Source organism: Nicotiana sylvestris, chromosome 6 (genome assembly GCF_000393655.2).
Source record: "Nicotiana sylvestris chromosome 6, ASM39365v2, whole genome shotgun sequence".
NCBI lineage: Eukaryota > Viridiplantae > Streptophyta > Magnoliopsida > Solanales > Solanaceae > Nicotiana > Nicotiana sylvestris.
In genome coordinates this window covers 55,426,532-55,498,620 of record NC_091062.1, presented here as the reverse complement: position 1 = coordinate 55,498,620, position 72,089 = coordinate 55,426,532, and the positions used below count along the sequence as shown (strand labels likewise).

Genomic DNA, 72,089 nt, shown 5'->3' with positions numbered 1-72,089 from the left:
TCCTAGAAAATATGCCTATAGAGACAAAGTGTTGTAGAATCAGTTTCAATCGCCAACTCTTAGAAATCCTGCATATAAAAGTATGCTAAAATCAAACGGGGGAAATTACCTCAAGCTTTTAAAGCGGCTCTATTGCCTCATTTAGAGATTATGCCTATAGGATTTATAACACCTATAATTTTCAAACTTATTGTTCCAACATAACTAGCACTGCTTGTGTGCTTAAAATCAAAAATCACATAGTAGGCATGTCTCTAGGTCTTAATAATTTATAATCTATAATCTCATGATCAGAATAACAGTATTTAGGTATTCTTAAAATGTAGTCATTTAGATACCACGTCTATAGGCTTAAAGTGACGCCTTGAATCTGAAACTACCTATGTAATACTGAATCTGTTTGTATGCATACGTTGTCTAAGTAGGGAAAGGGGGGAGCAAACTTAAGACTTTAACTGCCTTTATATGAAGTCCTGCTTGTTTTGTATGTCGCCTAGTTTTATCATTTTGAGCAGCCTAAGTAAAGTCTAGAACCACCCAAATAGAGATCCAATGCTTCCGGGACCATAGGCATAGGACCGGTAGTGCGCGCATAAGGTACGACTTAGAATTGAATTAGACCGCATTTAGGTAAACAACTTTAACATAGTAGTAGGGAAGCAAGAGATTATAGTCTATGCCCGCTGAATAATATGAGTAACTCCCTATCTCAAGAGAGTTATGAAGTATTATTTATGTTGCACGGGGTGATCCTTTAGGCTAAAAAACTTAGGACACCCCTCCCCCATTTCTTTATGCTCTTAGTCATCTAAATGTAGACCGTTATAGTTATATCGTTGTAATCTTTAAGTTTATATCCAACCTCGGTGTGTTATAATAAAACTATTTGACCATTTATTCTCTTTGTTCATTTGATCATCTCGCCTAATTATAATCCACGCATTTTTAAGTTCAGCCGGGACCCATAGTTGTGGACCTCGAAGAGTGCCTAACACCTTCTCTTTGAGGTAATTTGAGTCCTTACCCGATCTTTGGTGGCGTTGACTAGTCAAAGAGAGTTATCTGCATAATAGGTGCCCTAACACACCTTAAAAACAGTTAGGTGGTGGCTCTCCTCTTTTAATACCCATTTAAAAGAGTTATCACATGTTGAAATCTGCTTTTGCAGGAAAAAGGGGCGCGACAATACACAAAGGTTGTGATCAGATTATAAAGGGGGCATACCTCTTTTATTTCGATGAGTCCATGTCCTTGTTCAAGGTGGGCCTTCTTCCTAGCGGGAGGAGGACGCAGTGGTCGCTCTGACATACAGTTGGTGTCGTTCCCTATTAGGTAGTGGAGCTACAAGGTCTTTTCTGGTATCATGTCTTCGATCTTTTCTGGGTTTGGCCCATACAGAGGTCAGTACGATAAGTTGTCCATTGAGGTCGTTCTCATCTGCTCGGACCTTGGCACAATATGTATTGTGTATTTCATCCCAAGTCACCAAGGGGTACTTCATCAATCGACTTAATAGCTTTCTAGTTGCCCTCGAACCATCCCTGCTCTGCCCGTTCTGAAAAGCTGCGACCGCCATCCCTTCTAACATATTCATCAGGGTCATCCTTACTCGATTGAATCGGGCGAGGAAGTCCCTCAATCCCTCTTCTGAAGATTGTTTAATAGCAAATATGTCGTTCGCTCTTACCTTGGCCTTCTTGGCCCCAACATGGGCCCTTAAGAATTCGTCGGCCATATCTTTAAAAGTTTCAATGGAGCAAGCAGGCAGTTGCAAATACCATGTTAACGCTCTTCCTGTGAGGGTTTCACTTATTTCTTTTCAATAAAACGTAAGATACTTGTTCTCTGGCAAGGTCATGCCCTTCACGGCGGTGACGTAGTGAGTCACATGATCTTTAGGGTCATTCGTTCCATCATATATCCTGAGGTAGGGTGGCATTTAAAGGTTTTTGATATGGCATGTGGGGCGGCGTCATCACAATAAGGTTGCTCTACGAATCGACCGGCATTTATCTTAGGCAAAAGATTAGGGACGCCTGGTATCTTATTGACCCTTTCTTGGTATTCTCTCATTTGATCCTAGAGTGCTTTGTTCTCATTCTCCATTTCCTCCATCCTTTTTAGAATGGCTACGAGAGTGTTGTCGCCTGTACTATTAACGACATTGTGAGTAATACCTGTTGTTGGAGGAGGATGGACTTAGGTGTGTTGCTCGTTTGCTTGCTATATAACGCAAGTTCTTGCATTTTCTTTAGTCGTATCTCGCACATGCTTATGGAGGATGTTGGTTAGTGTGTCGGTTAGCCATGCCTCAAGGAGCTTTTTTATAGCCGGGGGCGTCTCCTCTGCCACGAATGTGGAGGCTTCCCTGCCTAGAGATTTGGTGATGTTGTAGTGAGGTGGAGGTGATCCATCTCGCCTGTGGGAGGCATGGGGCATTGTGTCTCAGTTTGTTGTTTCACAGCTTTCATCAATGACGTTTATGAGATTGGTTAGGAGGTCGCCTATCCTCGTTCTTTCTTCCATGTTACTTGCCATATTGGTATTTGTGCACACAAAGAAAGGAGAACTTGTTCTTGATTCTTTTCTTTTAATGTCAGCGATCCATGTTAGTACTAGATCTAGAAGAGACTAAAAATTTAACTAGAAAATCCCCACAGACGGTGCCAAATTGTTTGATCCAAAAATATAAACCTTGATTCAAATAATTAATTCCAATTAAACGGGGGTTAATCTTAGTTAAGGATAATTTTCTAAAATTTTGATATCAAAGAGGTAGTTGAAAAGTATTTATGAAGATTATAGTGGTTCCTTGCAACAGTTGCCTTATAACTGACAAAGAAAATAACTATACGTAATATATTCAATAAATGTCCATTTGATGGCAATCATGTAATTAAGAGAAAAAATTTAAGCAATAAAAGGTGGAACAAAGGAACCTTCCACTTGACAATGATTGGGTGACAGATCTTCAATCAGTCGAGGATCCCTTAGATCTGGCAAGAATCTCAACAAAAGGTAAAGTCCTGTATTGAATAGAGAATAAATCTTTTGTCAAAGTGTTGTTTTTACAAGAATTAATTTTCATGTGTTTTTTCTCTCTTTCTTCCTTCTATTTATATGGGGTCTTTTCTCGAAAAAACCTAATAGTACAAAGGTAAGGAATATTCACTATAATTATCCCTTCCTGATTCCATTTTGAAAACTAGCCGTTATAGCTCTATCATCAATGTTCGATCAAGAACCTCCTCGACTCTTCGACCATGATCCTCGTTGATGATTTGACTATGACTCTCCTCGACTTCTCTACTTGATCCTCCTCAGTATTTTGATCATGACTTTCTCGAACTCCTCGACCTCGGCTAATATGACTTCATGATTGTCTTTAAATGATGGTTTGTTGATCCTTCTCGTAGTGTTATTTTGATTTTTATATCTTAAAGGTAGATTTTGACCCATACAGTATCCAACACTCATGTATTAGATTATGTGCTTTATCTTCATGCTTTATATCACATGAGACGTAGTCAAGCTTTAACAAATATAGGACTCAGAGGGAATTAGTTATTAATTAATCTCTGTTCAACTAATTATAACTTGTTTCATCTCATACAGTTTACCTCTCTTAAAGATTTTTGAAGTTCAAGCCTCTAACAACAGCCCATTTTTAAAAGGAAACTAGAAAAGAATTGATGGTCTTTGCTAACATAGAATGAAATTAGATTATTTATATATATAGAAGTAATAAGGCACTGCCACTCAAACGAATCTTCAATGTTTTGCCTCCCTCAGAATTTTCAAAACCAAGCTACATTTAGAATCATTTTTCATATGTACATCTTTAAAATAATACAAGCAGTTATTCTCCAAAATAATTACTTTCATAGCTTAATAATTACAATCCTAAAAATGTAAACTACTTTCGAAATTCTCCTAATTTCCAATAACTCCTTTATAATCAATCATCCCCCTAAGCCTAATATTCCCTTTAACAAGTCGTACATTAGAAATAATCCAAATATGGTATAAATAACTGATTCCTAAAATTAGCCTAAGTTCTATAGAGCTACCTCAGGTATATTTTAATGGGTGTCTAACACATTCCCCTTAGAAGAATAAAACCCCTTACCCATAATCTCACCTGTTTGCAGACCTATAACGAACATAACTCAGTAATTAAATAGGTACAGTAGTGTACCTTTAAATATTACGTGGAGACTCACTTTTATCAACAACAGAAATCACAAGTTGAATCATGTCTTGACTAGTGCAAAATAGGGTGAAACATATGTGACTATGTCAAAGAGTTCATCACCCTTATGCTTCAAATCCCCAACCATACCAGCGATGACATGATGTTTCACTTCATGGATGTGTTGCAAAATTGGGCTAAGTAGGAGTTGCAATGTTGGCAAGTCGCAGTTATAGGCCAAGACATAGTGGAGGCCGAATCATTGATGGATTTTAGGCATGACAAGCACGACAAAGGAAAAGGCAAGGATCAAATGTTAGTTATGTCAAAGGTATGGGAAACCATGGCAAAGGCAAGGAGATGCAACAACACTGCTCTAAGACTCAAGATGCCAAAAATTCAAACTTTACTGTCACCGCTATTGATATTTTTGATATCATTCTGGGGCAAGAGTTCTTTAGACATTGTCATACTTTGATACATCCCTACCTCCAACGTCTCTTAGTCATGGAGCGAGAATGAGCTTGCATGGTGCCTACAATGACTATGTCAAAGTGACATGGACAAGAACAACATTCAGCTATGATACTTGTCAGGGGGCTCAAAAATAGGGAGCCAACATTTGTGGCAACCATTGCAAGTCTGGATAAAGAAAAAGGTTCCCCAGAGACACTACCTCCTTGTATAGAGAAGTTGCTCGAGGATAACAAAGATTTCATGCCCGAGCAGCTACTTAAGCACTTGCCTACTAGGCATGAGGTAGATCACAAGATTGAGTTGGAGCTAGGAGCAAAGAAAACGCATTTGGCCCATATCATATGGCACCTCCCGAATTGGAGGTGCTCAAGAAACAATTGAAAGAACTAATAGATGCTAGTCATATCTGCCCATTGAAGGCACCTTTCATCTCGTCGGTGTTGTTCCAGAAGAAGAAGGATATATCATTGAGCTTATGCATAGACTACTTGGCACTTAATAAGGTCACAGTGAAGAATAAGTACTTGATCTCGCTCACTGCCGACTTGTTTGATAAACTTGGGCAAGCCAAGTACTTTAGCAAGGTAGATCTTTGCAAGGGTTACTACTGGTTAACATTAAAGAAGGGTATGAGCCAAGGACAACATGTTTGATGAGATATGGAGCCATAGAGTGGTTGGTGATGCCCTTTGGATTAACCAATGCATCGACTATATTTTACACCCTTATGAATAGGATTTCCCATCCCTACCTTGATCAGTTCATAGTAGTATATCTAGATAACATTGTCATCTATACCAATTGTGAGCACGTGATTTTTTACCTCACGAAAATTACTGCAAAATAAATCAAAAATAAAATAAATTTCTTTTAGTGTGCAATTTTTGAATTTGCGTGGTGTTAAATATTTGTGTTATGTCCGTAAATATTTACGTTGTCATAATAAAATGAAAATAAAAATAAAAATATATGTTTCATGCATATCTAGGATTTAATTATGCATTTAATAATTGATTCAAAATAAAATCACAAAAATATGCATTTTTATTTTTATTTTTCGTCATATTAATTGTGTCATTGTGTGATTAATGTTTTATCTACGTGTTAATGGTTATTAAAAGGTAATTAGTATTATTGTAATGATAATTTTGTTTTTATAATTTTGATTAGGATTTTATTAATTAAGAATAAAATTTAGGAAATGAAAAATAGGTTGAAAACATAAAAAATATCGGACCTGGATTAAAATCCAGGCCCAAACCAAGTTACCCCCCCCCACAGCCCAAACCAAACGACCCCAGGTCCGGTCCGTCTCAAAGATACCCCAAACGACGCCGTTTTGGGAAACTTTGATGAAGGCCGTTGATTTCAAATTGATCAACGGTCTGAAAGCATTACTTTCCACCCGACCCGTTTCCCGTCATAGACCGATCCGGTCTTAAAGGAAATGAAACGATGTCGTTTCATTTCAATAAGCAATCCCACCCGTAAATTGCATTTGATCTAACGGCCAATATCCACTGATTACCCTAGTATATAAACTCAAAAATCCCACCCCACACCCCAGGCAAGACCCCCCCCCTCTCCTTTCTTCTTCCCCGAGTCTCCAAAGATCGGAACTCAAGCCACCGCCCTCACGGCGACAAACGGTGACCATACCTCCCCATTTTCACACCCCGAACTCACCTCAACTTCCCGATCCTAGATCCCTGAACCTTATCCTCCAAATATCAGCCAACGTCTTCGAATCTCCGATCGAAGATGCAGTCCAAAACCTAGTTCATCTAATAGCCACCAAACTCACACCTTTCAACCTCCGGACCTCTCTCACCACTAGAGCCTTATGAGTTTCCTTCGAATCAGCCTGGAACCCCTCAAATATCGAATCAAAATCAAGAACCCTAGCGCCGCCATGAAATGCCCTGGTGGCGGCGCCATTCTAATCAGTACCAAACTAACGCCAAATGACCCTTAAGTCTCCATCACCCTTGAGTCACCCTTAGTTTCCTTCGAATCTACCCAAATTTGGTCGAACCCTAAATCTGAGAAAAGTGAAACACTGAAATACCAACTCGTGGGATTTGTCCGAGTTAATTGAAGGTTTGAGGTCTAAGAGAATTTAATCGAGGTATTCTCAATTGAGAATACCTCGAATAAAGTCTGTTCAACCTCAAAAAGATCCGAATTCAAAGTTAAGCTTTTGTCCGTATAGATTTGAAGATTCAAAGGTATTCTTCTGATTTCTTTTGTATCCTATGTATAAATTATTGCCTGTTTCAGTAGCTTGTTTAATTTTTCATATCTGTTTAGTTAATTCTGTGATTCTACCTCGTACTCGATTAGTTGATCAAAATTATATCATTGTTTCTGTTGATTTTGAGTGTTTATAATATGTGTAATCGACTCGATTAAATTCGTCGATTAGTTGTTTTGTGAATTCTTATTGCCACTAATATTGATTGACACAGCCTGTTCATCTACTTGAAGACTGATTGTTTGTCAATTATGGTAATTAGTCGGTCGATTAATGAGTGGTGTCAATTAATCAGTTTCTGTAAAATCCTTGAGTCTGGCAATAATCCTAAAGTTATTTGATTTGCTTGCTTTCATTATTTGCTGATCAATGTCAACTACAATCATCTGATTAAGTTTCATTGATTAGTCTGTCTGTATAAACTGAATCATTTTCAACATTCTGTTTGGTTTTAATTTTTGATTGTTAATTACCCTATTAAACTCTGTAAAAACAATTCTGACATGGTATCCAATGTTTTTCTTTTATCTGTGTTAATCCTAGGATTGGTTATAGCTGCTTAAACAGATTTTAAAATCTGTATTGTTAGATTCTGAATTTAAGGCAGTAATAACAGTAGAAAACAGTAGGTCAGGGACATTTCTGGGGTAAAATAGTGAAGGTAATCTGATAATAATAGTGAGCTGAAAGTGGAATGTTAGTGGCTATAGTTTAAGATAATAATGGGGAACAAAGGGTAATGGGGCTGCTTAAAATCAGGATAAGATCACTTAAAGTATTAAAAGCAGTTTTTAATGGAACTTTCTGATTTTTTAAAAAGAGAAAAGGGTCCAGGCAACACTTAAAAAAGATGGGGCAGACCTGTATAAAAGAGGGGGATTGGGACTGACTTGAGGAGAGCTTTCAGACAGAAAGGAAAGAGAGAAAGAAAAAAAATCTGATCTAGAGGACAAATTTTAAAACTGAAAAAAGAAGAAAAAATAAGGAGAGATTAGGAGAAAGGTCAGATTTTGAATACAGATTTTGAAGAGAAAGAATACACCTAGAGTGATATAGAAAAAAGAGAATTAAGCAGAAAATCAGAAAATGAAAATCTGAAGAGGAAGAAGAAACAGAAAAGAAATCAAAAGAGAACATTCACACACACATACACAATCTGACACAGATACAACAGCAAAAACAGAAAAATCAGAAATAGGAATTTGAAACAGAAAAGAAACTGAAATCTGAAATATTGTCTTTTCGTTGAATCTGTTCGGATTTATCTGATTCCATTGTTCAGTTAAAGTCTGAAGTTTCTTTAAAAATACTGTTACTGTGCATCTGGGTTACTCGGGTCTTATTATTGCTCAAATCTGTGGAAATACTGATATTCTGCCAGTATTTTGTTACTGCTGCAACTGCTGAAACTTACTTCTTATACCTTCATTTCCAGGTACTTATCTTTTAAATTCTATGTTGGAAAGAGATTCAGCATGACAAATCAATGAAGCTTGAATTGCAGTTTTATTTTTCCATTTATCTAAGTTTGTTATTATAAATTTCAGTTTTTGTTTCATGTTGTTTCATATAGAAGTATGCTTGACATGTTAATTATCAGTTGATCATTCTCTTTTGAAATTCATATAAGTGTTGTAATAACATTACCTATTCCAGAATTTCATTAAAGTATAGTTATGGTTGAATTGTTAAGATAGGGAATATGGCATGAAGTTGGCTATTAATTAAGTCTTACGACATTGTTAGACAGGTATAAAGTATTCTGGGAATATCAAGAAAATGCGTGGTTAGTGTATTTCGATTGTTTGGTTGTGGATTAAGGCTAGATGATGATTGGTTGCATTTTATTCATATATGGCGTAATAATGATTATGGTTAACATCAATAGTCGGAAGTTGCATTAGTATCCTCCGCTATGTTTGCAAACGTCAAAATATGGCGAATAATGTTGTATGCAATATCACTTTATTAAGTCAATTAGGTAGATTTGTTCTCTTTCTTAAAATAACAAATGGCCTAGGATTGTTATAATGTGAAAGTTAGTAACAAGGGTTCACATAAATTGAGAATCCAATCGGTTTGATTATATATATATCTTACATTTAACCATAAGCAGAATTAACAAAATAATTAGGCCTGTTAGATTAAAAGCAAATATATGAGAATAAGATGAGATGTACAAGCACAAATTGCAACACTTTATATCAATGGTAATTAGAGATAGAATTTGCACTAAATAAATAATGAAAAATTGTTTAAAAAATATTTCTTCCCTTCATAAATCATTTTGTTAGTTTCATATACAATTCATTCTTTGGCATATATATATGTTGTATTTGTTAAAAATCATATTTTTATTCTTTTCTTCGAATTTGAATAGCGGGATGAATATAATTTATACTCGGAAATTATAATCGACGGGCAACATTTAATAAATTGTGAATTCATTTAAAAGAATTTAAAGGCATCTCTTAAATGTGAATTTCTCAGGAATTTCATATAAAATGTGTAGATATAATAAGCAATTCGTGGAAAACTCATAATACCATTAAGAATATTTGGTGTAATTAGGGATACGTTCGCGTAACCTGATTATATGGATAAAAGCAAATTCGGATTATGCGTACGCGCAATTTCGAGCGAATATTTAAGAAAAGGATTTTTTCAAGGATGTTAAAATAATTTCATATAACCCGAGATGTGCAGTTCATTGTCTAAATACAAGGGTGATGATGTTCCTGATTTTAATTTTAATTTTGAACATATGATTTTTTTTAATAAAAACTATAACATGGACAATTTTATTGTGTACACGTATGCGTGACACGATCCCTGTAATTATAAAAGGTATATAATACGAATATACGTACGCGTAATTCGTTTATATAATTGTAAACAATAAGTAAAAGCGGTAGTAAAATCATACAATAAAACGTATTTAGTAAAATCAAGATAATTAAGCCAATAATAAAAACAGTTGAGCGACCGTGCTAGAACCACGGAATTCGGAAATGCCTAACACCTTCTTCCGGATTAACAGAATTCCTTACTCAGGATTTCTGGTTCGCAGAATAATAAACAGAGTCATATTCTCCTCGATTCAGGGATTAAAACCGGTGACTTGGGACGCCTTAAAATTCCCAGGTGGCGACTCTGAAATAATTAAATAAATCCCGTTTCGACTGTCCTTCAATTGGAGAAAACTCCCCACGCGCCCCGCGGGCGCGGTAAAAAGGAGGTGCGACAGCTCTGGCGACTCTGCTGGGGATAAAAGTGTACTGTAACCCAAAACCACTGCTTCAGGGTTTAAAGAATTCGAGCTTAAAATAACTGCGATAATTGGCTTTATTTACAATATGATTTTCAACTGTTTATATGCTTAACATGCTAAATGTTTTTTTTACCGCTTTAATATTATTTGAATTGTGAATATATACAACTACTACGAAACCCCCTTCTTTCTGAGTCTTCTGAATTTATGGTGTACACGTGCGCGTGGCCCACCTTTCTGTTAAAGTCATACCAAATAAGACGGAGTTGGGACAAGTAACTAGGTCGGGTAGACTTTCGTGCTCCCGGTACGTTGCCCCCACTTCGGCTCAAACTGTCCGTTTGGGTAAGCCAGGTTTAGAACAATCAACCTCAGGTTTTTCACCTAGAATAACTCAGTCATGTACCGGATCCCTAGTAGGAACGTCTATTTGCATCATGGACATTTGAGACTCAACACAGGGGTTGGGTCTGTCTAGGACAGGTGAACCCGAAACAAAAAGACCATCCTGATGCATCCTACTTGCTACTTGTGCATTCATTTGCCTCGAACATGCTTGTTGACCAGCTTAAATGAAATCATGGTGAGAACCAAGGAATAAAATGGGTTATTTTTTTTTAAAAAAAAAAAATCAAAAAAAAATAGTTTTAAATCTTGAAATAAAGGTTTTAATAAATAAAAAAAAATTGAAAATGATTTTTTTAGTGTATATTTTCAAAATGAGTCTTGACTTTATTAAATTAAATTTCAGATACAAAATGAGCACCACGCAAAACCCCCCATCCACGAATACAGAAGAGTTTCTATTTCAGCTTCAAATGTGGTGGTATGATTTAGGCGAAGATGGTCAAAAATGGGTCGTCAAACATTTGGGAAATCTCACGGATATTATGAAAGTTAAACCCCGTGATGATCTGATTGCGGCGTTAGTAACTTTTTGGGACCCTGTTCACAATGTCTTTCGTTTTTCTGACTTCGAGCTTACTCCTACATTAGAGGAGATAGCTGGATATGCTGGTTTTGACGGAAGTCTAAGAAATCAAAGCCTGATATTCACAAAGGCTCCTTCGGTACATCGATTCTTCGGTCTTCTGAACATCAGCAGTCAAATCAGGAAAAGCAATGTCATCAATGGATGTTGTTCCTTCAACTTTTTGTATTCAAGGTTCGGAAAGTCAGATGGGTTCGAAATTCATGAGAAAGGCCTTACTAACAAGCAAAACAAAGACACTTGGCAGATTCACCGTCGCTTTGCCTTCATGGTGGCTTTTCTAGGAATCATGATCTTCCCAAACAAAGAGCGAACAATTGATATTCGCACCGCGAAAGTTGTGCAAATCCTCACCACCAAAGAAAATCACACCCTTGTCCCCATCATTCTCTCAGACATTTATCGGGCTTTGACTTTATGTAAATCAGGAGCAAAAGTCTTCGAAGGATGCAAAATTTTGTTGCAAATGTGGGTGATTGAACATCTCCAACAACAGCCCAAGATCATACAGTATGGGTCAAACAATGATAATTGCATCGAGAGTTATGAGGAAAGAATAAAAAATTATCAGGCTCCAGAAGGGATAGAAGCATGGGTATCTCATCTAAAGGCTTTAACGGCAAATCAGATTGAATGGACTTTGGGATGGCTCCCGATGAGGGAAGTGATACACATGTCAACCTCAAATAGTTATCTGCTACTATTGGGATTGAGAAGCATCCAGCCGTATGCGCCACTAAGAGTCCTAAGACAACTAGGGAGATATCAAGTAGTTCCTGATGATGAAGATTTGAGTATGCAAGTAATCGAATTACACCCAGAAGCCACTATTCCCGAGGCTCTACTTCAGCAGATGTGGAATGGATGTCGATACTTGAAAAGTGATACTCAAGTCCCAGACACTACAAAGGGTGAGATAAATCCTGGATATGCAAGGTGGTTTGAAAAACGGTCTCGCGTGGATGATGTACCAGAGCCTGAGCTAAGAAGGCCAACAAAAAGACCCCATGTTCAAAACTTCAATGATAAAATCCAAGAGCGGTTGATCTGGGGAGAAAAGGAAAAAGGGTACAAAGCAACTATCCATGCCCTAAAAGAAAATCTGAGAAGCCTCAGTTTGGAGAAAGATTTGCAAGCACAAGAAGCCGAAGGCGAGAAGAAGAGTCTAGCTTGTGAGAATGAAAATCTTCATGCTCGATTCCAAAAAATGAAAAGAGTTTCTGAGACACCAAAGAGGAGCTGGAAGGATCAAAAAACCATCGCCAATCTTTTTGAAAGAATGCAAGATTATGATTCCATTCTTGCGGAAAACGAAAGGGCGTTGAGCAAAGCAAAAGAAAGGATCCAACAATTAAACGAAGAGGCCAGATCTAATAAGGAACGCCAAGTAAGGCAATCCGAAGAAGACAGGGCACAATTCAAGAAGGAAAAAGACCATTGGATACGATCAGAAGATCAGCTTCGTGCACAACTAGAAGAGGCAAGAAGATGCAACAGAGAACATCAACAAGCAGACATCGACAGGGAAAGAGCGCATGCAAGATTAGAGCAGGCCAGACTCCGAGCTCTATTAGAGTCAGCTCTAGATCATGAAAACCGTGTTAGAGATATAGCCACCACTCGCCAGCAGCAATTGCAGGACCAAGACCAACGTCTCCAAGATTTCAGGGCACAAATCCACGACCTGGCGGTCTATACCTCTCAAAGTTACGTAAACTGCCAAGGAATGGATTATGAAAGGTTTACAGAGCATGCACCCATTTTTGCCCGTCATCTAGCAATGGAGTTGGAAAGGATGTATCGTACGCTGGGAGGTCATCTAGGCCAAGCCCCACATTGAGCAAATAATCTATTAATTGACAACAAAAGTGGAAAGTGAGGCATGTTGTGAGATGTTAAGAATTGTATCTTTATTTAAGTGTGTGTGTTTCAAATCATTTTCTTAAAGTTTTCAAATGTAATTTCATCTTTGTATAATGAATAAAAGTGTTTGCCTTATGTCCGAAGGAAATCTCTATAAGATTCAACCACCACAATAAAAGGAATATAATAAATAAAATAAAAGTGAGTAACAATAAAAATTTCAAGAAAAGCTGGGACGACACAAGCGGCCGAGCAAATGCATAATAGAAAGGGGATATTTGTCTAGGAACATTGCATCTCAACGTGTAATTATATATGTATTAAACTCTCAAAACTAACAAGTTTGTTCATTTCCAGAATTCAAGCAGTTAGTTTCTCTAAAGAAGTATACTGGCATATTATCATTATCACACGAGATCAAAAGGACCACTACCCGAAAGTATGTCTATCCCAGATGTTGACACAGGTATGGAGCTAGAGGAGATGGATGTCGGGAAAATGAAAGAAGAGATGTTTAAACTCAAGCAGCAAATGGCTGAGATGTACCAAGCCTGGTCTACAGGACAGTTACCCCCGTCTTACCCAACTAACCCTGCTCCATCAATGACCCAAACTCAGGATAATATTACCACTGAATTATCCCCAAATTTCCCCATTTACCAGCACTACCGAGGCACCACCTCTCAGACACCGCAGTCTCCACCTCCGAAACCAGTTCCATATTTTCCTCCACCTATGACTCCTGTTTTCGTAGCACCTCCCCCTGCTACATTCCACAAATATCCTAGTGAGCCTACATTCCAGGCCCAGGACAACCAATATTACCCCCCGGAGCCCACCCTCAAAGCCTCCGAAATCCATTCAACTGCTCCTCGTTTTGATCTCCCAACCGAAATTGACAAGCCAGCCAAAAATGCTGAACAAGAAGAGATGTTCAGGAAGGTCAAGAGTCTAGAACAATCGTTCAGAGACATGCGAGGATTAGGTGGGCAAGTCAGTGTAGCATACAAAGATTTGTGCTTATTCCCCAATGTGCAATTACCAGTTGGCTTCAAGATGCCCAAATTTGACCTATACAACGGGCACGGCGACCCAGTAGCCCACTTAAGGGGTTTCTGTAGCAAGATGCGAGGAGCTGGGGGAAAGGATGAATTATTGATGGCTTACTTCAGTCAAAGTTTAAGCGGATCAGCTTTGGAGTGGTATACACGCCAGGACCATGGGAGATGGTACACCTGGGATGACCTGGCACAGGCATTCGCATACCATTTCCAATACAATCTGGAAATCATCCCAGATCGACTATCTTTGACAAAATTTGAGAAGAAACACAATGAAAGTTTCAGAGAGTATGGTTTCCGGTGGAGAGAACAGGCAGCAAGAGTGGATCCTCCTATGAAGGAGAGTGAAATGGTAGACTACTTCCTCCAAGCATTGGAACCAACTTACTATGCCCATTTGGTTTCAGCTGTTGGGAAATCATTCAACGAAGTGGTGAAGATGGGAGGTATGGTGGAAGAAGGCCTCAAGACAAATAAAATCATGAGCTATTCAGCGATTAAGGCGACTACTCAAGCTATTCAAGGCGGGGTAGGAGGAATCGGAAGAAAGAAGAGGGAAGAGGCAGCAGTAGTTGATTCAGGAATTTGGTCAGGACCAAGAGGTTCACCGCTTTACTATAATCAACAACGACCTCGCCAATCAACTTACCACACGATTCATCCCAACATTACTATCACCCTTCGGAGCCTCATTTTTCCATTAACTACGCTCAAGCATACAATCAGCCACCTGTTCACACCAATTGGCGTGCTCCTGTCACACCAAATACTTACCCACGAGCCTATCCCGGACCAGGTTTCAGGCCTAGGCCAGCATTCAGGGGAGAAAGGGAACAGAAAAAGAAAACTTACACTCCATTGGGAGAGTCTTACACTAGTCTGTTCCACAGGCTGAGACAGCTAGACATGCTGAGACCAATACAATCCAAGCTACCCAATCCTCCTCCAAAGAATCTGGATTACACCATTAGCTGTGAATATTGCTCCGGTGCACCAGGCCATGATACGGAGAAATGCTGGCATTTGAAAAATGCAATACAAGAGCTGATTGATACTAATAAAATCGAGGTTCAAACCCCCGAAGCTCCCAATATCAATAGAAATCCAATGCCAGCCCATCAAGAGGCCAATATGATAGAAATCATACAAGCTGATGGGGAGACAAAGAAGCCGTCACAAACTGTCATGATGATCAAGTCTCATGAAGCCAAGCCAGATAAGCAGTTAACAGAGGAGAAGCCGGTACCTAAGCAGAACAGAAATGGTGATGAACCATCTATGATAGTCGAGGAGGGATCATCGAGCAAAGTTGCCACAAAACAAGAAAGGCCGAAAGTGATAGTACCAGGGGTTGCTAACAAACCCATTGTATTCGTGGAAGGAGCCCGTACAGATCGGGTTATTATCACACCTGTAACCCAGCTGCCAGTCATCAACAACAAAGCCATCCCATGGAACTATGAACGGGTGACTGTAATGTACAAGGGAAAAGAAGTCAAGGAAGAAGTGTGTGAGGTGCAAGGCTTGACTCGTTCGGGAAGATGTTTTACGCCCGAAGAGTTAAGAAAAACTAAAAATAATCCAACACCAATAAAGAGAGCTGTGACGGAAGAAGAGGCGGAAGAGTTTTTAAGAAAAATGAAACTCCATGATTATTCTGTTGTGGATCAATTGAAGAAGACGCCCGCTCAAATTTCATTGTTGTCATTACTGATCCATTCAGAGGAGCACCGTCTGGCTTTGATGAAAATCCTGAATGAGGCTCATGTTCCTGAAAAAATCTCTGTAAATCATTTGGGAAGAATAGCCAACAGAATCTTTGAGACAAACAGAATTACATTTGCTGATGATGAATTGCCTGTGGAAGGTACCGAGCATAACAGAGCTCTTTACCTCACCGTGAAATGTGAAAACTCCGTAGTAACCCGGGTATTGGTTGACAATGGGTCAAGTGCAAACATCTGCCCTCTCTCCACTTTAAGCAAATTAAAAATTAAAGAGGAGAGGATCCAGAAGAATAGTATCTGCGTACGGGGGTTTGACGGTGGAAGCAGAGATTCATTTGGCGACATAGTGTTGGAACTAACAATAGGGCCAGTTGAATTCACAATGGAATTTCAAGTGTTGGACATAACTGTTTCTTACAACTTGTTGTTGGGTCGACCATGGATCCATGCTGCTAAAGCAGTCCCGTCAACACTACATCAGGCTGTCAAGTTTGAATGGGATCATCAAGAAATAGTTGTACATGGGGAAGAAAGTTTAAATGCTCGCAGCAGTGCCATTGTACCGGTCGAGGGAATAGAAAATGACCAGGGACCATGGGTATACCAAGTGTCCGATACAGTGTCGGTAGAGAAAATTCCAGAAGGGAAGTACCTTCTGAATCCAAAGATAACCTCTGCTTCAGTCATGGTATCTTATGAAATGTTAAAGAACGGTTTTATACCCGGCAAAGGTCTGGGCTCATCTTTGCAAGGAATTACACAACCAGTATCTCTCCCCGAGAACTGGGGAACATTCAGTTTGGGGTTCATACCCACTGTCAATGACGTGATAAAGGCCAGAAAGTTGAAACACAAGGCATGGGATCTTCCAAAACCAGTCCCACCTCTATCAAAGTCTTTTGTCAAGACTGGTGCTAAAAATCGCCCGATAACAACAATTCCTAAATCCCGGGTCAATCCTGAGGAGGAATTGATTGAAAGATTCGAGAAATTGTTTGATGATGTGAATATGTTGGAAAGCGGAGAAGGGTGTAGCAACGCAGAAGTTCAATTCGTTGGGCCAGAAACAAAGCTTAATAATTGGAAAGCCACTCCTCTCCCAATTCGAAAGGAGTCTTGGTAGTTTATTTTGATTTTCTTTCAGTTTGTTTGGGTTACTTCAGGGTTGTAATCCCAAAGCTTATCTTACAGTTTGTTTGAAGTGTGCAAAACCTTGTTATCTTTCATCATCCAATAAAAAGCAGTTTCCTTTTTATTATCATTCCTGATAGTTTTCTTTTCTTTTTCTTCTTTCCTGTACAGTTCCTTTTACGCTGGCTCTAGTGATATGGCATGCATGAGGAATCCTCAGCCCAGTCTTAAAAATCAATCTGGTTCCGAAGTAATAATTCAAGAAATATATTGTGATTATGAATCAGAATATGATGAAGATGAGGTTTTTGAAGAGATTAGTAAAGAGTTAATTCACTTTGAGGAAAAAATCAAACCTAACTTGAGTGATACCAAGGACATCAATATAGGGGACACGAGTAATATCCGGGAAACTAAAATAAGTGTCCATCTCGAACCAAAGATCCGAGAAGAGTTAATTAAAGCACTCATAGAATTCAAAGATGTTTTTGCATGGTCATATGACGACATGCCGGGCCTGAGCACTGATTTAGTGGTTCACAAATTGCCCACCGATCCAACGGTGCCTCCTGTCAAGCAGAGGCTGAGAAAATTCAAGCCTGATATGAGTGTGAGAATTAAGGAAAAAATCACCAAACAATTGGAAGCAAAGGTCATTCGAGTCACTCGATATCCTGTTTGGTTAGCTAATATCGTTCCTGTACCAAAGAAAGACGGCAAAATCAGAGTATGCGTCGACTACCGCAATCTCAACAAAGCAAGTCCGAAGGATAATTTCCCATTACCCAATATCCATATTTTGATCGATAATTGTGCCAAGCACGATATAGGATCTTTCGTGGATTGTTATGCCGGGTATCATCAAATTCTAATGGATGAAGAAGACGCAGAAAAGACGGCATTCATCACACCATGGGGAACTTATTGCTATCGGGTAATGTCATTCGGTTTGAAGAACGCCGGAGCAACCTATATGAGAGAAATGACCACAGTGTTTCATGATATGATACACAAGGAGATTGAGGTATACGTGGACGATGTGATCATAAAATCAAAGCATCAGTCCGACCACGTTGGGGACTTGAGGAAATTCTTCTTAAGACTTCGCAGGTACAACCTCAAGCTTAACCCTGCCAAATGCGCATTTGGAGTTCCATCTGGAAAGTTATTGGGATTCATAGTCAGTCGACCAGGTATCGAGCTAGACCCATCAAAAATCAAAGCCATCCAAGAATTGCCACCTCCCAGGAACAAAACTGAAGTAATGAGTTTGTTGGGAAGGTTAAATTATATCAGCAGGTTTATTGCTCAGCTCACAACAACTTGTGAGCCAATTTTCAAATTGTTGAAAAAGGATGCTGCGGTCAAATGGACCGATGAGTGTCAAGAAGCGTTCGATAAAATAAAAGGGTACTTGTCGAACCCACCCGTGTTGGTCCCGCCAGAGCCAGGAAGACCTTTGATTCTTTACTTAAAGGTCTTGGAAAATTCATTTGGTTGTGTATTGGGGCAACATGACCTCACTGGCAGAAAAGAGCAGGCCATCTACTACCTTAGCAAAAAGTTCACAACTTATGAGGTTAAGTATACTCATCTGGAAAAGACATGTTGCGCCCTAACATGGGTGGCTCAGAAGTTGAAACACTATTTGTCGTCCTACACTACTTACCTCATTTCGCGTTTGGATCCATTGAAATATATTTTTCAAAAGCCTATGCCAACGGGAAGACTTGCAAAGTGGCAAATTTTGCTCACAGAGTTTGACATCATCTATGTGACTCGGACTGCAATGAAAGCCCAAGCATTGGCCGATCATTTAGCCGAAAACCCAGTCGATGAGGAATACGAGCCGTTGAAAACCTATTTTCCTGATGAAGAAATAATGCATATTGACGAGGTGGAGCGAATTGAAAAACCTGGCTGGAAACTTTTCTTTGATGGAGCCGCTAACATGAAAGGAGTCGGGATAGGAGCTGTAATCATTTCTGAAACAGGGCATCACTATCCTGTTACGGCTCAATTGCGATTTTATTGCACCAATAATATGGCTGAATATGAAGCTTGCATTTTGGGGTTAAGGCTAGCCGCAGACATGGGTATCCGAGAAATCTTAGTCATGGGAGATTCGGATCTTTTGGTACATCAAATTCAAGGAGAATGGGAAACCCGAGACTTGAAGCTCATACCATACCGACAATGTCTACATGATCTTTGTCAGCGGTTTCAATCAGTGGAATTCCGGCATATTCCAAGGATTCATAATGAGGTTGCCGATGCATTGGCTACTTTGGCATCAATGTTGCACCATCCAGACAAAGCTTATGTGGATCCACTACATATTCGAGTCCACGATCAGCACGCTTATTGCAATATGGTTGAAGAAGAATTTGATGGTGAACCATGGTTCCACGACATCAAGGAGTATATCAGGATGGGGATATATCCCGCACAAGCCACAGGAGATCAAAAGAGGACCATTAGGCGATTGGCAAATGGATTCTTCTTAAGCGGAGGAGTTTTGTATAAAAGAACACCAGATCTTGGATTATTAAGATGCATAGATGCCAGACAAGCTACAGCTGTCATGTCTGAAGTACATTCGGGAGTTTGCGGACCCCACATGAGCGGATATGTGTTGGCAAAGAAAATCCTCCGAGCTGGTTATTATTGGCTTACCATGGAGCGAGATTGTATCAGTTTTGTGCGCAAGTGTCATCAATGCCAGATACACGGAGATTTGATTCATTCTCCACCATCCGAGTTGCACACAATGTCGGCACCATGGCCCTTCGTTGCCTGGGGCATGGATGTGATTGGACCAATTGAGCCGGCAGCATCCAATGGGCACAGGTTCATTCTGGTAGCTATTGATTATTTTACCAAATGGGTTGAGGCCAAGACATTCAAATCAGTGACCAAGAAAGCTGTGGTCGATTTTGTCCACTCAAATATCATATGTCGATTCGGAATCCCAAAGGTGATCATCACAGATAACGGTGCTAATCTTAACAGCAACTTAATGAAGGAAGTATGTCAACAGTTTAAGATTACACATCGCAACTCTACCCCATATCGGCCCAAGGCGAATGGAGCAGTCGAGGCAGCCAACAAAAACATAAAGAAGATACTTCGGAAAATGGTAGAAGGTTCAAGACAATGGCATGAAAAATTACCATTTGCATTATTGGGATACCGCACTACTGTTCGCACTTTAGTAGGAGCAACTCCTTATTTGTTGGTATATGGCACTGAAGCAGTAATTCCTGCAGAAGTTGAGATTCCTTCCCTTCGGATCATCGCCGAAGCAAAGATTGATGACAATGAATGGGTCAAGACCCGTCTGGAACAGTTAAACTTGATTGATGAAAAACGATTGGCCGCAGTATGTCATGGTCAATTATATCAAAGAAGAATAGCAAGAGCATACAATAAAAAGGTGCGTCCACGGAAGTTCGAAGTGGGTCAACATGTGCTGAAACGTATTCTTCCACATCAGGTCGAGGCAAAAGGCAAATTTGCCCCGAATTGGCAAGGACCATTCATTTTGACCAGAGTATTATCGAATGGTGCACTATGCTTAACCGATATTGAAGGCAAATGCATAGACATGGCGATCAATTCTGACGCGGTAAAGAGATATTATGCATAATTTCTTTTTATGTTTGTATTTAGCATTATTTCGAAGATTGGAATGACAAAGGCAATTTATTCTGCTATCCAAACACTATACCATTTGCTTCCCCTTCGATCCATATTTGTTTTTTTCTTACCCTCTCTTGGAATCAATGAAAATCAAATATGAAGTAAAAAAAAAAGTGACAAAATAAAAAATAAGAAAAGAAAAGAAAATCACTATTATTTAGTGAACTACGTTTGACCTGATTCCTCAAAGAAGGATACGTAGGCGTCTCACGGCTCGGTAATAGGGTGCACAATATGCATAATGTGCACAAAAGAAACATCAAGAGACCCCAATCAAGAAAACTGGGGCAGGAGTTGTATTGGAAATAAGAAAAAGATTCCAAGAGTTGTAATTTTAAAACCCATACCAAAACTGTTTAGTTTTTGATACCTTTCCATTTCCCACCACATACCAAAAAGACCTTTCGACCAATCTTAAAAAAATGCTGAGTCAAACAAATGAAGATGGTTCATAACAATCTGGTACAAACAAGAAAAGAAAGTAAAAATGAGAGAGTCTTATAGGTGAAAACCCACACGGGCACCATAAGGCAATGGAAGTTGAGAGAAAGTAAAAATGAGAGAGTCTTATAGGTGAAAACCCACACGGGCACCATAAGGCGATGGAAGTTGAGAGAAAGTAAAAGGAGAGAGTCTTATTGGTGAAAACCTTCGTAGGCACCATAAGGCGAAAAAGAAGTAAGAAATGAACAAATGAGGAAGGTTTATCAGTGAAAACTCTTTGAGATATTGCAAGTCCAACAGGTCTGTAAAATGAAAAAGGAAGTTGGGTTACGGAAATTTTGGGGAAAACAAAAATGAGACAATTGAAAGGAGATTGATTAAAAGACTGGGTTGATTAATCCAAATTGCATACCATGATCATTGGCGCCAGTGACTCCAATCAGATAAGTCCTTTATTCCTTCGTCAACGATCATCCAAAATTGGATTTTTCTTTTCATTCTATAATTGTCGAAATCAGCGCGTTTCGTCACTAATAATCTTACTTTTCTAAAGCTTTGAGATAAGTTTTATTCCAAACAAATAATAAGGAATGTCAAGGTATACTACCAAGATTCAAGGTTACATGATGCAAAAAACGGCCATGAAAGGCGGGAGATAAAAATAATAAGATATGGGAGGAAGAAAAGTGAAATCAGAAGTGGATCAGCAATGTCAGGAGGGACATATGATTACAGTTAAAAGGGTTTGAAGGAAAACATACAGAGGGGAATCCTATAGTCAAGGATCAATTACAAAGACAAAACAGTCTTTTTAACCATTCCAAGGCAATAAAAAGACGAAGAAGAAGCCCCACCATCGGCAAGAATACCCCACCACCCTGCTTTAAACTAATGAAGTTTTCTTTGATTTAAAACAGGGGCAAAAACAACATCTGTGTCAGGAAACACTTGGTAGAGGATAAAAGAATTAAAGAAATCAGGCGTCCACCTGGAGAATGAGGATAAGAATTAAAGAAATCAGGCGTCCACCTGGAGAATAAGGATGAAGAAGTTAAGAAGAAATCAGGCGTCCACCTGGAGAATGAGGATGAGAATTAAAGGAGTAAGGCGTCCACCTGGAGAATGAGGATAAGAATTAAAGAAGTCAGGCGTCCACCTGGAGAATGAGGATAAGAATTGAAGAAATCAGGCGTCCACCTGGAGAATAAGGATGAGAATTAAAGAAATCAGGCGTCCACCTGGAGAATGAGGATGAGAATTGAAGAAATCAGGCGTCCACCTGGAGAATGAGGATGAGAATTGAAGAAGTCAGGCGTCCACCTGGAGAATGAGGATAAGAATTGAAGAAGTCAGGCATCCATCCGGAGAATGAGGATGAGAATTGAAGAAATCAGGCGTCCACCTGGAGAATGAGGATGAGAATTAAAGAAATTAGGTGTCCACCTGGAGAATGAGGATGAGAATTGAAGAAATCGGGCGTCCACCTGGAGAACGAGGATGAAGAATTAAAGAAGTCAGGCGTCCACCTGGAGAATGAGGATGAAGAATTGAAGAAGTCAGGCGTCCACCTGGAGAATGAGGATGAGAATTGAAGAAATCAGGCGTCCACCTGGAGAATGAGGATGAGAATTGAAGAAATCAGGTGTCCACCTGGAGAACGAGGATGAAGAATTAAAGAAGTTAGGCGTCCACCTGGAGAATGAGGATGAAGAATTGAAGAAATCAGGCGTCCACCTGGAGAATGAGGATGAGAATTAAAGAAGTCAGGCGTCCACCTGGAGAATGAGGATGAAGAATTAAAGAAATCAGGCGTCCACCTGGAGAATGAGGATGAGAATTAAAGAAATCAGGCGTCCACCTGGAGAATGAGGATGAGAATTAAAGAAATCAGGCGTCCACCTGGAGAATGAGGATGAGAATTGAAGAAATCAGGCGTCCACCTGGAGAACGAGGATGAAGAATTAAAGAAGTCAGGCGTCCACCTGGAGAATGAGGATGAAGAATTGAAGAAATCAGGCGTCCACCTGGAGAATGAGGATGAGAATTAAAGAAGTCAGGCGTCCACCTGGAGAATGAGGATGGAGAATTGAAGAAGTCAGGCGTCCACCTGGAGAATGAGGATGAGAATTAAAGAAATCAGGCGTCCACCTGGAGAATGAGGATGAGAATTAAAGAAATCAGGCGTCCACTTGGAGAATGAGGATGAGAATTGAAGAAATCAGGCGTCCACCTGGAGAACGAGGATGAAGAATTAAAGAAGTCAGGCGTCCACCTGGAGAATGAGGATGAAGAATTGAAGAAGTCAGGCGTCCACCTGGAGAATGAGGACAAAGAATTGAAGAAATCAGGCGTTCACCTGGAGAATGAGGACAAAGAATTGAAGAAGTCAGGCATCCACCTGGAGAATGAGGACAAAGAAAAGAAGCAGTCAGGCGCCCACCTGGAGAACAAGGGAATACAATTAAAGAAGACAGAAGTCAGGCACCCACCTGGAGAACAAGGGAATACAATTGAAGTGTTGAAATCAAAAACCCGCTCATATGAGAAAGGAGCACATTTAGAGTCAATAAAGCAGAGGAGTCCAACAAAGTCCCCAGCAGGAAACAACAAGAGTCCCAAACAGATAAAGAAAATATGGGACACAATGAAAAGGAATAAGGAATAAGCCAAATGCCCAAGAGTCACCAAGATATCAAGACAACAAGAAACGCAAGGGCATGATCTAGATATGATTTTATAATTCATGTACCATAGTCTAGTTTAGCTTCTTGTATTACCTTTGATGTAAGGTGTAATAAGGAGATCAGCAAGCAGTAAAAACAGCACGAAGCAGCAGTAACATCACAGTCCCACGGTAGTCCCAGCTACCCAAAACTTCTCGAACTACATTGACCTGATTCCTTTATAGCCAAGGATATGTAGGAAACCTTTGAAGCAGAGGTTCGGTCAAATCTTTCAAAAAATGCTTCCCACAGAGTATTTGAACGGGCAAAAAATCGCTCGTATCCGCTCACTTTATCTTTGCATGAAAACTCTTCGAGTTTCCACGCAAAGAGGGGCAGCTGTGAGCACGTGATTTTTTGCCTCACGAAAATTACTCCAAAATAAATCAAAAATAAAATAAATTTCTTTTAGTGGGCAATTTTTGAATTTGCGTGGTGTTAAATATTTGTGTTATGTCCGTAAATATTTACGTTGTCATAATAAAATGAAAATAAAAATAAAAATATATGTTTCATGCATATCTAGGATTTAATTATGCATTTAATAATTGATTCAAAATAAAATCACAAAAATATGCATTTTTATTTTTATTTTTCGTCATATTAATTGTGTCATTGTGTGATTAATGTTTTATCTACGTGTTAATGGTTATTAAAAGGCAATTAGTATTATTGTAATGATAATTTTGTTTTTATAATTTTGATTAGGATTTTATTAATTAAGAATAAAATTTAGGAAATGAAAAATAGGTTGAAAACATAAAAAATATCGGACCTGGATTAAAATCCAGGCCCAAACCAAGTTACCCCCCCCCCCCACAGCCCAAACCAAACGACCCCAGGTCCGGTCCGTCTCAAAGATACCCCAAACGACGCCGTTTTGGGAAACTTTGATGAAGGCCATTGATTTCAAATTGATCAACGGTCCGAAAGCATTACTTTCCACCCGACCCGTTTCCCGTCATAGACCGATCCGGTCTTAAAGGAAATGAAACGATGCAATAAGCAATCCAAGTCGTAAATTGCATTTGATCTAACGGCCAAGATCCACTGATTACCCTAGTATATAAACTCAAAAATCCCACCCCACACCCCAAGCAAGACCCCCCCTCTCCTCCTTTCCTCTTCCCCGAGTCTCCAAAGATCGGAACTCAAGCCACCGCCCTCACGGCGGCGAACGGTGACCATACCTCCCCATTTTCACACCCCGAACTCACCTCAACTTCCCGATCCTAGATCCCTGAACCTTATCCTCCAAATATCAGCCAACGTCTTCGAATCTCCGATCGAAGATGCAGTCCAAAACCTAGTTCATCTAATAGCCACCAAACTCACACCTTTCAACCTCCGGACCTCTCTCACCACTAGAGCCTTATGAGTTTCCTTCGAATCAGCCTGGAACCCCTCAAATATCGAATCAAAATCAAGAACCCTAACGCCGCCATGAAATGCCCTGGTGGCGGCGCCATTCTAATCAGTACCAAACTAACGCCAAATGACCCCTAAGCCTCCCTCACCCTTGAGTCATCCTTAGTTTCCTTCGAATCTACCCAAATTTGGTCGAACCCTAAATTTGAGAAAAGTGAAACACTGAAATACCAACTCGTGGGATTTGTCCGAGTTAATTGAAGGTTTGAGGTCTAAGAGAATTTAATCGAGGTATTCTCAATTGAGAATACCTCGAATAAAGTCTGTTCAACCTCAAAAAGATCCGAATTCAAAGTTAAGCTTTTGTCCGTATAGATTTGAAGATTCAAAGGTATTCTTCTGATTTCTTTTGTATCCTATGTATAAATTATTGCCTGTTTCAGTAGCTTGTTTAATTTTTCATATCTGTTTAGTTAATTCTGTGATTCTACCTCGTACTCGATTAGTTGATCAAAATTATATCATTGTTTCTGTTGATTATGAGTGTTTATAATATGTGTAATCGACTCGATTAAATTCGTCGATTAGTTGTTTTGTGAATTCTTATTGCCACTAATATTGATTGACACAGCCTGTTCATCTACTTGAAGACTGATTGTTTGTCAATTATGGTAATTAGTCGGTCGATTAATGAGTGGTGTCAATTAATCAGTTTCTGTAAAATCCTTGAGTCTGGCAATAATCCTAAAGTTATTTGATTTGCTTGCTTTCATTATTTGCTGATCAATGTCAACTACAATCATCTGATTAAGTTTCATTGATTAGTCTGTCTGTATAAACTGAATCATTTTCAACATTCTGTTTGGTTTTAATTTTTGATTGTTAATTACCCTATTAAACTCTGTAAAAACAATTCTGACATGGTATCCAATGTTTTTCTTTTATCTGTGTTAATCCTAGGATTGGTTATAGCTGCTTAAACAGATTTTAAAATCTGTATTGTTAAATTCTGAATTTAAGGCAGTAATAACAGTAGAAAATAGTAGGTCAGGGACATTTCTGGGGTAAAACAGTGAAGGTAATCTGATAATAATAGTGAGCTGAAAGTGGAATGTTAGTGGCTATAGTTTAAGATAATAATGGGGAACAAAGGGTAATGGGGCTGCTTAAAATCAGGATAAGATCACTTAAAGTATTAAAAGCAGTTTTTAATGGAACTTAAAAAGAGAAAAGGGTCCAGGAAACACTTAAAAATGATGGGGCAGACCTGTATAAAAGAGGGGGATTGGGACTGACTTGAGGAGAGCTTTCAGACAGAAAGGAACGAGAGAAAGAAAAAAAAATCTGATCTGGAGGACAGATTTTAAAACTGAAAAAAGAAGAAAAACTAAGGAGAGATTAGGAGAAAGGTCAGATTTTGAATACAGATTTTGAAGAGAAAGAATATACCTAGAGTGATATAGAAAAAAGAGAATTAAGCAGAAAATCAGAAAATGAAAATCTGAAGAGGAAGAAGAAACAGAAAAGAAATCAAAAGAGAACATTCACACACACATACACAATCTGACACAGATACAACAGCAGAAACAGAAAAATCAGAAATAGGAATTTGAAACAGAAAAGAAACTGAAATCTGAAATATTGTCTTTTCGTTGAATCTGTTCGGATTTATCTGATTCCATTGTTCAGTTAAAGTCTGAAGTTTCTTTAAAAATACTGTTACTGTGCATCTGGGTTCCTCGGGTCTTATTATTGCTCAAATCTGTGGAAATACTGATATTCTGCCAGTATTTTGTTACTGCTGCAACTGCTGAAACTTACTTCTTATACCTTCATTTCCAGGTACTTATCTTTTAAATTCTATGTTGGAAAGAGATTCAGCATGACAAATCAATGAAGCTTGAATTGCAGTTCTATTTTTCCATTTATCTAAGTTTGTTATTATAAATTTCAGTTTTGTTTCATGTTGTTTCATATAGAAGTATGCTTGACATGTTAATTATCAGTTGATCATTCTCTTTTGAAATTCATATAAGTGTTGTAATAACATTACCTATTCCAGAATTTCATTAAAGTATAGTTATGGTTGAATTGTTAAGATAGGGAATATGGCATGAAGTTGGCTATTAATTAAGTCTTACGACATTGTTAGACAGGTATAAAGTATTCTGGGAATGCGTGGTTAGTGTATTTCGATTGTTTGGTTGTGGATTAAGGCTAGATGATGATTGGTTGCATTTTATTCATATATGACGTAATAATGATTATGGTTAACATCAATAGTCGGAAGTTGCATTAGTATCCTCCGCTATGTTTGCAAACGTCAAATATGGCGAATAATGTTGTATGCAATATCACTTTATTAAGTCAATTAGGTAGATTTGTTCTCTTTCTTAAAATAACAAATGGCCTAGGATTGTTATAATGTGAAAGTTAGTAACAAGGGTTCACATAAATTGAGAATCCAATCGGTTTGATTATATATATATCTTACATTTAACCATAAGCAGAATTAACAAAATAATTAGGCCTGTTAGATTAAAAGCAAATATATGAGAATAAGATGAGATGTACAAGCACAAATTGCAACACTTTATATCAATGGTAATTAGAGATAGAATTTGCACTAAATAATTAATAAAAAATTGTTTAAAAAATATTTCTTCCCTTCATAAATCATTTTGTTAGTTTCATATACAATTCATTCTTTGGCATATATATATGTTGTATTTGTTAAAAATCATATTTTTATTCTTTTCTTTGAATTTGAATAGCGGGATGAATATAATTTATACTCGGAAATTATAATCGACGGGCAACATTTAATAAATTGTGAATTCATTTAAAAGAATTTAAAGGCATCCCTTAAATGTGAATTTCTCAGGAATTTCATATAAAATGTGTAGATATAATAAACAATTCGTGGAAAACCCATAATACCATTAAGAATATTTGGTGTAATTAGGGATACGTTCGCGTAACCTGATTATATGGATAAAAGCAAATTCGGATTATGCGTACGCGCAATTTCGAGCGAATATTTAAGAAAAGGATTTTTTCAAGGATGTTAAAGTAATTTCATATAACCCAAGATGTGCAGTTCATTGTCTAAATACAAGGGTGATGATGTTCCTGATTTTAATTTAAATTTTGAACATATGATTTTTTTTAATAAAAACTATAACATGGACAATTTTATTGTGTACACGTATGCGTGACACGATCCCTGTAATTATAAAAGGTATACAATACGAATATACGTAAGCGTAATTCGTTTATATAATTGTAAACAATAAGTAAAAGCGGTAGTAAAATCATACAATAAAACGTATTTAGTAAAAATCATGATAATTAAGCCAATAATAAAAACAGTTGAGCGACCGTGCTAGAACTACGGAATTCGGAAATGCCTAACACCTTCTTCCGGATTAACAGAATTCCTTACTCGGGATTTCTGGTTCGCAGAATAATAAACAGAGTCATATTCTCCTCGATTCAGGGATTAAAATCGGTGACTTGGGACGCCTTAAAATTCCCAGGTGGCGACTCTGAAATAATTAAATAAATTCCGTTTCGACTGTCTTTCAATTGGAGAAAACTCCCCACGCGCCCCGCGGGCGCGGTAAAAAGAAGGTGCGACACCAATACCTTGGAGGATCACATGGAACACTAAAGAAAGGTTTTCAAGTCTTGAAGGAGAATGAGCTATAAATCAAGAGGCAGAAGTGTAAGTTTGCGCAATCAAAGGTTCAGTTCTTGGGCCATGTCATTAGCAGTGGTGAGCTACGCATGGACGAGGCTAAGGTACGTGCTATCCAGTAGAGGGAAGCACCAACCAAGGTAACCGAATTGAGATACTTCCTTGGTCTTGTTAACTAGTATCATCGGTTCATCAATGGATACTCATCCAAGGCCACACTACTGAGTTGCTAAAGAAGAACAAGCATGGGTTAGGATGGATCATTGTCAAAGGGCATTTGAAGTCATTAAGGCAGCTGTAACGGAGGAGCTAGTCTTGGCATCACATGACTTTGCCAAGACGTTTGAATTGCATATAGTTGCCTTAGCAGACTTTGCCATTGGGGTGTCCTGATGCAAGATAAGCATCCATAGTGTTCAAGAGCCAGAAGTTGAAAAAGATGGATCAGGTTACACTATACAAGAGAAAGAGATGACTTCATTGTCCATTGCCTTGGTACATGGAGACATTATTTGCTTGGGTCGAGTTTCATGGTCAAGATCGACAATATGGTCACTAGCTACTTTCAGCCACATAAGAAACTCACACCAAAGTAGGTTAGGTGGTAGGATTTCTTGGACGAGTTTGATTATGTGTTAAAGTATAATCGGGGCAAAGGTAACATGTTAGACAATTCCTTGAGTCGGAAAGTGGAGCTTGCTACCATCACTTCAGCAAATTGTCAATGATATAAAAAAGGCATGCAGTATGATCCAGAAGCCAAGAAGCATATGGGGTTAGCCACCCATGGAAAAACGAGACGTTTTTGGGTTGAAGGTGGGCTATTTCTTACTATGGATCAGCGAGTTTACGTGCCAAAGTTTGGAGACACAAGACGTAGATCATAAGGGAGAGACATGACACAATGTAGGTTGGTCATCCAGTACCACGTCGCACTAACCTTAGTTGAGTTAGTCTACTATTGGTCGCGCATGCAAGATAACATAGAGTGTTATGTGCATACTTGTCTTATGTGCCAACAGCACAAGGTCGAGCAGTAACAACATAGAGGACTTTTGGAGCTACTACCAGTTACAGAGCATTCATGGGAGAATATGACTGTGGACTTAATCACTTATCTACCAAAGTCTGACGGCTATGGTACTATCATAGTGGTCATGGATATATTTTTTAATTATGTCACTTTCATGCTTAACTCACCAGGTTGCATAGCCAAGGAAGTTGCCAAACTATTTTTTAAGAACATGGTAAGGCATTGGGGCTTACCAAGTCGTATCATCAGTGATTGAAACCATTTTACTGGAAACTTTTAGGGGGGAGTTGTTCGACATACTTGGTATGGAGTTGCGCTTTTCCACTAGTTTTCACCCTCACACAAATGGACTGACGGAACGAGTCAATGCTTTAATGGAGTGTTACTTGAGGCATTATGTGAGTGCACATACAAAAGATTGTGTAAGGCTTTTGGACATCGCCCAATTTTCTTATAACTTCCAACTAAGTGATTTCACGGGGCGGACACCATTTGAGATAGCCAGGAGCCAACAACCACAAACTCCACCTTCATTACCAGCCATATTCGAGGGAAAGAGTTTAAGGGCTTACCATATGGCCTAATGATTGGAGGACCAAGTTGACATTGCTAAGTCCTACTTGGCCAAGGCAACTAAAACTATGTAGAAGTTTGCTGACGGCAAGCGACGTCCCATGGTCTATAGAGTCGGGGACATGGTCATGGTAAAATTTACCCCGAGACTGTTCAAGGAGCTATGGGACATGCATTAGAATTTGATTCGCAAGTTTGAGGGACCATTTAAGATCATAGCCAAGGTGCACAAGATCTCATACAAGCTTGTCATTCCACCATATCTCAAGATCTATCTTGTCTTCCATGCCAGCATGCTTAAGCCATATCATGAAGAGAAAGATGATATGAGTAGGGGGCAATCAATTCAAGCGCTTATTACTATCACTGCCTAGCATGATCAAGAGATTGAGTCTATCATTGATTAACACACTAGGTGAAGACAAAGGCAAAAAGCAACCGCTATATTCCTCGTCCATTAGAAGGGAAAATCATAGGAGGAGGTCATGTGGGACGGTATGAAGACTTGTGGCAATTCAAATATAATATCTGAGAGTTTATGCAGCAACCTTGCGCCGCGATCGTCGCAACATTAGGTGGGGGAGAGTGTGATGACATGCCATATCATTATGCCACATAGGCGCCATTTGGCATATCTTAATGTCGTGTGTAAGCTTACATAGGAAGAAGGCTAGCACTTGTGGGAAGATTCTAGAGATATATGGACATTTTCCTTGGAAGACCCTAGATCCTTATGGATTTGCTAGGAAAGTCCTTAGAATCTTCTATCCTTGTAGAGAAATCTAGAGAAAACCCTTATCTTGTAAATATTAGGAATTGTACAACAATTAATATTTACACGCCAGCCCCTTGGAGATTAGTATATAAAGTTGGCAATTCATTTATAAATCACCAAGTAAAACAATAAGTTCTCTACGATGCAAAAATCTTCTTCGGGAAAATTCTGTTATCTTTCTTATCTAACACCCTTAGCAATCTTGAATATAGTATTTAGGCTGACTTTGCATAGTAAGATCGTAAGTAAGTTGTGCAAGAACGTGAGCGAATTGCCAAGTACCGCATGTGCGCTTAGTTCAAGGCTAAGTACGAGACAAGCAGAGAAAAAGAAAAGGGGACGTGCATAAAGTTAAAGGCTATAGCACTGAATTCATCGCGGACGTGCATGCTATAAAGAAACAGAGGAAGAAATAAAAGATATCCAAGCACGTGCTAGAGAAACAAAATAAAATTCGCAATGAACGACTATAACATTGATGTTACATTTCTTTCTTTGGTCTGGAAATATTATGTTAACTTTTGATAGGACGCAAGTGCGTAAGTTATTAAACAGAAGATGCTATATTTTTAATTAATTAGTAGTACTATTACAAAATTCAAGATAATGTTAAATCCCATTAATGATATTTGCAATTACATTTCCATTTTCAATCAAATTACTATAAGAAGAGAGAGGTATTCGTCGAGGAAAGACGTGTTGTTTCTAATCCTAGACGGAAGAGAGTTGGAGTGCGTAGTCCACACTCTGGCATGCATCCACCTAAATATCGTGTTCAAAGTTAAAAAATTTCTGGTGGGTGTGATCTCCTTTTCTTGAACTATTCCTCGTAGTATGAAACAACAAAAAATCAAATCATCCATTCAGTTATAGTTGAATTGGCATCCATCATAACCTGTTCAAGGAAGAAAAAATGAAAACCATTAGGAGTCAGGCAAAATGGTTGTATGACAAAAGAACAGTTTTATTATGACTTTGCTGTTATAGTGAGTAAAATTCAATTGCTTTAATGTTGCAATAATTTCGTAGGAACTCACTAGGATCGACGGTGACAAGCATGGCCGTGCCACCAAATTCACAAGTGCCACCAGCCACCTTAGTTCTCTGCCAGTAACTATTGAAGGCATAAGAGGCGTGTGCAAATAAAGTATTGGGCTGAAAGCATGATCCACTGGGATTAATCTGGTCACAGTCTGCTCCAGATGAACATGCATAATTCATGGCTTCTTGAATGATTGGGTCTGGCACTGACGGCTTTGCCACACACCATAGAGCCGTGGCCGGCGCTATGTGCGGTGGTGGAGGCACCGCCGGAGGTGGATAAATCACTGGTGGAAGAAAAAGCCCAGTGGGTGGGCTAATTGGATCATAATAACTTGGTGGACTGGGCTCGTAATAATAAGGTGGGCTAAAAAAGGGTCCTGTTGGGCTTGGAACAGTTGTTGTGGGAGGACTAGGTTCATAATATTGGGGTGGGTTGGGAATGATTATAGGAGGAAGATATTGTTGGGGTGGGGTAGGGATGATAGTGGATGATGGGGTTGGAGGTAGATTCACAATTGGGCCTCCTCCACTACTAGAACTGCCACTGGGTGGAGGTTGAAGAGTGAAAGGTGAAGGTGGATTGAGACAGAAAGGAGGGGTATTTGGAACTGGAGGAAGAGAATCATAAGGTGGCAAATTGAAGGGAGAACTGACACCATAAGGTCCTGAATTGGACGAATCCTCTGAAGGTAAATACACGTCAAATCGCCTCAAGCCATTGATTTCTGATGATTCAATAATGTCCACTGAACTTTTCGACACTAGTAGCCGGCCGTTATCCTTTCCATTTAATTTTCTAGCATCTGCATTCACACAAATACAAATAATACCAGTAAGTACGTACTTCTAGTAATAGGCTAGTAACCTAATAACGTTAGAATTACTACTTGTCCCTATCGTGTATATTTCTAGTATCATAGATATGGAGGACGTTTATCAAAACATGCCGCCTGCACCAAATCACATTAATTTGCAATGTCAACTATTAAAATTGACATGAGAATAATAATATAATTTTAAATTTATAATGATGTAAAAAATATTTACACAATCAGGTTATTTATAAGTTGATTAAAAGAAAAACATTAATTGGTAGTCAGGTAAAAGAGAGATACCTAACTTGTTATGACAGATTATAGTTCATTAATTGTGTTTAAATATTGCACTATTATTATATATAATAAAAATTCGTATACAGTACGGTTAAATGCATGATAAAGTGCAATCAAACGACACTCATCTTGTATTCATTAGATTTTTGTACAGACCAAATGTGGACAATTTTTTCCCCACTATACAAACATTAGGCAAAAGCAAAAATATATGCTTCTTTAGAAATGCGAGAATATGGCGTTGTTAAGCTTTTACCAGGAAATGAGCTCCTTCATTTTGAAGTTGAAAGTTACTGAAATAAGGTGACAAGATAACCTGGTTTTGAAGAAAGCAGATACCTAAGGCCATTACAATATCATAAAGGATTTTGTAGGTAATGAGTGGAATGTGCATACCAGTATTTACAATGAAGAAAGCTGCAAAACACAGAAGAAGGCTTAAAATGTATAGCATTGAGTGATGATGAGATGGAGTTTTCATGATCCCCTCCTCTATTATTGGTGATATCAAAACGTACGAATGTCGGGATGTCTTATCTGTCTCTCCAAAATAGATATTTCAAAGATTTAAAGAGAAGTATAGCTGGTAATGACTCTTGAGCTAATATTGAGCTGGTTTCACTTATTAGTTATTTAGTAGTGGAGCTATATAATACCTCATATCTGGAAGATTAGATTCTTTGATTGCCTAGGATAGATGTGTGATCGAAGAACTGCAAACACGATAGGAAAAAAAGTGTAAAGCGATCATAACTCCAATGTAATGTTTCTTCAAATATTTGTAGTTTATAAGTAGCTTGTAGTTGTGCGTGTCAGGGTATGTGTATACGCCAATATAATTGCCAAAACTAATAAGGCATAGATGCTTGCCTTGACATCCCAAAAAAGACCCCCAAAGTTCGACTTTTATTTTGCTTGCTTTCTACTCAATTGCTCTCCTTTTTCTTTCTTTATACATCTCAAACTATAGGTGACCAAAAGAAAATACCCACTCCTCCGCCCAAAAGAGGGAAAAGGGAATTGCCATAATATTCCTTTGATCATGTCTCATGCATGGAATCATATTTTTAATATACGTTGGTGATCACTTGATCCATGGTCAGGTTGGTTGACATTTAGCATGTTTTATAATAAAAGAAATGTATGCTATCATCTTACAATGTGTTCTAACCCATAATGTTGTCAACTGCTTACGAAAGGGACTCAGAGATGTAAAACATAAGTTCTTACACCCTTCATCCTATTTTTAAGTGAAAGTGTTTGACAAGATACAAATTTAATTGAAAAAGAAAGATTTTAAGATAAGTGATTTAAAATATGATATTGGCATTTTTGTGGCTATAAAATCAAGGCATAAGCTTGCACCAAAAAGTTTAAAGTGAAATTTAATATAGAAAATATATAATTCTTATTGTTGGCCTAAGTGAAGTTTGTTTTGATTATTGATAAAGGAACTCAAACATGAACCAGGTTGATACACAGCGTATACAGACACGGGCAGATTCGAGCACAAGGCATGCATGTGAAGGAGATAAGGTTAAGTGGTTATATATGATATCTCCTGAACGAAAAGGTAGCATAAGTGATAAGGAGAAAGTCTCCTTACTCGAAGAAAACTCTATTCTAGATAAGGGAAGAGTTAGAAGTTGAAGATAACTAGAACTCTTCCACCAAGGAAGAGTATAGCATTAGAACTCTAGTTATTTCCTATTCTACTAATTCAATATATTTCAGGATGTTCTCATTTTACAGGCACGCACAAACGCTGAAGTTAAACGTGAGTTGAGAGCAAAATAGCAAGGCATTTTGGAAGCAATTCCTGTGTGATTCAAGTGTGCAAACCTGAAGCTACATGAACCAGATAGAAGAACCAGTTCCAAGTGTCTGTCTTTTATTCTAGTTTCATTGTAGTAAGGCTTTTGAGTTGTACCTTTCAGCTTTATTTAGAAGCAATTGTACTAGGTACTCTAAGTGTTGTATTCAAATTAGAGTTAACTTGAAGTTGTCGCAACAGCTAGAGGCTTGTTGCAACAAAAGGTTAGCGGTAATCCTGAGGTTTACACAGAGTTTTGTAAATACTGCTTTTAGCTCAGTGATTTATTGAAGTGTTGGGAAAAATCCTACTAGTAGTAGGTCGTAGTTTTTTTACCTTTTGATCCAGGTATTTTTCACGTAAAAATACTTGTGTTCTTTACTTTATGCATTTATTATTCCGCAACATTAGTATAAGGAACACATAGAAGAACCAGGTCCTTTTATAATCTATGCACACAAAAAATTGGACACCACACAAATCACCCCCTCCCCCCTCTTGTGTGGTACTGAAGTATAAAACATCAATTAGTGTCAGAGCAGGTTATCCTTAAAGAGGCTAACACATTAGGAGAAGATCAAGATGAGTGCACCACCTAGAAACTGGGAAAGGAAATTCACTGCTAGGCCACCACTCTTTAATGGCAAGTACTACTCTTGGTGGAAGAACAGATCGAGAGATCATATTCAAGGAGAAGACTATGAGGTATGGGACATTGTCACTGATTGTCCACTAACTACCTTAAAGAAAAATGCAGAAGGAGAAGATGTGCCAAAGACAAGAGCGGATTGAACTGCTGAGGACTTGAAGAAGCGGGAGAAGAATTCTAAAGCCAAGAAATAGCTTGTTTGTGAACTTGGTCCAGATGAATACAGCAGAATCCATGGTTGTTCCACTACTAAGCAAATTTGGGGCACACTGCAAGTGGCTCACGAAGGAACAACTTAGGTGAATAGATCTAGAGAAACTCTATTGTACTCTCAGTATGAAAATTTTGCTATAAAGGATGGAGAAACCATTCAAGAGATGTACACAAGGTTCACTACACTGACAAATGAGTTAAAATCGCTTGGAAGGATTATTCCTGAAGAAGAAAGAGTCGAGAAGATACTTACTAGGGTTTTGCCTATCACTTGGGAGAGCAAGATCACTACCACCCAGGTATCAAAAAATATTTCCACTCTCCCACTAGATGAATTGATTGGAAATCTTACTGCCTATGACTTATGAGACAAAATATGAAGTTGGATGTGCCTAAGAAGGAAAGAAGATTGGAACTCAGAATCACTGAAGGTTCTGATCTGGAAGATGATGAAATGGCTATGATCACCAAAGACATCAAGAAGTACTTGAGGAGGGGAAATGGTTCTTCAAAAAGTGGAAGCTACAGCAAGTCAAAATCTCCTAAGAAGCAAACCAATGATGGCTGCTACAAGTGTGGAAAGACTGACCACCACATCAAGAATTATCCTTTGTGGGAAATTTAATAGAAGAAGGAACGAGCTGAATGAAGGATCAGAAAGAAGAAACAGGTTTAACACAACAAAAAAGCAACAACAAAGGATCAACCAAGGCTACGGTCGTACTGCTCGGGGATAAAGCTCAAATGATGATGATGATGATGAACAAGCACTTATGGCCATTAGAGAATCTGATGAAGAAACTGAGGTAGGTGACTTTCATCTCAAAGACAAGATTAAATTTTATCTAAAGAAAGGTTTTTGAGCTGCTACTAGAGCTAATTGATGAATTTGAGGATGTAAATAATGAAAAGGAACATCTAAGTGCAGAAACCTGGAACTTAGGCCTAATGAAACTGAAAGTGAAAATATTGTGTTAAAGAACCATGTTCATGCACTTGACACAACTATCCTAGAGCTTAGATTTAAAAATCTGAAATTAAAATTAGAAACAGGCAAAAAGATAGTTGAACACACACAACTCATATTAGAAGAAAATGTAGGAAATTGAAAAATGAGTTGTACAAGAGAGATGAATAGGTAAGGATCCTAAAGGAGGATCTAAGATAGGTCATGCATGAGCTAGATAGAACTTCTAAATAGAACAGGTTCTCTGATGCATTTTCATAGCTACACGAACACCATAGTAGCAACAGAAGAGGACTTGACTTTGGGAACACTATATCTAACTGGGATCTAAAAAGCAGGTACCTCACACTTCCTGAGAACAAGATTTTCACACACTGTGGTAACACTGGTCACTATAAAAGTGAATGCACTTCAAAAGAAATGGCAAGGCAAAAGAACAAAGATTCTGTTCAAGGGAAAAATAGGCAGCCAAGTTGGGCTAAAAAGAATTTGATTCATCCTTTTGCCTAGAGAAAGGGACTCACACTAGTTTGGGTTCCTAAGACTAACCCCTTATTTTATTTTGCAGTTCTAAGTGAAGGGAAGCAGCCAAATATGGTACATGAATAATGGCTGCTCAAAACATATGACAGGAAGTAAGAACCATTTTCTTTCACTTGAGGACCTTAAAGAAGGTAATGTCTCCTTTGAAAATGGGAAAAAAGGTGAGATCATTGGGGTTGGAAAGGTAGGCAAGACAGATTCTCACTCGATTGAGAATGTCTACTTGATAGATGGACTGAAGTATAGTCTAATAAGTGGAGCGCCCCCTTTTTTCCCTCCGCAGAGAGAGAGTCCGGGTTTCGGCATTCATGGGGGGGTACTCGTTTACTTTTGGGAATATAGGTTTTTAAAGAGTCGCCACCTAACTGATTATGGTGTGTTAGGGCACCTAGAGTGATTATCTCTTTAGACTAGTTTGAATTACCAGAGACTTAGGGTAAGGGCTCGAAATAACCTTGAGGGGAAGGTATTAGGCACCCTTCTTGGTCCACAACAGTGGGGCCCGACCGAACTTATACTTATGAATTAGTCCTTTTATCAAATAAAAAATTTAAACACATACTTGCAAATAAAGGCATGTTTTGGACATTGTATGACTCAAGTAATGAGATAAAAAAGGAAAAGATTTGAACAAGTTGCAAACATATAGAAAAGTAAAGTTTAAACATCGGGAATTGGGAAAGAGGGGTCCTAGGTTGTTTAGCCTACAGGATCGGCCCACACAATGCCCGGTAATCACTCCTCAATGAGGGGCTACACGTGACATTAGCGCGTAGTCATCATATCCTTACTACCCAATTCCCCCTCTGGTCATAACATAAAGCGTTATAATAACCTTGAAAGATGTCATATGTGTGCACTACCCGTCCCTTCCTTGTGGCCCTGGAGGTATTTTAGGATCTCTATTTTTGGACAGTTCTAGACCTTCCTAAGGTTTTAAAGGATAAAAGTCTAGGCGTCATTCAAGAACAATTAGAACTGCATTTAAAGAGAACAAATTACAGGCTCACAGTCACCTCCAAAAATATAACAAGTAAATACACGTCTTCAAACAACAGTCAGGTATTTAAGAGAAAATCCTAGAACATGATATCTAGGTGAGCAGGGATTATACAGTATTGAATTAGGACAGAGTGTCAAAATCCTATTTAGCTTGCCTACTGATTTAGACCTGTTAAATCTGAATAGTTTTAAATAATAAAGCACAGTTTCATAGTTGCAGAATTTAAATCGCCCTAGAGGCTTGCCTATGCGCATAATAGTGGTGTCCTAAGAGCATGATATCTACATTGATTAGGAATGAAGTAAAATAGTGAACAGCTTTAAAATGAAGAACTTGAGGCCCCATAGACATGTTTTCCAACAGTATTAATTTAAAGTAGTGTTTGAAAACCCATTTAAAGAAACAGACAGTTAATAAAACCAATTTAAACATGAATTAACTTATTTGCTTAACTAAACTAATTTTAAGTTCTATAGGCATGATTTCTATTAGAGCTGATTTTAATCCCTATAGGCATGGTATATAGTTATTAAAGCTGACCTTTGAACTTATAGGCATGATATCTAAGAGGACGAATGTGAATACATGCTGTAACAAAAATTGAACTTCAATTATTTTACACTCTATAGACATGATATCTAATTATAAGGCTAGTTTTAACTCTATAGGCGTGATTTCTATTATTAAAGCCATTTAGATCCTATAGGCATGATTTCTAATATGGTGGAAGTAAAGCAAACATAGCAAATGCATTAACACGATCCTATAGGCATGGCATCTACCCGATTTACCGAACAAATATGTAACTACCCAACCCTTTTTCACTAATCCCCAATATTGTTTACAATAATTATTACAGACCAATGAATCAATATACATAAATGAACAGAATTTAATCTATAAGGAGCCTATAATAGGCCCAAATGACTTCCAAGCCTCCAATAGCCTCAAATTCCAAAGTTCCATAGACAGTATCATGTCTAGGTGTGTCAGAGTTCCCTAAGGACCTCAAGGATCTCGGGTAGTACTCATACCTAGACTTTTCTCAAACAATAACTGATTTAGGTGCAGTGTGGAAAGGCCAACTCTGACATGCCAGAGTTTAGAGAGATCTCAAGGGTCTCAAAGCAGTACACATATCAGAGAGGCAGAACCTAATATCCTAAGAATAAAGCGAGAGTGCTTGACATAGTTTTGTTTTGAAAATAGTACAGAGATGACATCAGAAGTAGAAAAGTTTTCCAGAAACAGAAAATAACTTAGTGGTAAAAGATAGTTTGAGAAGAGTACCAAGTAGCAGATGATCAATTGGTCATAAGAGACATCCAGATTCAGAAAAGAACACTTAACAAACAGATTTTCACATAGGGATAAAGGGGTTATGGCACATAAGAATCACATTAGGGTACATGGATAGGGATAGGGGAAACATATAATCACAAACTGCATGCAACACTTAGGATTAGAGACTCAGTAAATTGTTAGGACAAAGATAATAGTTGGCAGGTCTTGAACAAGAATAATCATATAGTTTGGACATGCTAGGTGAAGAAGTAAACGGGAGAGAGTTTAGAGTGTAAAACATACATTGAACAGGAAAAAGTTTAGACATGCTGAGCAAAGAAATAAACAGGAATACATGTTGAAATCATAACTGATGAACTAGTGCAGGAATGAAACACATAGGGTTTGGATCTCAAAACTTAATTTGAGACATACCAGTTGAATAAAAGGGTGCAGAATATAAAGCAGATAAAGTTCCAATATCTAGCCTTGGCTTTCAGCCGGCTAGATCAGTGAGTATCACAAGTAGTAGCAGAGAAAGAGAACTTTAGAGTGTAAGGAGTAGTGATTTTTGAACTAATGTTCGTTGTCCAGAACTTAAAATATGAGGGGGTTTATATAGTAATCAAAAGCTTGAAAAAAAAAGTAAGAGATCAATTAAGTAGTAAATCAGGGAAGTCACATGTAAATCAGCAAGTCCTTCCCTTAATTAAGGGACAATTAAATCAACGGTAAAGCATGCTAAGTATTTAAGGAAAAGAATCAAGTAAGGTTTAGGTATAGAATAAGTAATTAGGGGTAAATGAATAGAAGTTTTAATTAAGGGAAAAAATCAGTAAGAATCGGCTAAATACAAACAAGTCAAGGAAAAATAATTAAGGCAAGCAATTCAATCAAATCGAGTAGGGAGGTAAGAATCGAAACTTTAAGGGAAAGTGTTCAAATCAAACCAAGAAATAAGGAGTTCAGAATATTCAAGGATTCAATCAAAGAGAATGTCATGAAAGAGTTAACATGTTTAGCATATAAAATAAGGTGAAACATGAATAGTCAGGAATCGACATATAACTTTAACAAAACAAAAAGTTAAACAATATTGATTCAATGAGAAAGATACAGGTCTTGATATGAATAGTCAAGACGAACACAAGCACATAGAATCAGTGAAAGGTCAAACTAAGAAATTCAGTAGAAGCATATTAGAACAAGAAAATCGCGAGAAATCACAAGAACCCAAAGCAAGAACACAATCAAATGTACTAATACTCAAAAACCAAACGAAGAGCCCTAAAAATTAGGGCTTTTGGTACAAGCGAGTTAAGGTTGTTGCAGACTCATAAATCAGTCAAAATATATGAGACGCAGAAGATTAAACACAAAAAATCATCAAACAATTTTTAAAAAGAAATTCCGGAAACCCTAGGTTTAGGAAAAGATGAAAATCACTTGAAAATCATACGATTCTTGTAAAGAATCTTAAGGTTATTGTAAAACTCACATAAAACAAACCCAAATCACCTCAGGTCTGTATAGATCTAAGAGGTTTAGAAGAAGAAATTAGGGTTTCGAAGAGAACGGCACAGAGAATGAAGAAACATGCTGAGAAACCCATATATCGTAGTCAATATAGGATGATCTTACTCGGAATCACACTGGAATGGCCTGAAATAGGCGATGGAGGATCCATAGATGCAAGTCACTAGCCCTGGTCCCTTGAGGGCCCTAGAGATGGCAAGAATAACGTGAGAGAGGTCATTGGAGGCCCGGGAGGTGGTGAGAAACCACCGGAGATAGCCATAGATGAAGGTCAGTGGGATTGGATTAGGGTTAGGTTGAGAGCGTTTGAGATCATAGAGGATTAGGTGACGGCGGGGGAAGGGTGATAAAATGATTAGGGTTTTGGGGTATAGGTAAGTTTAATTATGGAAAGGGGGAACCTAGACCGTTGATCAAAATGATCAACGGCCAGGATTCGGCTGGGTATTGAGTTGGGCAGATGGGTATTTGGGCCTAGGTAGGTTTAGGTTTAAAAGTTGGGCTGGGTATTGGGTTAGAATTAAGGTTGAAATTGAAATAAAAATAGGCTAGGTTTTAAATAGCCACTTTTAAACATATATAATTTATAAAAATAATAAATGATTTCTAAAAAAATATTTTCGTGTACTAAAATAATTTAAAATAGTTTTTTAACATTTTAAAAATATAAGAGATCATTTTATGCATCAATAACATAATTGTGCGTTAGTAGGGCTATTATCGCAAAGATATGCAATTTAGCCTAAAAATATAAATGCAAATATAAAAAATACACTAAAATATTTAACCCATATTTTGGCATAAATAAAGAATTCAGATGACTAAATTACCACAAAAATAATTTGAAGGATAATTATTGGAAGTTTTATAAATAAAAAGGGAAGAAATAAATCAATTTGGAGCTTTTTAAAAATTATACAAAATTATATAAAAATTATAAAATTCATATGCATGTTTATATCTTCATATATGTTATTTTGAAAGTATATATATGTATTAAAAATATATAAGGAAAAATTGAGTATCAATAGCTGCCCATCTTTACCTAGGAAGGATGAAAGAGTTTTCGGGTAAAGAAATGATGGTCAATTTTGACCGGATGGGATGTTTTGAAAGATAGAGGCTGGACTCTAGCCTTGAGTTGCCTACATATCTCTGGTCTTACAGGAATCAGGCCATGTGTAGTTCTGGATTCATTGGCAAAATATACCGATAAAGTCATCACAAGAACGGACACGGTATGCAAAATTGTCTATGGTGAACGGTTAAGGTTTGAGACAGTTGAAGGAACCAGAGCGAGGTTGATCTTGCTGGGATAGCGGTTTCTTACTGGTTACCTGCAGATAAAAAGATGCCACGAATATGTATTTGTGCGAAAATTTAAACATGATGCAGATTCCCTTTTAGACCGTGAAGGTTGTCTTTGGACAGTTAAAGATGACGTCCTTGGACCATGATGTTTTGGGCCATGAATTGTTTAGTGAGGGATTCGCAGGCCATTAAATTATGTTCTCGGGCCACGAAAAATGGTGCCTCCGAACCATGACACCTTTGAATAATATGCAAATTTGAGGGATCCTCAGGCCATGGCATGGTGTCTTCCGGCTATGAGGATGATGCCTTTTAGACTTTGATGTATTTGCATATATTGGTGATATCAGCCCATGATATGCAATAACATGATGTTAACAAGACAAGGCTTAGTCTTGTGAAATGGAGGGCAGAGCTTAGCCCAATTGAAAAGCGAATAGATAGTACTAGAAATAGGGCAATATTTGTGCAAAGAGGGACAGTGCTTAGTTCCATGCAGATGGGGAGGCAGGGATTAGCCTCATGCAAGTATGGAAGCAAGGATTATCCTCATGCAAATAATAAGGCAAGAATTAGCCTCATACAAATAGGGAGGCAAGGATTAGCCTCATACAAATAGGGAGGCAAGGATTAGCCTCATGCAAATATGGAGGTAGGGATTAGCCTCATGCAGATAGGGAGGCAAGGATTAGCCTTATGCAGATATAGAGGCAGGGATTTACCTCATGCAAATATGGAGGCAGGGATTAGCCTCATGCGAGTAGGGAGGCAAGGATTAGCCTCATGCGAGTATGGAGGCAAGGATTAGCCTCATGCGAGTATGGAGGCAAGGATTAGCCTCATGCGAGTAGGGAGGCATGGATTAGCCTCATGCAAATAGCAGAGGCAAGGATTCGCCTCATGCAAGATAAGGAGGTAGGGATTAGCCTCATGCAGATATGGAGGTAGGGATTAGCCTCATGCAAATAGGGAGGCAAGGATTAGCCTCATACAGATATGGACGCAAGGATTAACCTCATGTAAATATTGAGTCAAGGATTAGCCTCATGCAAATATGGAGGCAGGGATTAGCCTCATGCAAATATGGAGGCAAGGATTAGCCTCATGCAAATAGTGAAGGCAAGGATTAGCCTCATTGAGATATGGAGGTAGGGATTAGCCTCATGTAGAGAGCAAGTAGCAAATAAGAGTAGCATATGTCTTAGCTGGAGATATATTCGGTGTTTGATGTCCTGAATGATAGCGAATTTGTTACGTGTATATATTTGCGGATGCTATCTCTACGTTAGATGTGTCTGCGTTCAAAGAAAAATTAAGTTTTGTTAGGGGAGGTTGGTTCGTGCCTTTGTCTGTTGGCCTTGCTTTGATCCGTTCTGGAGGCATTTTCGAGTTCCCCTAGGTAACACCCAACTGTTACGGAAATAAAGTTTTCAAAAAATATGCAATCATTGATAAAAATAGAGTCATTTTAGAAACATATTGATATATTATGTAATTTTAGATTAACTGGTAACTGTAACACATTTCAAAGATATTGCAGCTTCCTCCTCAAAATTCTGCCCCAGTTTGGTAGATGATCTTTTGACCGTTTGTGGATAATAGGCCTTGTTACACCTTCTTCGGAATTTTGAGAATCCTTCTCAAAATTTTGCCCCAGTTTCTTAACTTATTTATGACCGTCTGACATATGTTGGCGTTGGCCGGACTTGCTCCGGAATTTTGAGGGTCCTCCTCAAAATTCTTCCCCAGTTTCTAATCTTGAGGAAAATGGAAATTTTATAATGATATGACCGAACCCATAAGGTTGCCTATGTATCTCATCTTAAACGGGAATCAGGTCAAGCATAGTTCAATAACATCAGATGAGGAAATGTAAATAATCTAAGCATAGTATCTTTTGACTGCATCTGAATTGATTGGTTTTGGCCAGATTTCTCCATCCATTTCTGTAAGTATGAGTGCTCCTCCTGTCAGCACCCTGTGAACTATGTAAGGAACTTGCTAGTTGGGAGAATTTCCCTTTGGCTTCATCTTGATGTGGGAAAATGTTCTTCAGCACCAACTGCCCTAGTGCAAATTGCCTTGGTTTGACCCTTTTGTTGAAAGCTCTGGACATTCTGCTCTGATAAAGTTGGTCGTGACATACTACATTAATCCTCTTTCCATCGATAAGGGCCAATTGTTCATAGCGACTCTTTATCCACTTTGCATCGCTGAGTTCCGCTTCTTGTATGATTCTTAAAGAAGGAATCTCTACCACGGCTGGGATGGCAGCCTCGGTACCATAAACCAGCATGCAAGAAGTTGCCCTGGTTGATATGCGAATTGTAGTGCGGTATCCCAATAATGCAAAAGGTAGCTTCTCGTGCCATTTTTTGTGGTTCTCTACCATCTTCCTTAGTATCTTCTCGATGTTTTTGTTGGCAGCTTCTACGGCTCCATTCATCTGAGGTCTGTAGGCTATGGAATTCTTGTGCCTGATTTTGAAAGTTTCACACATTGCTTTATCAGATCACTGTTGAGGTTGGCAGCATTATCAGTAACAATGGACTCGGGAACTCCGAATCTGCAGACAATACGATCTTTGACAAAATCTACGACAACTTTCTTGGTTACAACCTTGTACGATGCAGCCTCTACCCATTTTGTGAAGTAATCAATGGCTACCAGAATAAATCTGTGTCCTTTTGAAGCAGTGGGCTCAATCAGACCAATAACATCCATTCCCCAGGCGGCGAATGGCCAAGGTGAGCTTGTTGTATTGAGCTCGTTTGGCGGCACTTTTATCATATCGGCATGCACCTGGCATTGAAAGCATTTACGGACATACTGGCTGCAATCTGTCTCCATGGTCATCCAAACGTAACCGGCCCTGAGTATCTTCTTAGCCAAGACAAAACCATTCATGTGCGGACCACAAGTCCCGACATGCATATCCTCAAGCAGTTTAGAAGCTTCTTTTGCGTCGACACATCTTAGTAAACCCAAATTAGGAGTTCTTTTTTACAAGTTTCCTCCACTGTGGAAGAAGTGATTAGACAATCTCCGGAGTGTGCATTTCTGAGTGTGATTCACATGCTCCGGATATTCTTCCCTCAACAAATACTCATTGATGTCATGGAACAAGGCTTTCCATCTTTTTCTTCTACAACATGAGCACAATATGCCGGCTGATTATGAATCCTCACCAGGATATGATCAATATAATTCTTATCTAGATGTTGTATCATATATGACAAGGTGGCCAATGCATCGGCGAGCTCATTTTGAATTCTGGGCACATGTCGGAATTCGATCTTCATGAACCTCTTTCTCAATTACTGCACATGGTGCAGATATGGCAATATCTTGGAATTCTTGGTGGCCCACTCTCCTTGTACCTGGTGCATAAGAAAATCTGAATCACCGATCACCAGCAACTCCTAGATGTTCATGTTGATTTCCATGTTGAGCCCTAGTATGCAGGCTTCATACTCAGCCATGTTGTTGGTGTAAGGAAATCTGAGTTTAGCAGATACCGGATAATGTTGACCCGTTTTTGATACCAAAACTGATCCAATGCCCACTTCTTTGAAATTTGCAGCTCCGTCAAAGAACATCCTCCAACCGTCGTATGCTTTGGTAATGTCTTCCCCTACGAACGACACTTCTTCATGAGGAAAATATATTTTCAAAGGTTTGTATGCTCCTCCCACCGGATTTTCAGTAAGGTTATCTGCCAATACTTGTCCTTTGACCACCTTTTGAGTTACGTAGACGATATCGAACTCACTTAACAGTATCTGCCATTTGGCCAACTTTCCAGTCGACATGGGTTTCTGGAATATGTACTTCAGAGGGTCCATCCTGGATATAAGGTATGTAGTATAGGCACAGAAGTAGTGCCTCAATTTCTGAGTTGTCTAGGTCAAAGCACAGCAAGTGTGTTCCAGTAGAGAGTACCGTGCTTCGTAAGGTGTGAACTTCTTACTCAGGTAGTATATGGCCTGCTCCTTTTTTCCTATCTCATCATGTTGTCCCAAAATGCATCCGAAGGCTCCATCCAAAACAGATAGATAGAGTAGAAAAGGTCGCCCCAGTTCTGGTAGGACCAGAACTAGTGGTGTGGACAGGTACTCCTTGATCTTGTCAAAAGCTTTCTGACAATCCTTGGTCTAGCTTGTTTCGGCATCTTTCCTCAGCATCTTGAAGATGGGTTCACATATGACTGTGGACTGTGCTATGAAGCGACTGATATAGTTGAGACGTCCTAGGAAGCTCATCACGTCGTTTTTGCTCCTAGGTGGTGGTAACTCCTGAATAGCCTTGACTTTGGATGGATCTAGCTCGATTCCCCGACGACTGATAATGAATCCCAGTAGCTTTCCTACGGGAACCTCGAATGCACATTTTGCGAGGTTTAGTTTCAAGTTGTACCCCTTTAATCTGTCAAAGAACTTTCTCAAGTTTGCTATGTGGTCTGCGACTCTCTTGGATTTTATAATTATGTCATCCACATACACATATATTTCCTTGTGTATCATATTATGAAAGATAGTTGTCATGGCTCTCATGTAAGTAGCCCCAGCATTCTTTAGACCAAATGGCATCATCCTGTAGCAATATACCCCAGGGTGTAATGAAAGTTGTTTTCTCTACATCTTCTTCGTCCATCTAGATCTGGTGATAACCCGCGAAGCAATCTACAAAGGATTGGAGTTCATACTTGGCGCAATTATCGATCAGGATGTGTATCTTTGGTAGTTGAAAGTCATCCTTGGGACTTGCTCTATTTAAATCCCGGTAGTCAACACATACCCTGACTTTCCCGTCCTTCTTTGGAACTGGCACAATGTTAGCTAACCAAGTTGGGTACTCAACCACCCTGAGAACTTTGGCTTTGATCTGCTTGGTAACTTCCTCCTTGATTTTCAGGCTTATGTCTGGTTTGAATTTTTGGAGTTTCTGCTTCACTAGAGGACAGATGGGATTTGTAGGCAACTTGTGAGCCACTATGGACGTGCTCAAACCGGTCATGTCATCATATGACCATGCGAAGATGTCCTCATATTCTTTTAGAAAACGGATGTACTCTTCCTTCTTTGTTGGTGATAAGTGAATGTTGATGTGTCTCCTTGACGGTCTCGGCGTCCCCCAAATTTACTGCTTCGGTTTCGTCCAGATTGGAATTAGACTTATTCTCCAAGTTTTCAAGTTCCCTGACAACTTCCTTGGGTACCTCATTTTCTTCATCTGAATCACTATCCTCATGTTGCATTGCCTCATTACATGTCACAGTCACCTGTTCATTAGGAAAATAATAATAACGATGTAGAAAGAAAAGGTGAAGAAAATAGTAATGAATAATAAAGAGTAAATGCATTTGATTAAACTTAAGCAGCATCTAGACAAGTGCGGCTCGATGAATTGAACATTTATTTTGAAACAAGTAAGTCTTTAAATCAAAATTACTGAAAATCTTAAGTGCCTAGAATGGCTATAGAAAAATAAAATCTGCCAAGCTACCCAGGGACTCGGCGGGCCCGGGATGGTGTGGCGGTTCAGTTCTTGAGAACATCTTCCTTCTTTATGGTTTGAATAGTGAGGCCTTCTTCCTCCTCCTCCTCCTCAATTATGGCACTGCGGTCCATGTCCTCATCCTCCAAGAACAGATTCTTCAACCCAGCTAATGTTTCCTCTTCTACAGTCCCCCATATTGTATCAGCTTGGTGAAAAGCTTGATCTAGACGCGGCACTAGTTTCTCGAGAGGGTAATATGGTCCATGCCATGAAGGCGTCCAATCATTGTATTTTTGCCATGTGTATTTATATCTGAGCCCAAAGGTAGTACCATGACCCTTCAGCCGTATCGGTTTAGTGATACCTTGGAGGTTCTTTTCCAACCCTTTGTTGGGTTCATATCCAGACCATGCCAATATGCTTTCTATTTTACTACTCCACTATTTATCCTTCTCGACGGCATTGACCCGTTCAATGTAATGATAGGTTTCCCCTCCTAGCCTTCTTCTATGTCCAATAGCCGGGATGGTTTGACTAGTGTAAATGGGGTTACTCCCATCTCCGTGAATGATCACCTCCTGATGATTCCATTCAAACTTCACGGCTTGATGTAGTGTGGAAGGCACGGCTCCAGCGACATGGATCCATGATCGACCTAACAGAAGATTATATGAGGCCGGTATGTCGAGTACCTGAAACTCGATGTCAAACCAAGTTGGCCCCATCTACAAACAAAGGTTGATTTTCGCGATTGTGGCCCTTTGGGACCCATTAAAAGCTTTCATGTTCATGATTCCTACCCGTATTTCATGAAAACCTTTGTCCAACCTTTACAGAGTGTTAACGGACAAATATTGAGGCTTGAACCTCCGTCAACCAAGACCTTGCCAATGAATTTGTCTTCAAATTGCACTATAATATGCAATGCTCGATTGTGATTCAACCCCTCATATGGTAGCTCATCTTCGTGGAAGATACTCTTATGACTTTCCAGTACTTGCCCTACCATATTGGCCATTTCTCCACCAGTGATGTTATTGGGTACATAAGCCTCGCTCAACACCTTTTTAAAGCATTCCTATGTGCCTTTTAATTTTGCAGTAGTGACATGATGGATATCTGAGCTGGGGTTTTGTTCAAATGGTCAACGACGGAATACTCCTTTGCTTGTACTTTCCTCCACAGGTCATCTGGCCCTGTCTCAATGATAGGTTGTCTGGTAGTGGCATCCTTACTTGATCCTCCCAAGTGTTCAGGTGTATAGACTCTTCCAGTCCTAGTCATTCCTTGTGCAGCATCAGATTCCTCTACCTTTGCCTTCTCTTTTCGCCGAGCTTCGGCAACATAATCCCAGGGTATTGCTTTTGAGTCGAAAGGAGGTGCGGTTGATACTGTCACTGTGAAAGGTGTGACCACTTTTACTTCAAATGGAGCAGGGGTGGCCGCAGGCGGAGCCACCTCTACCTCAAATAGAACTGATGCAGCTACCTTAACCTCGATTGTTGATTGAGTCTGTACCACGATAGGAGTAAGTGTGACTACAACTTTAAAGTCATCACCTTCTTGAATAAGCCCAATCGACCTCTCAGGGTCCCATTCTTCATTCGTCTTTATCACATGTACTCCACCACCTCTATGATCATGGAGGGGGTTGTTGCGGACATTAGGTGTGGCTTCCTTCGCCTGTATGACTTTGTTGTCAATTAGTGTCTGGATCTTATCCTTCAATGTTCGGCACTCAACAGTGGTGTGCCCCTTCAAACCATAATGGTATGCACAAGTTTTGTTTAGATTGACCCATTGGGATGGATTTTCTAATGCCACAACGGGAACAGGAGTGACGTAACCCATAACTTTCAACCTTTCATAAAATTGGTCAATGGGCTCAGCAATGGCGGTGTATTGCCTGGGTGGCTTGCGGTCGAAGTTGGGTCTTGGTCTTGGATTATTTTGGCGAGTTAGTGGTGATTGGAAGTGGGATGGTTGGGAGTTATAGGTGTGATGGACAGTGGCTGGTTGGGAATATCTGGGAGATGAGGGTTGATATGTGGGTGGTGGTGCTTGGTACGCGGGTGGGGGTGTTTGATATGCGGGTGGAGGTGTTTGATATGTGGGTGGAGGTGTTTGATATGTAAGTGGAGATGTTTGGTATGTGTATGGAGATTTCGGGCATTGAGCCACCATTAGTGTCCCAACATCTTTCTTCTTTGATATGCCGCCTGATTGCAATGCCTTGTTTGTGGCCTGTAATGCCTCAAAATTCGTTACCATCCCGTTCTTGATTCCTTTTTTGATTATTTCTCCGAGTTTGATGATATCAAAGAATTTATGATTTTCAGTAACCATCAACCTTTCATAATATTGTGGATCATGTGCTTTGACGAAGAACTTGTTCATCTGTCCTTCGTCCAAAGACGGCTTGACTTTGGCCGCTTCCGATCTCCAACGGGTAGCATACTCGCGGAAGGTCTCGGTGGGTTTCTTCTTGAGGTTCTGAATGTAGAAAACATCTGGTGCGTTTTTTGCGTTGAACCTGAACCAGTCCATGAAATCGGACGCCATACTTACCCAACTGGACCATTTCTTGGGATCCTGGCTGATGTACCAGGACAAAGCATCTCCAGTAAGACTCCTCATAAAGAGTTTCATCCGAATCTTTTCATCCTTTCCGACCCCAACAAGCTTGTCACAATAAGTCTTCAAATGAACTCTGGGATTACCTGCGCCGTCAAACATCTCGAACTTGGGGAGTTTGTACCCTTCTGGCAATTCTACATCTGGTTGTATGCATGAATCCTCATAGTTCAAACCTTCTATTCCTTTTTCGCCTTCGACGCCTTGAACTCGATTCGTCAACTTCTTGAGTTCTTCAGCCATGTTTTTAATGAGCATGTCATTCTCGGAAGATTCCGGTGTATAGGAGATTGGTTAGATAGAGTGAGGTACAGTTTCCATATATATAGGGTTGCTCTGATGGGTGCCAGGGACTTGGCTGTAATGATGATCATTGGTTGAGTTTTGAGGATAGGGAATGGGTTGTGGTGTGTTTTGGGGAGTGTGGTAAGTGGTGGTTGGTGGGTAATGAATTGGTTGGTGGTGATGTTATGGCTGAGTTGGTATTGGCAATGGGTTGAGATTTTAGGGTGGAGTTGCATATTGATTTGGTGCAGGAGGATTTTGTGGATGTTGGTTTTGTGTGTTTTGGAGAGGTGTCGGGTTCTTTGTGTTTTGTTGGTTGATGTCGGGGACATTAAGGGTGAGTGACAAGTTTGCCAAGTTGCGAACCTGCTCAAGTTCTATCTTTTGTTCCAATCTCAAGACTAGGTCATTTGGTGTTGGAGTACTCCATCCATCTGAAGTTTCTGTGTTCTCAACATTCTCCTTTCGGAAACCACTTAAGTCGTCCATTTTTGCTTTTCCTATGCCTTTTGTATTGCTTAGAGGAGGAGGTGGTGGAGGGCCTTTAGATCTGGTGTGGTATGCTGATGAGGCCAGTATGAGTGAACCAACCTAAGGGGATGGGAATAATCAAAATAAGGAAAAACAAAAAGGTAACAAGGCAGTGAGGATTCTGAAATGTTTGTGGTATTTAAACATATATTGCAGAAATGTAAATTCGTGTCTTAATTTGGGAGCCTTGTTGTGCCCGAGGTAGGCCTAGTGACAAATAGATTTGGAGAACTTTAGATTCCAATAAATGCTTCATTTCATAATGTAAAAATAGACGAATCCTAAACGACACTAAGATAATAGAAACAAATAAGTCACTACTGGCACTTGGCCTTATTACATTTTAGGAAAGCAAATAAATCTAGCCTATTTGGTCCCAGAAGGACCTTCCCCAGATTCGATCTTCCTAACTCCATCATACAGGTCCCCCAGCTCGCGTAGACCCAGCAGCAAGTAGGCTCTAGCCAGATGTCCTCTTTCAGCGTTCTGGCAATCCTCGATCCTCTTTATGACTTTACCTTCCAACTCCACTATTCCTCGCTGCAGATATTCCAGTTTCCTGTTGGAAGTGACTGCCATTTCTTTCTATTCTCCGATCAACCTCACATTCCTCTCATGTATTTCCCGGTGCTCATTCTTAGAGTCGTGGACCCTCTTGCGCAACCTGTTGTATTTGACTTGAGGTTCAGCTTCTTCGTCTATGATTCTATTCCCTCGACCGACTCCTAGCATCACCATTCCATTTAAATTGTCTTCTAACCATGTCGGGTAGAGAGGTTCACACCCCGCATGATACCTGTCTGGCTCAACGGTGTTCTTTTTTACAATGATTTTGCAGTGCCACATGTGCTGAGCTTGGCACTTGTAAGGGACGTCATCATCTTGAAAGTCTGCCTTGAAATGACTCATCTTGGCAACCCTTGGTACAACCTGTTTCCTACTTGCTGCCTCATAACTCAGATAAGGACATAAGGGTATATCCATCTCAACCCAATCAGCACCAGGTGTGGAGCGTCCCTGGATCTAATGATGAATTCGACTGTTGGGATCCATTCAAACATCCATTGCACCTGTTCCTCGGTGAGATTGTCGAAGAACTCTACCCATTCTTTCGCATTTTCCGGATGAGCAAACCTATCTGGAATGTAAGTCATCCGTTTGGGGTGATGGAAGGCAATATGGTCGTTCCAAGCCCTTCAAGGAAATTCTTGGCGATAGTGACCCTTTTGAAAATGTTCTAACAACCACAACTGCATCAACAAGTTACAACCCTTGAAATGCTTGACCCCTCTTTGACAGCGCTCCAGAGCCCTGTAGATGTCGGTTATGATCATGGGAACTATAGTGTATGTCTATCCATTAATTCCTTCCATCAAAGTCTTGGCTACCATGGCCAACCTAGTGTGGATTCTTTCCCTTTTCATCGGGAATACTATCAAGTCTAAGAAGCATACAATAAACACGAACACGCTGCGGTAGATGTGGCCCAGAGAAGTGAGAGAGAGCTCATCATGGTAGGTATGGTAGGACTTGCTATGGCCATACCTCTCATACAGATGTTCGAAGGGTATGTAAGATTCCTTCAGGCATACCAGGTCAGCATTTTTCTTCAGCCCCATCATCTTTAATAACCCTTTTACCGGTACGATTCTCCGGCACCAATAACCCGGGACTATCCCGTAAGCCCTCCAATTTCTTCTAGAAGTGGTGTCATTTCTATGTCGCCGAAATGGAACACAGACTTTTCAATGTCCCAGAACAAAGTGGCAGCCTCGATCAACTTGTTGTTTGGCTCAATGTCTAGCAGGGAAGGCAAGTTACCCAAGTACTTTCTTACATGTTTCTTGTCACTTGAGGAAAGGTCCTTCCATCAATCTAACAGCAATGGTGGAATGTTGCTAACTATACCGAATCTATGGACCTCGTGCCTCATTTTCTGCAAAACAAAAGGGTTAGGCCTTTCTCCCCTACCAGACTCGACTATTTATACATTCATGATTAGCATATTGGCATTTAGTTCTCCAAATTAATGCACAGAACGTGGTTGTGTCCGTTGGGATTATGGAAAATCCTGGTGGACTTTTGGATAAGGCTTATCTTAAAGGATCATTATGTGGACAACATATTGATCCGACTAGGTTTGACCATGATGCGTGCACAATTTCGATCAGAGTAAGGTTACTATAGGGGTTTAGACTGGTACCCTCAAGCAGACAACTTGAGGGGGAAAGGCATGGAACCGTCGACCACATCGCTGATCGACTAGTTTTACCGCAAATAAGCCTTTCCGAATTTAAGGGTAATAAATAGGAAGAGCGCAACCACTCATCAAGCGTTGCTATAGGATTTAATACACACGAGTGGAATATGATGCGGAGCATGATTTATGCAGCAATAAATTGCATGTAGTCAAGTATTTGCACGTAGGAAAAAATAAATACAGTATTTAAATAATTGAAAGACAGTACAGAAAAAAGAAAACAAAGAGACAAGTCAGTTTCAGGAATAAAAGAATCATAATGCTTAAAATAGGCAGTTAAATTCAAATAAGGGGAAAGGGTATGGGATAAGGCATGCTTAGACTAATTCACAGAAGATGAGTTCGTTATGGTAAGAGCCTAAACTATCCCCAGCAGAGTCGCCATGCTGTCGCGCCCCCTTTTTTCCCTCCGCGGAAAGAGAGAGTTCGGGTTGTGAGCACGTGATTTTTACCCTATATGAATTACACCTATAAATTCAAGAAAAATAAATTTTTCCCATTATTTGCAATTTCGTAGATTTTTGTAGCATTTTTTTGTTAATTGTTTGCATTTGTCTGCGCATGTTAATCTTATTTAATTAGTGAAAAATACAAAATATTGTGCGTTTGCATTTAGAATTTAATTCTACATTTTAGGAGTAATTAGCAAATTAGTTGTTTTATAAAAAAGGGTAAAATCACAAAAAATAACTTATTTTGCACTCTTTAATTTTAGTTTTGAATTTTGGTAGTTTTTCCTTTAATTTGATTTTTAACTAACTGTGGTAATTATTTGTTAGTTAATTAATTCAATGTGGTAGAATTAATTTGATTTAGGAATTAGTTTAGGTTTTATTTTTATTTTTATTTTTTTAAAAGAGAGTAAAAAAAGAATTTTTGAAATAATTAAAAAGAAAAGAAGTGAGAGATCAGATTTTGAGATATTTCATTTTTAATCCTCAGGCCCAATTCAGAAACCCGTCCAAACCCAACCAGAACCAGCCCAAACTGTCTCTTACCCGGTCCAGCCCCACCCCAACCCAAAATGGCGCCGTTTCGGCAGCTTCTGAGCTGAGCCGTTGATCGTTTCTAATCCAACGGGTTCTATCTAATATTTATGTGTCTGAATCACTCTCACCCCCCCCCCCCCCTCATCGTCTCTCTCTCACCCTCGTCTCTTCAGAGACCACCCCGAAACCCTAGCAGTCGCCCCTTTTTCCCACCGCTTTAGGGTGGCGGCGCCACCTCCTCTCACCTTCAAACTAATACCCCATGACCCCCTCACTCCCCTCTTTCCAAATCCCCACTCCGTTCCCCTTGAACATGGCCAGAACTCTTCGAATTTTGAATCTAGGGTTCGAGCCCTAGAAGCCAAAACCAAGTTCATTCATGCAAGATCATCTCTCCTGTGTTTATGAGCGTTTAAGGCCGATTTTATCGCGACACATTGTTATTCGCCTGTTCTTGACAAAGAACAAGTGATTAATATTATTTTGCGGTTTAAATCGGAAGTCAGTCGCGAGTTCGAGTGTTGGGTGAGTTCTATTTCTTTCTTTGGCCATTTTTGTTCGTCTTTTCTCTTCCTCCGCTTCTTCTTCTATGATTGTTCAAATGGCATGTTCTTGGTCTAAATTTTTTGAAGAATTTTGAACCCGGCTGTCCCCTTTAGATTAATTTAGGGTCCATTTAGTCACTTTCAGTTTTTTTTTCAAGCTTCTACTTGTTGTTCTTCATCTTCTTAATTTTATGGCGTTTTCTGTTAATTAGCTTGAATTAGGTTTTATTAATTTGATTAATTTAGTTTAATTCCGGTCAGGGGTTTAGCTCAACAGAAAATCAATGGTTAGCTCATATTTTGGGTGTTTGTGGTTGCTTCTCACTCGGATTGGTCATTTGGGGTTCTGACCTTTTGGTTTGGGCTTTGGGTGCAAGGTTGACCCATCCATTTGGGTCTGAATCATTGGTTCAAATTGACCCATAGTTGGTTTTTAGGCTGAAGAAGTAAATTTCAGGGGTGAGGGGGGTAGTCTCGGTAATCAACATAGGGAATATTTATGTAACTAATTAGGAAGCTTCTAGGAAACTGGGGAGGGGAACATTTTTGAATTTCTGGTTTTAACTAGGGATATCTAAGCTATAATGAAAATTCCAAAAGGGCTCAAACACAAATTTGAACTCATTGAGGTTGCCCTAATGCCTTGCCTATAAAGGCACATTTCCTTCTAACTCAAGGCAGATTTTGAGGAGACAAAAATCCAGAGAAAACAAAAACGGATGGAAATTTGATAAAAACAATGTTCCATTGAATTTCTGTTGTGAATCTTGTGGTTTGCATTTTCTAAAGCAATTTCTGATTTATTTCGGGTTGAAATGGATTGAATTCGGATTTTTTTTTAAAGTTTGGTTTGAAGTTTGTGGGGTTACTATTCGATGAAAACGGGTTTTTGGACTGCTGCACATCATTCTTGGTTTGAAATTGGTTCACTGCTTGTTTCTTGTTGCTGAAGTTCACTTTCTGCTACTGCTGATTCTTCTCTCTTCTTATTTTCTCTGCTCTTTCCAGGTATACATTCTTCAATTCTACTTAATGTAAAGCTTGCTTCAAATTTGATATGGAAATATGGGGATTTGAAGCCTAATATCAACCTGTTCTTTTGTTGTAATGTAGCTTTATTTCTCTTTAAAATCATGAGTTACTGGTGCATGTTCTCCTTTTGGTGATAGTATTCTTTGATTGGTTTAGAATTAGCAAGAGACTCAATTTCCTATTAAATGTCGCATAGTTAAAGGCTGGTATTGTATAACTGAACTTTTATCATGAGTTTGAACTATTACGAAAGTTTGATTAACAGTAGGTCTAGTCGTGTTTGGTTGTATCTTGTATTCTTTTGGCTCTAAATCTTAATTGAAGTTGTTGTCAGCCTGTTTCATATGCTGAAATTGAATTTTATTTGAATATAAAGACGCTAGAGTGATTTAGACTTGGTGGACATGTAATGAATAGGGGATCTGACATGTAGTTCATTTAAGCTTGGATATCATGTTAAGTTGTGTCTGGATAATGCTATGGGCCAGCTGAATGTATTTTTAGGTTAAATGGGGTATTGAAATCATGTTTAAAGGGAAGGGAATAGTTCAGAATACTCTAGGAATAGAAGCAATTACTAATTTATTTTAGTGTTGATTGTGAGTATGTTTAAGTAGAATTGGTTGGTTATAATTCACAATGTTTAGCTAATAGTTCAAAATTCAGAATCAAAAGGTCAGTTCTATTTAATGTTTCATATAGTTTATTAATTGAATTGCAAGTAGTTAATCGTGTATGAGGGATGGTTCTGGGATTTGGGCTTAACACTGGCCCAATTAATGAAATCGAGACTGGCCAGGTTTACTTTGTGACATTCACTTTTGCTAATAAAATTGGGTTCACACCGGCAGTGGCGAATCCACATGCTGATTTTGGGTGCTCAAGCACCAATTATCTTTGACAAGATTTAGTAAATTTGTATAGCTAATTATAAAAATATTTAGATATATATTGGGTGAGCACCCATAACTAAACTCTATTTTCCTCTTCTTTTCGAATTTTTATTAATGAGCACCCACGACTTTAAAATCTTGGATCCCCCACTGCACACCGGCTCTTCCATAATCCGATGTTCTGCGTGCTTGGAGACTCGATCTCGAGTCCAACACTTGTTGATGTTCACTCTTCAAGAATTTGGGCTCATGTTGGGCCTGGAGTGGAGACCATCCACACTTCTTTACACGTAGGGCCAGTTGTTTGAGCCCAAGGCTGCTTTGCGTTATTTCCTAATCATCATGCCATCTGCTCGTCCCCTCTCACGTTGGTCTGTTAGTTAAAGTTGGTCCAAATTTTTAGTCCAAAAGTAGTGATAATTCTTGCCCTTAGTTAATTAGATTTCACTAATTAAATCATGAGGTGCGCCATGCCAAACAAAATCTTGAAATGCATGGCCTCTCGCTTAGTTTATATTTTAATCCTTAGAATTCGAGGTGTGCCATTTAGCGAATTTTCCATGGCCCTCACAAAGTTGCAAATGCGTAGTTACTTTAGGCACGTTATTTTAATAATTTACCCTCCTAAACTCGAGTGCGCATTCATGTGACCCAAATCCAAATCTCAACAATGTTAGATAAAATATGTCGAGAGTTGCGGGTGCATTTATATGACGTGGTTTAAGACGTATTTTAAATGACGTTGCAATGTTTCCTTAAAGTAAATAAAGCGGTTAAGTTAAAAATGCACTTAGGTTTCAAAGATGTTTTAAAATCAGATAGTAGGCCAATAATAACAGTTGAGCGACCGTGCTAGAACCACAGAACTCGAGAATGCCTAACACCTTCTCTCGGGTTAACAAAATTCCTTACCCGGATTTCTGTGTTCGCGGACTGTAATACAGAGTCAATCTTTTCCTTGATTCGGGATTTGAACCGGTGACTTGGGACACTATAAACGTATCCCAAGTGGTGACTCTGAATTTAATAAATAAATAATCTCGTCTCGATTGTCACTTTAAGTTGGAAAAAACTCCCTTACATACTCCCTTCCGGGGTGGTAAGAAGGAGGTGTGACAGCTCTGGCGACTCTGCTGGGGATCGAACCCAGAATCTATGGTTCAGGGTTCAGAATTCGAGCTTAGATGAATTGTTATATTTGGCTTTATTTATTATCTGATCTTATTACATGTTTGGGCCTAATGTGCTAAATGTTGTTTTTACCGCTTTGATATTATATGAACTGTATATAAACTGCTACGAAACCCCTCTCTTCTCTCTCCCGAGGAGTGCACGCTGGTCGTGACTTCTTTCTGTTAGTGTCATTTCCCAAATAGAATGAGATTCGGACAAGTTGCAAAGCTGAATGATCTTTTGGTTACCGGTACGCAGCCCCCCCTCGGCTCGAGTTGTCCGCTCGGGTAAGCCAGGTCTAGAACAATACACCCAAGTTTTAAACCAAGAATAACTCAGCCTCATGTTGGATCCCTAGTAGGAACGCTTATCTGCATCATGTGCATTTGACTTTGGAGACTCAACATAGGGGTTGGGTCTGTCTAGGACAGGTGTACCCGAAATGAAAAAGACCATCCTGATGCATCTTACTTGCTACTTGTGCATTCATTTGATTCGGATTTGCATGTTGACCGGCTTATAGGGGAAAGGTTGAGAGAAGGAAAGTCAATGTGAGGGCTAAGGGAGATAATTGCTTGTTTTTTGAAAAACTGATGTCCCAAAATATACTAAAACTCTGCCGAAATTTTGACAAAAAAAAGGAGAAATTTTTTGTTTTGTTTTGAAAAAAAAAAATAAAAAGTTGGTTTTTGTTTTGCCAAAATTGCCCGAACTACGCCAGTTTGATTCTTACCGGATGTGGGATACGTAGGCAACCCCCATCGGGTCCAACTTCCTTTTTGTAAAAATAGCTCAGAAGGCACCAAAATTTTATTACTTTGTTGGAAATAAGTAAGGTGAAGCCATTCTTGTCGAAAATAACTGAATGTCCTCAAAGGACGCCGGAAGGCTGTTTTTGCAAGAACATCCACCTTTGGTCTCTTTTTTGACATTTTGGCCGGTTAGCAAACACAACCTTAAAATCTTCTCCCCGGAAGTGCTGAAAGCCCATATTTGCAAAGCCGGGTTTTATTTCGAAATAAAAATTTGAATAAAAGAGATATAAACACTGTTACCTTTTTTTGAGTCAAATGAGTCTTGATTTTCCTTAATCACTTTAATAAATATGCAGAATGAGCACGAGTCAAAGTTTGCCAATAACAGTCATGAACAAGATCCCTTTGGAGTTGCATATGTGGTGGGAAGATCTGGGTAAATCAGAGCAAGATAAGGTCAATATACACTTGGGAGGTCTCAGCGAGTTGTTGAAGATCAGGCCTAGAGGAGACATCATAAAGGCGTTGGTTACGTTTTGGGACCCAGCTCACAACATCTTGCAGTTCTCGAATTCTGAACTCACACCCACCTTAGAAGAGATAGTAGGATATATGGGAAGTACTGAAGGTCTGAGGCATAAGTATCTGATCGATCCAAGAGCCATTAACTCTCACAAATTCATGGATTTGCTAAAAATAAGCAAGGGAATCTCGTACTCTGAGTTGGCAGACGGTTTTTCCACTCTACGTTTCATATACCAGAGGTATGGGTATGTAGAAGGATTCGACAACCCGGAAAGCGCGGTTTGTAGCAAAGGGAACCGAGCAAAATGGGATGAGCATAGGCGTTTCGCCTTCATGGTAGCTTTCTTAGGCCTCGTGGTGTTCCCCCGGAAAGATGGGAATATCAATCTGCGGGTGGCTAGAGTCGTCAAAGTCTTGATTACCAATGCCAAGAGCACCCTTGCCCTATCATAGTGTTTGAGATATACCGAGCTCTCACAGCTTGTAAAGCTAGGGCAGATTTCTTCGAGGGATGCAATTTGCTACTATAGATGTGGATGATCAAACACCTGTGTCACCGCCCTTAGTATATGAGTTATGGGTCCGCAGAGAAAAGTTGCATTGAAGAGTTCGACACAAGGATTTCAGGGTTCAAGTTACTAGAAGAGTTTGGAGATTGGGTATCCCGCCTTCGCTCCATCACTGCGGGGCAAATAGAATGGACACTAGGTTGTCTTCCAGTTGAAGAAATTGTGTATATGCCCACCATCGGTCCTTACTTCCTCCTAATGGGTCTTCAAGTCATTCAGCCTTACGCTCCATACCGTGTGATGAGACAGTTGGGAAGGTGCCAGGTGACGCACCCAGATGAAGATCTTAGTGTTTTTGCGGTCGAGGTTAGCTCTGACGGCCAATTTCATGAAGAAAAAGTTTGTTCTGTTTGGAACGAGTGCCAGTATTTGACAGCGAACACTTGACTGTGTGACCTATCTAGAGGCGAGGTCTCACCCACCTACCTTTCCTAGTATAGAAATAAGAACACTGCAAGGGCCAAACCGAAAAGACCAACCAAAAAGCCTCACATTCAGGAATTTGTTGAGGCGTCGCAAGAACAGTAGGCTTGGTTGGCCAAGGAGAATGAGTACAGGGCCAAAATAGGAAAGCTGGAAAAGCAAGTCAGGGATCTTTAATTCGAGAACGGTTTGCAAGCTACGGCGAATGAGGGTGAAAAGAAAAAGCTAACCGAAGAAAATGAGGCCCTTAGAGCCCAGATTCGAGAAATGAAAACAGCAGCTGAAAATCCCACCAGAAGTGTAAAGGATGAAAAGCTTATAAAGAACCTTAGGCAAAAGGTGGATGAGTATGGTTTTGATTTGAACAAAGCAGAGGGTGAACTGACCAGGGCTCGAACAAAACTGGCTAAGAATGTGGAAAAACGAGTGCGCCTGGTTAAACAGTTAAAAGAGAAATGCGACAATAAGGTTGCGGGGTTGAAGAAAAGGGTCATCACCGTAGAGAACAAAATGATCAAGCAGGCGAAAAACTTTAAGGCTGAAAGAGAACACTGTTATACAGCAATGGCATAGTTAGAAAGAGATTTGCAATAACTTCAAGAACAGAATCATGTAGCTGAACAAACTTTGGAAGCCAGGGCCCAACGAATGGGGCGTTTATTGCAAGAAAAGGGTGTCATAAGAGAGAAAGTCAGAAGGATCGCCGACTACATCGCAATGAAGTGTAGTAGTTGTGAGGATATGACTAGATCCATGTTATTTGCCACCGTGATGACCTTTGTCTGCCAGATAATGGAAGATCTCTACCACCTCCGAGGGGATTTAGCGCGTAGGCCCGTGGTGAGACCGAATGATGTCTCACGAGCCCCAGAAGCAGTTGAGGTATTGATGTATTCGTGATTTTTATTTGAGTCTGTTAGTCTGTTTTCGAGTCTGTATTTTCATCTTTCTGTTGGAGTCTGTTAGTTTGTTTTTTAGTCTGTATTTTCATCTTTTCATCAAAGTCTGTTAGTGTCTTTTGAGTCTGTTAGTTTTTGAGTCGTTGTAATCAATGCATTTTCTTTTTATGAAAATTTGAAAATCCCAAAATATTTTATTTTTATACTTATCCCCCAGAACTACGCAAAGATCTGATTCATACTAGGTTATGATACGTAGGCAATCTCCATAGGATTCGATCATAACCAAAAAGAAAAAGAGAGAGAAAAGAAAAAAAAAGGGAAAGGGAGAGGAAAAACAAGAGAGAAAAGAAAAAGGAGAAAAGAGAGAGAGAAAATAAGAAACCGTGAGAAGGAAACAATGGCAAAACAAGAAATAGAAATGAGAGAATAAAGAACAACAAGAAATCAAGCAAAGAAAGGCATGAGTGACAAAAAAAGAGATAGGAAGAAGTTGCAAATGAAAATTAGGGAAAGTCGGGATGACGCAAGCAACTGATCAAATGCATAATAGAAATGGTTAACTGCTTAGGTTCATTGCATCCCCAATGTGCGGTGGTCTATCTGTTAAATGCCCTAACGCTAACGGGATGACCCCATTTTGTTCCTTTTGATATGCTCATAGAAGAAAGGTGATTGGTTTGTGGTTCTCGAAGTAGTAACTCCTCTCCACAACATAAGGTCAAAAGGCAATTGCGGACAACAACAAAATTGGGTTGGTTGATATTGGTGCCCAAAAGCAGTTGGTTGAACAGGACACTAGTTTGGCTGATGAGGTAAGGATGTTAAGACAACACACGACAGACATGTATTAGGCCTGGATGACTGGGAAGGCACTACCCCCACTACCACCTATCTTCTTAGATGCTACCATTACCCAAACTCCGGTCATAGTGCCAAATGATCCTCCATACTCTCCAGATCCACCCGCCTATCACAGCTTTCCCAACCACCCTAGTAGCCCCATCACTCATCCTCCAACTATCTTTTCCCAAAAGTGCCCTCCTGTCACATCCACTATCCCCACTAATGTGCACCCACTTAAAGCTCATGATGTCCAATATCACCCCGTAGAGGTTGCCCACAAGGTTCCTGACTCATACAAGCAGAGCCTTCGGGGTAAGCCTCATGCTGAAAATGAAGAAATCATAGGAAAAAAAGGGCGAGATGAGATATCCAGGAAGTTGAAAAGCATAGAATGGTCCTTAAAGAACATGCAAGGGATGGGAGACCAAGTTAACATGTCTTACAAAGAATTGTGTATGTTCCCTAACGTTCGCCTGCCCGTGGGGTTCAAAGTGCCAAAGTTTAACTTGTATGATGGGTGTGGAGATCCAGTAGCCTATCTGAGGGGTTATTGCAGTGAAATGAGAGGTGTCGGCGAGAAAGATGATTTGTTGATGGCCTATTTCTGTGAGAGCTTGACTGGGGCAACTTTGGAAGGGCATAATCGTCAATATGTCGGTAAGTGGCATACATTGGGCGGCATGGCTCAAGATTTTGTGCGACGCTTTCAGTACAATATAGACATTGTCCCAGACCGCTCCTCCCTATCTCCGATGGAAAAGAAACCCAAGGAAAGTTTTAGGGATTTTTGGCTCAGATGGAATGAACAAGTTGCTCGGGATAGTCCTTCCATTGATAGAAAAGATGTTGCTGAGCCCCGCCGACGATAGGGTCCAGTGGTCGTTCTTGCTAAACGCTTTCAGCCTAAATGTCGACCCTATGAATATCCTTGTAACCCTCCCCACTGCTACTTCTCTCCATAGAAACCCCAAAATCGCACATCACTTCCCCGATACCCCATCCACAATGCACCACCATATGCTCCACATCCCCGAGGCCCGTGATGGCCCGCACCACTTCCACAAATGTCTCACCCGCCCCCTCAGGCATATCAACCACCTGCCCGCAAAAGTTTCCAACTGAGGCCAGAATATAAAATGAAAAGACTACTAAAAAAGAAAATGCTTTCACCCCTATTGGAGAATCATATGCCAGTCTGTTCCAAAGGTTGAGGCAATTGGACATGTTGAAGTCGATTCAGATAAAAATGCCAAACCCTCTTCCAAAGAAGTTTGATTTTTCTCAAAGGTGCGCACATTGCTCAGATGCCCCGGGGCATGACATAGAAAAGTGTTGGCATCTGAAAGGAGCAGTCCAAAAGCTTTTTGACACAGGTGACATTACCGCACAAAATCCAAATGCTGCAGATGCCATCCAAAGTCCATTGCCTGAGACGCATATGGAAGACATGATTCGTATGGAAAAGGAATATGAGAACTATTCTGAGATCCTCGGAGGGCCAGTTGCCACAAAGCTTTCAGCGCTATCACTCTTGGTTCCGAAAGTTGATCATAAGAACGAGCCGGCCAAAGGGACCCAAAAGCAATTTGCTAAGGACAATGAGAGGAAGACTTGTGAAGGTTCTAGCAATGTTTATGTTGAACTCAGTGGCTAAGATACAGAGCTTGGTAATTGAAAAGACACCCCGCTTTTGGCTAGCTAGGCTGGAGTCTTGGCGGTTTATTTTGTCGTCATTTTTATTGTCCGGGTTATTTTTAGGGTTGTAATTTGGATATTGTCTTGTGACTCAAACCCTTCTATCCTTTTATTTTGCCTAGTTTGTTTAGTCATAGTAGCTCGTTTAGTATTGTCTAGGTTTGTTCCAGGGTTGTAACCCCAGTTTAGTTTGCTTGTTTTGTTGTTCAAACCCTTTCACCATCTGTCTAATGCAATTTTTTATTTTCTGTTATTTCTAGTCATTTTTGTTTAGTTCTCTTTTCTTTTTATAATCCTTTTCCTATTGACTCTAGTGATATGACATGCACGCGTAACTCTCAGCCTGGTCTTAAAAAGTTAGTTTAATCGTGAAGCAATTTGGAAAATGATATGGACATTTAAGGGAAATAAGTGAAGGGATTTTGAGATCACAAAGCCCGAATTGTGTGAAACTAGGGCAGATAGAACATAAAGAAGTACTATTGAAATGTATCTGTCCACATCAACCTGAAGCAAAAGGCAAGTTTGCCCCAAATTGGCAGGGGTCGTTCATCGTAACGGAAGTGTTGTCCAATGGTGCTTTGTATTTAACAGATATAGAAGGCAAGTGTGTAGAAATGGCTATCAATTCTGATGCAGTCAAAAGATATTATGTATGATTTCTTTGGTTAAATTATGTTTGTCTGTACTTGGCATGTTTTGAAGATTGGAATGACGAAGGCATTTTGTTCTGCTATCTAAATAGTTTATCATTTGTTACCCTTTTGAGCCTTATTTATTTTCTTTCATACCCCTCTTTTAGAATCAATAGTAAAGTGCAGAAATACAAGCGTGAAATATAAGTAAAGGAAAAAGAGAAAAGGACAAAAAAGAATATATAATAAAAAAAACAAAAGAAGAGAAAGAAAAGAAAGAGAAAAGAGAAAATCATAAGAACAAAGCAATTTCTATGTCATGAACTACGTTCGACCTGATTCCTTTTAAGGATACGTAGGTAGCCTTACGGCTCAGTCCCATCAAAATAAAAATCCAAAAGTCCCCAGGCAAAGGAACTGGGGCAGAAGTTATGGTTATTGTAAGAAATCTTGTTCTGAAAGTTGTAATTTTGAACCCATTTGAATTGTTTTGAGCATTTTGATACCCTTTCTTTCTAACCCTATCCAAAAGCCCGCATTACGGTCCAAAGAAAGACCTTTCGACTAGTCTTTGAGAGATGTCAAGTCGAGCAAGTAGAGGTGATTCATATCAGGGGAAACACTCTGTTCTGAACAAAGAGAAGAACAAAATGAGAGAGTCTTATCGCTGAAAACCTTCACAGGCACCATAAGGCGACGGTGAGTTGAGAGAAAGAACAAAATGAGAGAGACTTGATGGTGAAAACCCTTCGGGCACTACAAGTCGAATAAGGATCATGAATCAGATTGGACAATCGGAGCATTGGAGCCTAGTTTCACGGTTTAGGGGTATAACAATAGTTGAACATCATACTTGCATTGACAGAATAGGCCATAGGTGCATGTCATGGTCATTAGAGTTGGTATTCACATTTGATAGGTTCCTACTTTGTAGTTTTCTTGTTAGGAATCATCTCTTACCATTTTCCTTTACTCTGCTCCTTTTGTCTTGTTTACTTCCTATTCCTGAGTCTGTTTGGTCAGAACAAGTGGCATAAGTCAGGAAAGAACAACATGTGCACTGGGTATATGGAAATTGACGTGCTTTGGGATTCATGAGAAATACAAAGGTTTGGTATATATTAATTCGTGAACAATGCAATAGATGGAGGGTTAGGGTGAACGGATCAAAGGTATTTTCTGTGATATGATTGACAAAGAAAGTGGTTAACCAGTGACAAGCAAGGTCTTCCAAACAGAAATCAAAGTTATCATGGCAAGTGATGGAGCAATAGACCTCAAGCCCAAGGCCAGTGATTTAAGTCAATAAAGAACAACATGCGTACTAGCTGGATGGCAATTGATGTGCTTTGGGATTCATGAGAAACACAAAGGTTTATTACATATCAATGCAAAAGCACAATGCAACAGATGAATGGTATTGGGTTTGAACGGATCAGAGGTATCCTCCATGATAAAGGTGATAGAGAAAAGCGATCAGTCAATAAACAGGCAAGGTCTTTCGAGTTGAAACCGAAGCTACCACAGGAAGTGACGGAGAAATCGCCCTCAAATTTCAAGGCCACAAACCAACCACCGCATTTTAAACTGACAAGATTTCTCTTTGATTGAAACAGGGGCAGAAAATTTCATTTGTTTCGGATAAACCCTCCATAAGGAAGAGCAAGCACCAGACAGGTTTGACTGTAAATTCTCCAGACCCTCCTGGAAAATGAGACCTAGTTTAAAATTCAAAACAATCATGAGTAGCAAAATCTAGCATAAATGTACCCCCAAAGGAATATAAATTGGCTTCAAAGTTTTCATGCTTAAGATAGGATTCAATTAAGAGCTTTCAGGACCCTCCTGAATAATGGGACTTAGCTTTAAGATTTCCATTAGATAACAAAATTTAGCATAAGTTCTGTTGTAGGGTAGTATAATTCAGCCGTAAAAGTTGTCACTCTTAAGATAAGACTTGATTTTTGATTTTCAGGACTCTCCTGGATAATGGGATGTAGTTTTAAGACCCTCTTAGATAACAAGGTTTAGTGGGAGTCATACATTTAGAAGATATAATTTAGATGTAAAGTTGTCATTTAACTAGGAGTTCTCAGGACCCTCCTAGATAATGGGATTTAGAATTAACACTCATAGATGCGCCTAGCACCAAACTGGGGCGGGAAAATTTATTTTGTTTTGTTTGTTTTATTGTAATCAGGTTCAAAGGCAGCAGTTTCAGATGAACAGTTCAAGTTTCGGCAATCAGGCGCCTACCTGGAGAGCAACGGAATACAATTCAAGTTTCGGCAATCAGGTGCCCACCTAGAGAGCAAGGGAATACAGTTGAAGTTTTGGCAATAAGGCGCCCACCTGAAGAGTAAGGGAATACAATTAAAGTTTCGACAATCAGGCGCCCACCTGGAGAGCAAGGGAATACAGGTCAAGTTTTGGCAATCAGGCGCCCACCTGGAGAGCAAGGGAATACAGTTGAAGTTTTGGCAATCAGGCGCCCACCTGGAGAGCAAGGGAGTACAATTAAAGTTTTGGCAATCAGGCGCCCACCTGGAGATCAAGGGAATACAATTAAAGTTTCGGCAATCAGGTGCCCACCTGGAGAGCAACGGAGTACAATTAAAGTTTTGGCAATCAGGCGCCCACCTAGAGGGCAACGGAGTACAGTACAAGTTTTGGCAATCAAGCGCCCACCTAGAGAGCAATGGAGTACAGTTCAAGTTTCGGCAATCAAGCGCCCACCTGGAGAGAAAGGGAATATAGCTAAGGTTTTGGTAATCAGGCGCCTACCTGGAAAGCAAGGGAATACAGTTATAGTTTTGGTAATCAGGCTCCCACCTGGAAAGCAAGGGAATACAGTTAAAGATTTGGTAATCAGGCGCCCACCTGGAAAGCAAGGGAATACAGTTAAAGATTTGGTAATCAGGCGCCCACCTGGAAAGCAAGGGAATACAGTTAAAGATTTGGTAATCAGGCGCCCACCTGGAGAGCAAGGGAATACAGTTCAAATGTTGTAATCAGACGCCCACCTGGAGAGCAAGGGAATGCAGCTAAGGTTTGGTAATCAGACGCCTACCTGGAGAGAAAGGGAATACAACTAAGGTTTTGGTAATCAGGCACCCACCTGGAAAGCAAGGGAACACAGTTAAAGTTTTGGCAATCAGGCGACCACCTTGAGAGCAAGGGAATACGGTTCAAGTTCAGCAATCAGGCGCCCGCTTGGAGAAAAGGGAAAGCATCTCAGATTACAATTCAAGTCGGTAACAAAGGAACTTCACCTGGAAATTACAAGTCAACAAGGCAACAAGAATCACAAGATCAAGATTGAAGATATAGATAGGATATTTGTAATTCATAGATCCTAGTCTAGTCTAGCTTCTTTTATTTTGTCATGGTGTAATAAGGAGTTCAGTAAGCAGTAGCAACAGCAGCAACAATGAAATCACAGCTTCATAGTAGTCCCAGCAACTGAAACTTCCCGAACTACACTAACCTAATTCCTTTATAGCCAAGGATATGTAGGCAACCTCGTAAGCAGGGTGCGGTCAAATCTTTCAAAAATGTTTCCCACGGAGTATTCAAACGGGCAAAAACCGCTCGTATCCGCTCACTTTATCTTTGCACGAAAACTCTCTGTGTTTCCGAGCAAAGAGGGGCGGTTGTGAGCACGTGATTTTTGCCCTATATGAATTACTCCTATAAATTCAAGAAAAATAAATCTTTCCCATTATTTGCAATTTCGTAGATTTTTGTAGCATTTTATTCGTTAATTATTTGCATTAGTCTGCGCATGTTAATTTTGTTTGATTAATGAAAAATACAAAATATGGTGTGTTTGCATTTAGGATTTAATTCTACATATTAGGAGTAATTAGCAAATTAGTTGTTTTATAAAAAAAAGGGGGGGGGGGGAATCACAAAAAATAACTTATTTTGTACTTTTTAATTTTAGTTTTGAATTTTGGTAGTTTTTCCTTTAATTTGATTTTTAATTAATTGTGGTAATTATTAGTTAGTTAATTAATTCAATGTGCTAGGATTAATTTAATTTAGGAATTAAGTTTAGGTTTTATTTTTATTTTTATATTTTTAAAAGAGAGTAAAAAAAGAATTTTGAAATAATTAAAAAGAAAAGAAGTGAGAGATCAAATTTTGGGCTATTTCATTTTTAATCCTCAGGCCCAATTCAGAAACCCGCCCAAACCCAACCAGAACCAGCCCAAACTGTCTCTTACCCAGTCCAGCCCCACCCCAACCCAAAACGACGTCGTTTTGGCAGCTTCTGATCTGAGTCGTTGATCGCTTCTATTCCAACAAATGGGAACTGGGTTCCTTATAATATTTATATGTTTGAATCACTCTCACCCCCTCCCCTCTCATCATCTCTCTCTTACCCTCGTCTCATCAGAGACCACCCCGAAACCCTAGCAGCCGCCCCTTTTTCCCACCACTTTAGGGTGGCGGCGCCACCACCTCTCACCTTCAAACTAATACCCCATGACCCCCTCACTCCCCTCTTTCCAAATCCTCACTCCGTTCCCCTCGAACATGACCAGAACTCTTCGAATTTTGAATCTAGGGTTCGAGCCCTAGAAGCTAAAACCAAGTTCATTCATGCAAGATCATCTCTCATGTGTTTATGAGCGTTCAAGGACGATTTTATCGTGACACAATGTTATTCGCCTGTTCTTGACAAAGAACAAGTGATTAATATTATTTTGCGGTTTAAATCGGAAGTCAGTTGCGAGTTCGAGTGTTGGGTGAGTTCTATTTCTTTCTTTGGCTATTTTCGTTCGTCTTTTCTCTTCCTCCGCTTCTTCTTCTATGATTGTTCAAATGACATGTTCTTGGTCTGAATTTGTAGAAGAATTTTGAACCAGGCTGTCCCCTTTAGATTAATTTAGGGTCCATTTCGTCACTTTCAGTTTTTCTTTTTCAGGCTTCTACTTGTTGTTCTTCATCTTCCTAATTTTATGGTGTTTTCTATTAATTAGCTTGATTGGGTTTTATTAATTTGATTAATTTAGTTTAATTCCTGTCAGGGGTTTAACTCAACAGAAAATCAATGTTTAGCTCATATTTTGGGTGTTTGTGGTTGCTTCTCACTCGGATTGGTCATTTAAGGTTCTGACATTTTGGTTTGGGCTTTGGGTTCAAGGTTGACCCATCCATTTGGGTCTGAACCATTGGTTCTAATTGACCCATAGTTGGTTTTTAGGCTGAAGAAGTAAATTTCAAGGGTGATGGGGGGTAGTCTGGGTAATCAGAATAGGGAATATTTTTGTAACTAATTAGGAAGCTTCTAGGAAGCTAGGGAGGGGAACATTTCTGAATTTCTGGTTTTAACTAGGGATATCTAAGTTATAATGAAAATTCCAAAAGGGCTCAAATGCAAATTTGAACTCTTTCAGGCTGCCCTAATGCCTTGCCTATAAAGGCAGATTTCCTTCTAACTCAAGGCAGATTTTGAGGAGATAGAAATCCAGAGAAAACAAAAACGGCTGGAAATTTGATTAAAAAAAACAATGTTCCATTGAATTTCTACTGTGAATCTTGAGGTTTGTAGTTTCTAAAGCAATTTCTGATTTATTTGGGGTTGAAATAGATTGAATTCGGGGTTTTTTTTTTAAAGTTTGGTTTGAAGTTGTTGGGTTACTATTCGATGAAAACTGGTTTTTGGACTGCTACACATCATTGTTGGTTTGAAATTGGTTCACTGCTTGTTTCTTGTTGCTGAAGTTCACTTTCTGCTACTGCTGATTCTTCTCTCTTCTTATTTTCTCTGCCTTTTCCAGGTATACATTCTTCAATTCTACTTAATGTAAAGCTTGCTTCAAGTTTGATATGGAAATATGGGGATTTGAAGCCTAATATCAACCTGTTCTTTTGTTGTAATGTAGATTTATTTATCTTAAAAATCATGAGTTACTGGTGTATGTTCTCCTTTTGGTGATAGTATTCTTTGATTGGTTTAGAATTAGCAAGAGACTCAATTTCCTATTAAATGTCGCATAGTTAAAGGCTGGTATTGTATTACTGAACTTTTATCATGAGTCTAAACTATTACGAAAGTTTGATTAACAGTAGGTCTAGTCAAGTTTGATTGTATCTTGTATTCTTTTGGCTCTGAATCTTAATTGAAGCTGTTGTCAGCCTATTTCAAAGGCTGAAATTGAATTTTATTTGAATATAAAGATGCTAGAGTGATTTAGACTTGGTGGACATGTAATGAATAAGGGATCTGACATGTAGTTCATTTAAGCTTGGATATCATGTTAAGTTGTGTCTGGATAATGCTATGGGTCAGCTGAATGTATTTTTAGGCTAAATGGGTTATTGAAATCATGTTTGGGAAGGGAATAGTTCAGAATACTCTAGGAATAGAAGCAATTACTAATTTATTTTAGTGTTGATTGTGAGTATGTTTAAGTGGAATTGGTTGGTTATAATTCAGAATGTTTAGCTAATAGTTCAAAATTCAGAATCAAAAGGTCAGTTCTATTTAATGTTTCATATAGTTTCTTAATTGAATTGCAAGTAGTTAATCGTGTATGAGGGTTGGTTCTGGGATTTGGGCTTAACACTGGCCCAATTAATGAAATCGAGACTGGCCAGGTTTACTTTGTGACATTCACTTTTGCTAATAAAATTGTGTTCACACCGGCTCTTCCATAATCCTATGTTCTGCGTGCTTGGAGACTCGATCTCGAGTCCAACACTTGTTGATGTTCACTCTTCAAGAATTTGGGCTCATGTTGGGCCTGGAGTGGAGACCAACTGCACTTCTTTACACGTAGGGCCAGTTGTTCGAGCCCAAGGCTCCTTTGCGTTATTTCCTAATCATCATGTCATCTGCTCGTCCCCTCTCACGTTGGTCTGTTAGTTAAAGTTGGTCCAAATTTTTAGTCCAAAAGTAGTGATAATTCTTGCCCTTAGTTAGTTAGATTTCACTAATTAAATCATGAGGTGCGCCATGCCAAACAAAATCTTGAAATGCATGGGCTCTCGCTTATTTGATATTTTAATCCTTAGAATTTGAGGCGTACCATTTAGTAAATTTTTTATGGCCATCGCAAAGTTACAAATGCGTAGTTACTTTAGTTATGTTACTTTAATAATTTACCCTCCTAAACTCGGGTGCGCATTC

General features: G+C 39.3%; 1 protein-coding gene across 2 annotated transcripts; it reads right to left on the bottom strand.

Annotated features, from left to right (window-relative positions):
• Positions 1–31,829: 31,829 nt before the first annotated feature.
• LOC104219439 (leucine-rich repeat extensin-like protein 1) lies at positions 31,830–34,238 on the bottom strand. Of its 2 annotated transcripts, XM_009770129.2 has the most exons (4): positions 34,098–34,238; positions 33,838–33,978; positions 32,323–33,132; positions 31,830–32,180 (listed from the first exon to the last, which is right to left on the bottom strand). In XM_009770129.2, the coding sequence occupies exons 2-4, from the start codon at positions 33,920–33,922 to the stop codon at positions 32,149–32,151; spliced, it is 927 nt and encodes a 308-aa protein (XP_009768431.1). In that variant the 5' UTR covers positions 33,923–33,978; positions 34,098–34,238; the 3' UTR covers positions 31,830–32,148. The 2 variants fall into 2 exon arrangements, with proteins under 2 accessions (XP_009768431.1, XP_009768429.1); XM_009770127.2 differs by having other exon boundaries at positions 33,838–34,238.
• Between the last annotated feature and the right edge of the window lie 37,851 nt (positions 34,239–72,089).

What these genes read in the sequence shown, in the direction of transcription:
- LOC104219439 (XM_009770127.2), bottom strand. Translation starts at nt 33,922, where the DNA reads ATGAAAACTCCATCTCATCATCACTCAATGCTATACATTTTAAGCCTT. An exon ending in TTTCTTCATTGTAAATACTG is followed by an intron (nt 33,133 to 33,837) that starts GTATGCACATTC and finishes GTGTGAATGCAG; the next exon opens with ATGCTAGAAAATTAAATGGA. An exon ending in GCTTGTCACCGTCGATCCTA is followed by an intron (nt 32,181 to 32,322) that starts GTGAGTTCCTAC and finishes TTCCTTGAACAG; the next exon opens with GTTATGATGGATGCCAATTC.